The 72,089-nt window shown below is 41.9% G+C and overlaps 1 protein-coding gene across 1 annotated transcript; it reads left to right on the top strand.

Annotated features, from left to right (window-relative positions):
* The first annotated feature begins 12,037 nt into the window (after positions 1 to 12,037).
* Positions 12,038 to 58,773, top strand: crispld2 (cysteine-rich secretory protein LCCL domain containing 2). Its single transcript, XM_070898253.1, has 15 exons — positions 12,038 to 12,317; positions 13,014 to 13,304; positions 15,523 to 15,641; positions 17,824 to 17,956; positions 20,903 to 21,018; positions 22,298 to 22,398; positions 25,518 to 25,676; positions 36,087 to 36,147; positions 37,721 to 37,787; positions 38,868 to 39,001; positions 40,491 to 40,534; positions 40,654 to 40,726; positions 42,774 to 42,849; positions 51,310 to 51,443; positions 53,570 to 58,773. Exons 2-15 carry the CDS (start codon positions 13,080 to 13,082, stop codon positions 53,619 to 53,621), a joined length of 1,494 nt encoding a protein of 497 aa, XP_070754354.1. The 5' UTR covers positions 12,038 to 12,317; positions 13,014 to 13,079; the 3' UTR covers positions 53,622 to 58,773.
* Positions 58,774 to 72,089: the final 13,316 nt, after the last annotated feature.

The raw sequence follows: 72,089 nt of genomic DNA on the forward strand, positions 1-72,089 counted from the left end.
GGCAGATTAGGAAAAGAGGAGGTGCAACGAGACCTGGGTATCATGGTTCATCAGTCATTGAAAGCTGGCATGCAGGTACAGCAGGCAGTGAAGAAGGCAAATGGTATGTTGGCCTTAATAGCTAGGGGATTTGAGTATTGGAGCAGGGAGGTCATACTGCAGTTGTACAGGGCCTTGGTGAAGCCTCACCTGGAATATTGTGTTCAGTTTTGGTCTCCTAATCTGAGGAAGGATGTTTTTGCTATTGAGGGAGTGCATTGAAGGTTCACCAGACTGATTCCAGGGATGGCAGGACTGACATATGAGGAGAGACTGGATCAACAGGGCCTTTATACATTGGAGTTTAGAAGGATGAGAGGGGATCTCATAGAAACATATAAAATTCTGACGGGACGGGACAGGTTAGATGAGGGTAGAATGTTTCTGATGTTGGGGAAGTCCAGAACCAGGGGACATAGGCTTAGGATAAGGGGCAAGCCATTTAGGACTGAGATGAGGAGAAACTTCTTCACTCAGAGAGTTGTTAACCTGTGGAATTCCCTGCCGCAGCGAGTTGTTGATGCCAGTTCATTGGATATATTCAAGAGGGAGTTAGATATGTCTCTTACGGCTAAGGGGATCAAGCGTTATGGAGAGAAAGCAAGAAAGTGATACTGAGGGAATGATCGGCCATGATCTTATTGAATGGCGGTGCAGGCTCAAAGGGCCGAATGGCCTACTCCTGCACCTATTTTCTATGTTTCTATGTGCATGGCTGAGGGGAAAGAGCAGGAAGGTGGGACTAATTGGTAGCTCTTTCAGAGAGCTGATACAGGCACGGTGGGCTGAATGGCCTCCTGCGTTATATGATTCTATGAAAAAACTGTAGAGGCTCCAATCTGCTGCGTGAATGGCATCTTTGTCTTGTCAGAGGCATCGTGCAGAATACATTCTCTCGGGCTTTGATGTCACAGCAGCAGGTAAATTTTATTCTTTCATTTAACCCCAGAGGCTGGCAACACAGGAAGAGGAAGTCAAAAGCCAGGAAACCCCTAATTAGGTGACTAGGTTAGCAGGTCACTTATGGATGCCTTGAAAACAGCTGCACTCTGGTAGGGACAAAAAGAAAAATTGCAAATGTTGGAAATACACATGAGTCTTATCAATGCGTGAAAGAAAAAAAAAATATTTCCAGGTTCGACCCCTCATCAGAATGGAATCTTTAGTACCAGAATGAGGTAAGACCGATTTAAAAAAAAAAATTTGTTCTGGGATGTGGGCGTCACTGGCAAGACCGGCATTTATTGCCATTGAGAAGGTGGTGGTGAGCTGCCTCCTTGAACTGCTGCAGTCCATGTGGTGAAGGTATTCCCTCAGTGGTGTTACAGAGGGTGTTCCAGGTTTTTAACCCAGCGACGATGAAGGAACGGCAATATATTTCCAAGTCAGGATGGTGCGTAACTTGGAGGGGAACTTGTAGCTGATCGTGTTGCCATGTACCTGCTGCCCTTGAGTGTCTAAGTGATACAGGTCGCGGGTTTGGGAGGTGCTGCCGGAGAAACTGAAGCCAAAGAATGAACATCTGGAAGCTTAGGAAAGTGACTTGTTCCGGGTAACAATAGATTCAATTGCCTGGGTATTGAAAAAGATCCTGTGCCTTCCATGAGTGACGGTCCTCATGTACCAGAACACACGATGGTGGAGTTGCCAAAGGTACTTGTGTGAAATGAACTATTTATCTAGAGCAGACCCTTAGAAGTTTGCTTGGAACAGAATTATCTGATGATAGGTTGCTCTGACATTTGTGGAAGAGTTAAGGAATGCTGGGATTTAAATGGTTGGAACCAGTATAAAATTGTCAAACCAGCAGAAAAATGTTTTGAACAATGTTACCTGCCTATGATGCGAGACAAAAAACAATCATGTGGCCAGAACTAGGGATTAGCTAAGTCACCCCAACCACAATGAAAATTTTAAATGCCGATTCTCTTTAATCCCATTTGAATGTGAAGATTGATACAGAATTTTTAAATAAAATATTCCACAATGTTTGCCTTCTCTCCTAAATGGCCGTTCTTTGTGTTTCCATCTGGAGCTAAGTTTCAGCAGATTGTTTGGCTGTCTGTCTCCACTTGCCTTCCAGTAGAAGTCACTGGATAACAATTAGGAGCAGAAACAGGAAAATATTTCCCCTCTAGCCTGGGACGCTGAGGTCAATTATGCTCACCTTCTGCCCCAGCTGAGATCTGGTCTGGATGGTATATCCAAACCACTGAACGTAGTCACTTAGCCATTGGGAGAGCCCTATTATTTATTTTTAACCATAACCTCTGATAGTGCTGTTGTTTTGTTTTTGTTATTGCAGCTATTGAGCAATGTTGCATCATATTGGGATTATCCTGGGAAATTGTGTAAATCCTAATATTTTATTAATGTGTGTGCCTCACCCATATTGGACGCTATTTGGAAATGTTTTTCAAATTTAAAGCAATGTTTCCTCCTCAACAAGCTGCTGTGAAATTATATGCCTGGTTGTTATTTGTTGGATTCTTATTAACATTGAGTTAAGCTTGGCTTAGCTTTAAATTATATATTGCTGGTGGCTTCTGTTCTGCATGTCTGAACCTGGCTTACCATTCACGCTGGTCTCTTTACTGGAATATAAGTTTTTGATTCCTGGCTGGCTATTGGCAACAAATCTGGCCAAATGAGCATAGGAAAAGAATTAAACACAATTGCTCAATTGAATCTTCTAACTTTCTTGGAAATACTCAGCAGGTCAAGCAGCATCCGTAGAAAGAGAAACAGAGTTAATGGGCGAAATCTGCCCCGACGGGCGTGTACAAAGTGCTCACGCGCCATAGAGGCCACGCATGTTCCAGGTTTAGGCATGTGCTGCGCATGCATGAAAACCCGGAACTTGCGATTTGTCAAGAATTCTCTTGACAGATCCTCCCCATACCCGGGAAAAGGGCCTCTGTAGGCAAAGGGTTGGGCTATTTGCAGCGAATGTCCATGAAATTCTTATGCCTGGTAAAAGCATCCCTTTTATCAGCGTAAGAGTTTTGAAAAATATATATTTTTTCATTCATTTAAACATTAAAACACATGTGAAGAGAAAAAGATTAGTGAAAACAAACGTTGGTCCCGTGCAGTCAGATTCAGGTGAATTTAGAATGGGGAACAAAGAAATGGCAGACCAGTTAAACAAATACTTTGGTTCTGTCTTCATGAAGGAAGACACAAATAACCTTCCGGGAATACTAGGGGACCGAGGGTCTAGTGAGAAGGAGGAACTGAAGGAAATCCTTATTAGGCGGGAAATTGTGTTAGGGAAATTGATGGGATTGAAGGCCGATAAATCCCCGGGGCCCGATAGTCTGCATCCCAGAGTACTTAAGGAAGTAGCCCTAGAAATAGTGGATGCATTGGTGATCATTTTCCAACAGTCTATCGAATCTGGATCGGTTCCTATGGACTGGAGGGTAGCTAATGTAACACCACTTTTTAAGAAAGGAGGGAGAGAGAAAGCGAGTAATTATAGACCGGTTAGCCTGACATCAGTAGTGGGAAAATGTTGGAATCAATTATTAAAATGAAATAGCAGCACATTTGGAAAGCAGTGACGGGATCGGTCCAAGTCAGCATGAATTTATGAAAGGGAAATCCTGCTTGACAAATCTTCTAGAATTTTTTGAGGATGTAACTAGTAGAGTGGACAAGGGAGAACCAGTGGATGTGGTGTATTTGGACTTTCAAAAGGCTTTTGACAAGGTCTCACATAAGAGATTGGTGTGCAAAATTGAAGCACATGGTATTGGGGGTAATGTACTGACATGGATAGAGAATTGGTTGACTGACAGGAAGCAGAGAGTTGGGATAAACGGGTCCTTTTCAGAATGGCAGGCAGTGACTAGTGGAGTGCCGCAGGGCTCAGTGCTGGGACCCCAGCTATTTACAATATACATTAATGATTTGGATGAGGAAATTGAGTGTAATATCTCTAAGTTTGCAGATGACACTGGGTGGCGGTGAGCTGTGAGGAGGACGCTGAAAGGCTGCAGGGTGACTTGGACAGGTTAGGTGAGTGGGCAAACGCGTAGCAGATGCAGTATAATGTGGATAATTGTGAGGTTATCCACTTTGGTGGCAAAAACACGAAGGCAGAATATTATCTGACTGGCAGATTAGGAAAAGGGAAGGTGCAACGAGACCTAGGTGTCATGTTACATCAGTCATTGAAAGTTGGCATGCAGGCACAGCAGGCGGTGAAGAAGGCTAATGGTATGTTGGCCTTCAAAGCTAGGGGATTTTATTATAGAATCAGGGAGGTCTTACTGCAGTTGTACAGAGCCTTGGTGAGGCCTCACCTGGAATATTATGTTCAGTTTTAGTCCCCTAATCTGAGGAAGGACGTTCTTGCTATTGAGGGAGTGCAGCGAAGGTTCACCAAACTGATTCCCGGGATGGCGGGACTGAGATATGAGGAGAGACTGGATCAACTGGGCTTTTATACACTGGAGTTTAGAAGGATGAGAGGGGATCTCTTAGAAACTTATAAGATTTTGATGGGACTGGATAGGTTAGATGCGGGAAGAATGTTCCCGATGATGGGGAAGTCCAAAACCAGGGGACACAGTCTGAGGATAAGGGGTAGGCCATTTAGGACTGAGATGAGGAGAAACTTCTTCACTCAGAGAGTTGTTAACCTGTGGAATTCCCTACCGCAGAGAGTTGTTGATGCCAGTTCATTGGAAGAATTTTCCCGATGATTCAAGAGGGAGTTAGATATGGCCCTTACAGCTAAAGGGATCAAGGGGTATGGAGGGAAAGCAGGAAAGGGGTACTGAGGTGAATGATCAGCCATGATCTTATTGAATGGTGGTGCAGGCTCGAAGGGCCGAATGGCCTACTCCTGCACCTATTTTCATGTTTCTATGTACAATAAGGTAAGGTTATTTTTAGCTCCTTTAAAACATTTAAGTTTATTTTTCAAAAAATTACATTTTTGTTTTAAATGTTTAATTATATCATATTTTAATTAATTTTAAATATGTAATTTAAATTGTTTTTATTGTTAAATGTATTTTTTATGTGATCCTCATTCATGCTTATGGGGATTCGGTATGTACAGAATCTCCATAAGCATGAATGGAGATCCCCTCCTTTGGTTGGGCCGGCCCACATGACTGGCCTCTATGCACGTCTGCACATAGAAGCCCAGGAGCACCAGTTTCCGTGCATCCTGAGGCATAAGGTAAATGCGTAGATTTTTTGCTAGTCGGAAGCCTTCGACCCCAAATTCAACCCCAACGTTTCAGGTTGATGACCTTTCGTCAGAACTGATCAAAGGCCATCGACCTGAAACGATAATTCTTTTTTTCTCCACAGATGCTGTCTGAGTATTTCCAGCATTCTCTGTTCTTATTTCAGATTTCCAGCATCTGCAATATTTTGCTTTTTTATTCCAAATTTCTTGTTCCCTCCGATGACTACAAAGGAAGCATCCAAACGATTAGCGGGATGTGCGTCAGTACTGGAACAATATGTTTTTGCTAATGGTTCCTACTTTTGTAAACAAGAATAATTAGTTCCAGATGGCAGACACCAACACTTAATGAACAAGTGAGGTCATGTACACTTAGCAGTTCATAAAAACAGGCACTTGTAGTAACAGAAAGAAGCTATTTAGTCCAACTTGATTGATCTCAACCCTACTAATCTGCCTTCTCACAACATCCCTCAATCACTTCTATCTTCAGAAACAAATCTAGTTCCATATTCAGTCATCTATACAGTTTACTTTAATTGCCTTTCCTAGTAACTAATTCCACAACTTTATGCAAAGAGCCTTCATCTATCTTCTATTCTTACTCCTAACTTTCTAATTTTCAACTTGTGTCCTCATACTTGAAATCTTGCCATAATGAACCAATGCCCAGGGTGGCTAGCTAGATACAAAGGATGGTGGTGGGGGGGAGGGGAAGAGTTAGTGGAGGTTGCCACTGCTCCGATTGGATGAGCGTATCCTACTGGATGTCCAGTATTCAGTGATTGCATCACTCATCTTCACTCGCCAGGGCTTTCTGGAGTGGGGTTCAAACCAATGCATTCAAGGACCTTCCAACTCAGGCAGGAATGCTCACACTGAGCCAATGTAAGTGGTTTTGCCCTTGGTGGTTTGGAATCACCCTTCCCCCCCCCCATAACAGTTCTAGACCCCGTGAATTATAGTAGTGAACAGAATACTCCGATATAGACAGATTTTTCGGCCTCAATTGTCACAATGCTTTTATTCAAGTTAAAGCACACACCTGCGTCCAGTAAAAACACACCCTAGTGGTGTAAAACACAGTACAACACACAACACTGGCTGTCTAAACAGGCCCCTATTGCAAAGTACCAGCGATTAAAACACCTCTGCTTAGCTCAATAGGGCACCACCGAATCTGTCCAACAGGCTGTGCGTATGCCTATGATCTGTGCAGAACCTCCCCACTAAACCCCTAAGGTTTGGTTGAGACACACAACACCCCTTCACACTATGCGGTGGTCTAAAGGATGTGTGGGCTGCAATAATGCTCACCAGTTACCCCTTTTGCTTACTCACTGCTTCTCCCGATGAGGCCTATCTTCTGGTTCTGTACTAATCTGTGGTTTCCAAGTCCCAGTCTCAAGGTCAACTTCCCAGTCGAAATAGCCAGGCTCTCTTTGCTCGTAGATGAAGGCTTCTTCTCTCCGTCCCAGATGGAGTGCTCGGTCCTTGAATGTGTTGAACGAAGCAAGCAAGTGGAGAAGCGGAGAACAGGAGAGAGAGAGAGAGAGAGAGAGAGATGGCTGCAAACTGCCGTCTCTTATACCTGAAAAATGCGCGCTGAATTCTCGTGCCAAAGACCAGTCCTTTGCCTTTGGCAGTCCAACTAAAGAGCAATGAATTTCACATCCAGCCTGTGCCTTTGTTACCAGGCTCTTCCTGCAGATAAAGGCTCCAACAAGTCCTTTGTTCTGAGGTTCCTGAACTCCGGGGCTCTCAGTCATTTCGATGGCTTGTGCACTGACCAGTTTACCTGATCTTTCACTGATGGGTTCCCATTACATGACAAAAAGGTCCTCCATCTACTTTCAGCCATCCCAGACTATCCCCGACCACCTGATATGTATTCCTGTGGAACATGTGTGGGCCTGTCCCAGTCATGCTATCAGCTCTTCTGAAATATGAAAAAGCAAGGTCCAAAACTTCAAGTCCAAAATCCTGAAATCTGTGTCGATGTTTACGCCGATGCTTACACCAAGGATTACTCAAACTGCACGCTACCTACAATATAATCATGTTTGATCTGTCGCTGTCCCTCTGCAAATGCAAACCAGTATCTTATTTGCCTTTTCATTAGCCATGTTTAAGTTTTGTAGATTTATCCACGATAATCTCTCAATCTTTTTCCTGATCAGTTATATGATTGTTCCATTTGACACACATTTCCTCTTTTTCTTACATACTAATTATTTTACACATAATTAATCATATTTATCAAAAGATTTTTGATTCTGAATAATATACTTTCAATGTTGTCAAATTATTTTTTTCTCCCTCCATTCACAGTGCACTGTTGTACTGAATGTGTTGAGCACAGAATTACAGCTGCATTATCTTTTCAACTCGTAGCAGCACCAAATAGTTCATCAACAACTTGCACATAATGCACCTTCAATGCGGAAACATTCCAAAGCATGTCACAAAAAGGTGAGCAGATGTGAATGGACAATGAACAGCACAGAAGAGGTCACTCAAAGTGTGGTTGAAGATATGTGAATTGTTTGAAGATGGAACCAAAAATTTGTGATGGAACCTGATGCATTTGTGCAATTGTCAGGCTTTCTTTGTGGCGTGGCATTAAAAAGAAAAGAAAGACTTGCATTTATATAGCGCCTTTCACGACCACCAGACATCTCAAAGCACTTTACAGCCAATGAAGTACTTTTGGATTATAGTCAAAATGTGGGAAACAAGGTAGCCAACTTACGCACAGCAAACTCCCACAAACAGCAATGTGATAATGACCAGATAATCTGTTTTTTTGTTATGTTGATTAAAGGATAAATATTGGCCAGGACACTGGGAATAATTGCTGCTCTTTTTGAAATAGAGTCATGGAATCTTTTACGTGCACCTGAGAGGGAAGACGTCTCGGTTTAATGTCTCATCTGAAAGACTCTCAGCATTATGCTGGAGTGTCAGCCTAGAATTATGTGCTCAATTTCCTGGGGTGGGACTTGAACCCACAATCTTCTGACTCAGAGGTGAGAGTGCTACCCACTGAGCCACAGCTAACACTGACATTACAGTAATTACTGGTGTCCATGTGCTCGGCATTGTGCAGAAGTTGAACATTATAGAATAGTTTGATTTTTGATTGGTTCCTGTGGGGTCCAGTAAAAACTTCCAGTCATAGCATTGATGAACACACAGGTCTTGTGGATGAAGTGTGCCGCTGCTGATCTTTTATCAGTGCAGGACATTGTTGCATGTTGCATAGTTTGACTTAATCACTGTCGTGAATCTGGGCTTTGGACTAAATCTATGAATCACTCTTGCAAAACAGCGTTTATTAGAACAGAGGGGATTGTGGAATGATTTGCTACAAGTGTTTAACATTATGAAGGGATGGGACAGAGTAGGTGGAAGACAGACCGTATCCAGTGATTGAGAAGTCCAGCATGACAAGACATAGATATAAGCTTAAATGTAAGATATTTCGGACAGGCAGCTAGAGAAACTTTGACAAAAAGGGTTGTGATACTATGGAATGTACTACTAAAAGTTAGTGATTGCCACTGAGACCATGTCAACATTGAAGAATAGGTTGGATAGATGGTTGAGGAAAAGGAAAATGGGAACATAAGATTAGGGGTAGTGCTCATGTGGAGGATATACACCAATACAGAATGGCTGGATGGAATGTCCTGTTTCGGTGTTTTAATTCATTTGTAATTCTATGTAACAATCAAAATCCAGTAGAAAATGTGTAATATTCATTTATTTGTGGCTGAATCTGATTATAAGACATCCCTCTATATTCTAAAGATAAATGTCAAACATTTTAAAAGTTTATAAAAACTTGCAAGATTTTAAAGATCTATGTATTAAAACTACTTGATTAGTTATTCAGTAATGGTATCCACATAGGTAGATTTATAAATTGTGGGATTTCCCAACTCTTTCAAATGTCTCAAAGACTAATGCCAATTGTGTTACTAGCTTTATTTTGTAAATGTAAATCCTGTAGAATTAAAGTGATCAATAATACAAAACTGGAAGTAGTTATTAAAAAAGAAATTTTAAGAAATATGTGTTAGCAAGAATTGATAGAATGTGGCCTGTGTGAAATGGATGTCATTTATGTGAAGATGTTCGCATTTACTAGATTTATCATTGCAACCCAATGAAAGGTAAATAGTGGGGACAATCTAGTTAATGTACAGGTTTGAATGATGGCCCGATAATGAATGTATCAATGGGCATACCAAACTTAGGATGAGCAGTGGGACAGTCAGTGTCAGCAGGACAGAGAATTGCTCAGAGATTCATAGAATCTTATAGCACAGGAGGAGGCTGTTCTATCCATTGTACTTGTGCAGCTTCTTTGAAAAAGTTATCCAATTATCATAGAAAAATTACGACCCAAGAGGAGGCCATTCGGCCTATCGTGTCCATGCCGTTTGAAAAACAGCTACCCAGCCTAATCCCACCTTCCAGCACAAGGTCCGTAGTCCATAGTCCATAGCTCTTTAAGTGCACATCCAAGTACTTTTTAAACGTGATGAGGGTTTCTGCCTCTACCACCCTTTCAGGCAGTGAGTTCCAGACCCTCACCACCCTTTGGGTGACAATTGTTTTCCTCCTCTCCCCTCTAATCCTTCTACCAACTGCTTTAAATCTATGCCCCCTGGTTTTTGACCCTTCTGCTAAGAGAAATAGGTCCTTCCTATCCACTCTATCTAGGCCCCTCATAATTTTGTACACTTCAATTAAATCTCCCCTCAGCCTCCTCTGTTCCAAAGAAATCAACCCCAGCCTATTCAATCTTTCTTCATCGCTAAAATATTCCAGTCCTGGCAACATCCTCGTCCCACTCAGCAGGTCAGGCAGCAACTGTGGAGAGAGAGAGAGAAACAGAGTTAATATTTCAGGTTAATGACCTTTCAACAGAGCTGAAAAAAGTTAGAGATATAACAGGTTTTATGCAAGTGCAGGGGGCGAAGGAGAATGGTTAACTCTGCCTCTCTCTCCACAGATGCTGCCTGACCTGCTGAGTATTTCCAGCATTTTCTGCTTTTAGTTCCACTCCCCTGCTCTTTCCCGATAGCTCAATATTATTATACTAAATATTATTTTGTATAATATATATGTACACGTTTATTTTTTCCTCGCAATGCAAAACCTGCAACTCTGTGTTCCTGTCCTTTATAATCATTTCCCCCTCATCCTCATCGAAGTTATTTTGTATTTAGGAAAGATCAGTCCTTTAACCTGAATCGCCACTGTTAACTGGTCTCTGAGTTTGTAGTCGTAATGTTAATCAACAGCCTAGAAAAAGCTTTGATTTTAAAAAAACTACATGTTTAAGCTGGTTATAAATAATGTATTCGAAGATTATTTTATTAACCTGACCTTAGAAATGAGTTGCTGGTACAGAAGACGTGAATTTAACCTGCCACCGCTAGAGGGCAGCTGCAATAGAAGCTTGCAGATCAAACTATTTATTGACTTCCAAATAAACCCACCCAAGCAAAATTCAGATCGAAACATCCAGGTGGACCAAACTGCTGGCCAGTCCTATTGTGCAAAATTATTGATCCAAACATAGTCTTATCCAAACAAATACCCGGCAATTAATCTTCAGGCCAAAGTTTTATCGAGACCAGCTGGTTATTTCAGAATTTGAATTAAACATCAGTATGTTATGCTTTATTCATCACTGTGCGTATGATTTAATAGATAGCGACGGAAAGATTTAAAAAGTGGTTCTTTGTATATGTTATCTGGAGAGTTTGAAAGAGCAATAAAATAGTAATTACACCATTGAAAGGAATTTTAAGTGAAGTCGAGCAGTGGTACTTTTAGTTAGCCGTCCGTCAGCTGTTGTAAAGTATAATAATAAACAGGTACCAGTCTGCCAAATATTATGTTGGGATAAGGATTGCTGTAAACTACCTATCCGCAAGCAGCATCCAACTCGATCAATTCAATGCACAACACTCTAACTTTACCTAGTCACTTCATGCTGATGATATATTTACTATACATTAAGCTAACCCCATACATTTGGAAATAAACACTTAAGCATTTGAAATTCCATAAAATATTGCAAAGGAAACGCAACGACGAGCCGATGTATGAAAGTGAACGACAATTTTCAGTGCAAGACTAATAAATAGTCTTGAAGTTAGAAGGGAATCGAGGAATACTGTGCAATGCGAATAAATGTCCTGCCCTGAAACTGCATGTTTGGATCCGAATGATGTTGGAACAAGGCATCTGTTTATCTCTGGCCATCTGTATTTAGAATCACGCACTGTGAAAGTGCATTGTTAAGGTTTTTATTGTGAATAATAATGTTTGACGTGTTTAACTTTGGCAATAGAACTGCAATATTTAATGTTTATTATTCTACCTCTCTTCCACCCCCCCCCCTCCCCCAAATAGTACTTTAAGAATCCGGCGACTGGATAATGGGGTAAATCAGCTGCCAGAGAGATTCATTGCCAACAGCCAACTTCACATTAGAGAAACACGTCCGGGGAGAGCCTTAAACTGCCCCTTCGCCTGGATATGAACTTTTAAAGGCAAGATTTTTGTTGTTGCAAACTTGTTGCAGCATCAATGAAACTTGAGAGTGAGATGGAAGTTCAGGAGATTTTTTGGGGGGGGGGGGGGGGGGGGGAAATAGCCTCTTGACTTGTTCGGAGACTCGCTCTGCATCAGGGTCCAAGCAACCGAATACGCTCACTCGTCACTTCTCCATCTGGCGTCACAGCCAGGTCTGGAGCCAACAACATCACTTTGCAGGATATGACCAGCCTGGCTCTTTTTTTTTCCTGCTCCGAGCACAAATATATAAATTCTGCAATCGATCACTGCAGAGACGGAGAGACCGCCATCAGTCCGCCTTCGACCATCCCGCTGGGAGATCGGCGCTGAAAGAAATCGACAGGACCGGCTGAAATTGAGCGGGGGTTCCCTCCTCACTCTCTTCCACTTTCAAAGCGAAGTCTAAGTGAGGCGGCGCAAGAAGGCTGAGCATTCCTCCTGCCTCTCTGTTCCTTGGACTGGGTACAAGGTGAGTGACTGGAAGCAGAGGAACGGTTTGCCTGAAATGCAATTGTTTGCATAAACTCGCCAAACTGCCCATATTTAAACAAAACCAGGCAACAAATGGTCTGTTCGGTCTTGTTCTCTGAACCATTTTGGGTTCTTGCTGCCTTTTGTCGCACAGAAGGGGTTAAGTTCCTGGAAGGCAGCACAGCGAGTCTGTGAAGCCTTTGTGTTAAATATCTGGTGATGCCCTGATCAAGCGGCTGGGATGTGGGGAGGGCTTTTCAGGTTGTTCTCACTCGGAGACCACTCTCCAGTCCGGGGAGGCGGAGAAATGCAAAAGCCAAGGGCCATTCCGAGCGATAGACGAGACTGGTGAAGAATAGACAACAAAGATCAATAAAAGAATATAATGGCCGGAATTGGCTTGGCTTTATTGAAATCTTTCCCCGGAGTCTGTCGCCTTCATGTACAAGGTCCCCATATATCAAAGGCTTCCAGTGTGTACAACACAAATACCTTCACTTGCTCGCTCTGAATATGTAATGTAAACGCGTCTGCTCTTGGACCATGTGAATGTCAGGCTAAATTCCAACAGCCATGCTTAAAATCAGGGTTTTTTTTCTTGCAAGAACTGCAGAGTGTATTGGGCAAATATATGGTGCAGCGATTTTTGCACCAGGTGAGTCTGACCTCTTTATAAAAAATATCTTCATTCCAGATTGTTCCCCATTCGGGTCGTCAAAACCTCTTCAGTCGGTTGGTTCAGATCAGCCAGTTCTCAGCCATGACTCCTTTCCCCTCCTGGGTCATCGTCGCCGGATTAATGGCCTTGACCCAAGACTCGCACTGCAGGATCCTGCCCAACGCGACGCATTTCGAAGGTTTGCTTAAACATGTCCTTTCCCGGAGCAAGCGAGCCATCCCCCAGATCGACAAAGAGGAGATTTTGCAACTTCACAACCACCTGAGGGGACAGGTCTACCCTTCGTCCTGCAACATGGAGTACATAGTGAGTAGATGCCTTGACTCAGTTAAAAAAGAAAAAGACTTGCATTCATACAGCACCTTTCATGACCACCGGATGTCTCAAAGCGCTTTACAGCCAATAAAGTACTTTTGGAGTGTAGTCACTGTTGTAATGTGGGAAACGCGACAGCCAATTTGCACATAGAGCAAACTCCCACAAACAGCAATGTGATAATGACCCGATAATTTTTTTTTAATATGTTGATTGAGAGATAAGTATTGACCAGGTCACCTCGGATAACTCCCTTGCTTTTCTTTGAAATAGTCGCATAGGATCTTTTACGTCCACCTCAGAGGGCAGACGGGTCCTCGGTTTAACGTCTCATCCAAAAGACGGCACCTCTGACAGTGCAGCACTCCATTAGCACTGCACGGCAGTGGCAGCCTAGATTTTTTTTTGTGCTTGAGTCCCTGGAGTGGGACTTCTGACTCAGAGATGAGAGTGCTACCCACTGAGCCACAGCTGACATTCCTGTGTCACTCCTGGGTGACTCTGGAGACCACAGGTCTCTGCTCCGAATCACAGTGTCCCATAAATGGAAGGGCAGAGGGGGGAATCTTTCAAATTAATAAAAACAGAAAACACCTTGGATACATCTGCTCTGAGCAAATGGAAGTTTAACACAGTTCTATCTTCACTTTGTTTATTCTCTCCTTTTCTGGCGTCTTTTTACCCCCATTTTCAGGCTTTGTGTGAGAGTGACTGAAAGAATAGTCTTGGGCAGGTAGATGTCATTGCATGTTGTGTGAAGTTCTGAGGGACTACAGTTATGTGGATAGACTGGAGAAGCTGGGGTTGTTTTCCTTAGAGCAGAGAACGTTGAGAGGAGATTTGATTGAGGTGTTCAAGATCATGATGAGTCTAGACAGAGTAGATCGAGAGAAACTGTTCCCATTGGCGAAAGGATTGAAAACCAGAGGATACAGATTTAAGGCGATTGGCAAAAGAACCGAAGGCAACATGAGGAAAAACTTTTGTATGCAGCGCGTGGTTAGGATCTGGAATGTACTGCCTGAAAGGGTGATGGAGACAGACTCAATTGTGGCTTTCAAAAGGAAGTTAGATAGTACCTGAAGGAAAACAGTTTGCATGGCTAAGGGGGAAAGGGCGGGGGAGTGGGACTAGTTGACGTGCCCTTGCAGAGAGCTGGCACAGGCTCGACGGGCCGAATGGCCTCCTTCTGTGTTGTAACCATTCTGTAATTCTATGATTCTAAGTATAGCATTACTATCTGAAATCCATTTTTGGCTTTTCAATTTATCAATCATTATAGAAAAAGGATACAGATGGGACAGTCCCTGCACTCCTGTACGGGTCAGTCCATATTACTCCTGAACCAGGGCTTGGCTGCACTTGTCCTGTCCCTGCAGCTCCCCATTGGGGTGCATGACCTCCTCCTCTCCATATATATTGACGGGAGCATGGCTTCCACGTGTCTGATTTGTCCAGAGTGGCAGGCGAGCCTACTGGTGTTGCAAATCTAGTAGAATAAGTATGGGAAAGTATTGAAGAAACCATACTTTTTTGGGGCTTCTGCAACACAAGCCCATTAAATTCCTTTGTTTATCACACCTTTCCAATGTTTGCTCGTGATTCCTATTTGGTTGAAGAATTACTTTTCCCATTGTGACTGTTTCTAGTAGATTGTGGGCAGTGTCAGAACAAGATTATATGCCACATGAAGAAGTTACAAGTAAGCAATAAATAAAAGGGAAGGAGAAAGAATTGCTCAGTATTTGTATAAGTAACAATGCCACTATTTTCAGAACAGTCATTTGCTCAATACAGTGAAACCCTCTCATATATCCTTTCCCCTACCAACAAAATGTATTCTTAAAATGTTTATCAAGGGAATTTTAGGTAGATCAGCTGCAGAACTAAAATATAAAGCGACAGTTAAAGGGAACATGTAGAGGATCTGCGAGGGGATCTAAATTAATAACTGCAGCATTCCAAGAGTTACTGTGTCTTCACCTTTAATTCAGATAATCCTCAAACTTCATTATTGCATTAAACAGAAATGGTATGTGGGAATGAATGAACAGTAAATATAGACGTCTATTTAAAAAACCGACTGACTTATACAAAACTGTACGATTGGGCTGTTATAAGGAATGTTTTAAGTGTAGATGCTTTTCCTGACTCACAATGAATCGTTCTTTCTATGTTATTATTCAATGTTCGGTGTGTTGTTTTGTAGGAGTGGGATAATGAACTGGAGCGGACGGCCGAAAGCTGGGCCCACCAATGCGTCTGGGATCATGGTCCTTCCCAACTGCTCCAATCAATAGGTCAGAACCTGGCAGTGCACTGGGGAAGGTGAGTGTCTTGCACAGGCGCATTATATCACACTTATTTCTCCATGGCTTGCATGGCTCAGTTTGAAACAAGTACAGGATGTTTCTTGTAATAGAGGATGCGATCATGTAAAGACTGACAGACAGGAAAAGACCCTCTGGTCCATACAGCCTGTCCCACACAATTGCGATACCGTATGTATCACAATATATACACTCCTACCCCACTCAAAACCATGTGATCTCTTGGGAGAGGCAAAAAAAAACCCAGATAAAAGCCCAGGCTAATATGGGTAAAGAAATCTGAGAAATTCCCTTCTGACCCCCTTAGGCAATCCAAAGAATCTTTGTATGGAAAAATGTTATGATCTAATAGTTGATCTACATTACATTAAAAATCTTATGTCTGTACAGACTTCCTGTCATCAAAACCGTACGCATTTTGTTTACTTTTTCCATAATAAAACCATATTTATAATGAAAGCTGCAAAAGTTAACTTGCAATTCTGTAATTAAGCCCTTCCACCAGTGGTGGCACAGTAGCACCTCAGTTTTGCATCTCCCAGCTCCATAGCCTGTACTGCTTATGCTCCAACCAACCCCACCACACTGCATCCCAAATTGCCATACGTTTTGCTATTTAACTGCAAAACTTATTAAAAATGTTATACCTCGCACACTACAAAACCTTGCACATTGTTACATTTTCATCACACGTTTGTATGAACTTTTTACCATTATAGATTTCCAAGTCCACATTTATAATAGGTTTTGCTGATGTAACTGAATTTTCCTCTAACTGCACCATCTGACCAGTTGGTGGCTTTTCCTCACAAATTACTCAAAATGTTTTCTGAATAATTTTTGTCTGAAAAATTGACTGCTACCTTTTCTAATGCCCGAAATATAAAAAAAAAATGTATTTCACATTAACATTATTAAATGTTCCCATTAAATTGTCACTTTAGTGCCCCCATTCAAGTTTTTACTTGAAGACCATGGGCTCTCCCAAAAACTTGGCGTTGGATTTGATATTTTTGATCCGAGATATAACGCTCTGAGCTGAATTTGGATTGTTGCAATCTGATCTTGCGCCGTGCACCCAATTTCCTAGATTGTATCAGCTCTATTCAGTCAGGTGCATTGCTGGAATATTTTCCCTCGGATTCTAGCATTTTCCACCCTGTTACTTTTGAAAAGCCAGAAGGCAAATTTCAACATTTTATAGAGGTAACATTTATATTGAGTTTTTTTAAAAGAGAGGCTATGTGTGTTTGTGTGAGTGAGATAGTGAGAATAATGACAACATATCTACTATAGCTTTTGTTTTGTATTCAATAAACCTCAAAGTGTATTATGTTGAGGAAGAGAGACTGAGGTCAGAAAAAGTGAGAGAAGAAGGCAGAGAAAGGATAAAATAATGATCTCTTTTTCATGCTGATCTTCATTTAATCTTCAAAAAGAAACAATTGTTGAAGCCAATTAATTATGTGTTTTACAAAAGCAAAATACTGCGGATGCTGGAATCTGGAATAAAAACAGAAAATGCTGGAAATCTCAGCAGGTCAGGCAGCATCTGTGGAGAGGAAGCAGAGTTAACGTTTCAGGTCGATGACCCTTCATCAGAATTGGAGAGTGTTCGAAAAGCACAGATTCTAGTTATGTATTTTGTTGACATTAGAAAAGGTAGTTGCTAATTGCTTACACTTGTGAGACAGTGTTTGTAATTGTTAACACCAATTAGTTAGAGAGAGAGGCAGACAAGTAAGTTGAATTTTGAAAGCAAGCAAAGTTATTTTGAAAGAAACAAACAGGTGATGGAGGAGGGAGCGAGTTTGAGAGTGAGGCGACCTCTAGCCACCTGCCTTTGAATTGGAGTAAGGATGGACTGGATGGAGTGTTGATGTTGAGATGATTTGCAGCAGAGCAAGAAGGAAGGAAGTAGACACTGGATGGAATGGGCCGTTCAAAAGTGAAGAGGTGGCGTAGTGATGGGAGTGAGGGGTGGTAGGAAGGGGAAGAGATAGTGGGAAGGTGTAGGGAACACGAGGGTAGGGGGAAGCAGAAATGATTGGGAGAAGGGGATGTGAAGGGAGCTGCTGAGGATTGAAGGTTACACTTGAATGACGTGACTGGTTGTATCTGATTCATACATAATATGACTTGTGTATGCCTGTGACAGGTCAGTGTTTCTGTTGTTTCAGGTATCGTTCTCCAGCTTCCCATGTGCAAGCCTGGTATGATGAAGTCAAAGATTACACCTACCCGTATCCACAGGAGTGCAATCCTTGGTGCCCTGAAAGATGTAATGGTGCAATGTGCACCCACTACACACAAGTAAGTCGAATGTCCAAGGACTAGACTACATTTCAAAACAAATTCACTCCAAAAACATAGGCTTTACATGTTGGCTGAATGGTTATTCTGAAGAGCAAAATGTGGATTCTGATTGGAAACATTTATGGATCATCAGCATAGTTAGAAGCAACTGAATTTTAATCTTTGTAGCGATATGTTTGCAGTGGAGAAGTGAGCAAAAAAGATCAAACTTCAGAAGGAGAGGGGTAAAAATGCCTGTGATAAAGAATTACGGCTGAAATAATGATTAGTGAGCCAATTACAAAGAAAAACAGTTGGGGTTTTGAAGCAATGCAAACTGCGGTATCATTTGGAATTACATGAATCAAACTGAGGCTGGTGGCATGGGAAGAGGCAAGCCTCGCAATGCTCCGAGTTGCAGTATAACTACAGCTGCTGTGCAGCAAAGGTTTTTAGAGTTCCCTGTGAGCCTCATAAAGAATATTTTATAATTGTATTAGTGCAGGTGGACATCTGACTGTCCAATCGGCTCTCTGTTAATGTTAAAGTTTAAGCAACAGACAGATGCTGGTGAATGTCTGTGCTTGCAGTATACATTGTATAATTATGCTGTAACAATATTTATATTTGATTTACAACAACAACTTGTATTTATATAGCGCCTTTAACATAGTAAAATGTCCCAAGGTGCTTCACAGCAGTGTTATAAGACAAAACAAATAAATTTGATACCGAGCCACATAAGAAGAAATTACGGCAGATGGCCAAAAGCTTGGTCAAAGTGGTAGGTTTTAAGGAGTGCCTTAAAGGATGAAAGAGAGGTAGAGAGGCGGAGAGGTTTAGGGAGGGTGTTCCAGAGCTTGGGGCCCAGGCAGCTAAAGGCACAGCCACCGATGGTTGCGCAGTTATAATCAGGGATGCTCAGGAGGACAGAATTTGAGGATCGCAGACATCTTGGTGGGGGGGGTTGTGAGGCTGAAGGAGATTAGAGATGGGGGAGGGGGGGGAAGGGGGGCCATGCATGGAGGGATTTATAAACAAGGAGGAGAATTTTGAAATCGAGGCGTTGCTTAACCAGGAGCCAATGTAGGTCAGCGAGCACAGGGGTGATGGGTGAGCGGGACCTGGTGCGAGTTAGGACACGGGCTGCCGAGTTTTGGATGACCTCAGGTTTATGTAGGGGTGAATGTGGGAGGCCAGCCAGGAGTGTGTTGGAGTAGTCAAATCTAAAGGCAACAAAGGCAGGGATGAGGGTTTCAGCAGCAGGTGAGCTGAGGCAGGGGCGGAGATGGGTGATGTTATGGAGGTGGAAATAGGCGGTTTTAGTTACGCCGCGGATATGTGGTCGGAAGCTCATTTCAGGGTCAACTATGACAGCAAGGTTGCGAACAGTCTGGTTCAGCCTCAGACAGATGCTAGGGAGAGGGATGGAGTCGGTGGCTAGGGAACGCAGTTTGTGGCGGGGCCCAAAGACAATGGCTTCGGTCTTCCCAATATTTTATTGAAGAAAATTGCTGCTGATCCAGTACTAGATGTCGGACAAGCAGTCTGACAATTTAGAGACCATGGAGGGGTTGAGAGAAGTGGTGGAGAGGAAGAGCTGGGTGTCATCAGCGCACATGTGGGAACTGACGCCGTGTTTTCGGATTTATATATTATATATTTTTTATATATAATATGACACAATTGTTAACTACCTTTAATATCAATCAGATTGTTGGGCAAAGACAGTGGTAAGCAAGAGCAAGCAGCACTATATGGGACAAAAATGGTCAGTTTGGGGAACACAGCACAAAATGGATACAGGCCAGCAGACAGTGTGGAGGAGATACTGATGTTCAGTCCATCTGGCTGTTCTCTCCAAGTTATGAGAGAAATACATGTTGCAGTATCCAAACTGTATTCTAGTTGTCGAGGATTTTTTTTAAGGCTGTTACTTTCGTGCCAATATTTTAAATGGATAAACAACCTTCATTAGAATGTGAATAATGCTGTAATTGTCACTACATCTGATTGTAAGATGAAACTTGCCTCGAGCCTTTGGAAGCAATCACTGTGCCAAAGCACATGGGCTTGGAGTTCACTGTGACTTGCAACACATTTCAGATGAGACGATTCCTTATAGGGATGGATACTCACTCTTCAAATGAATTTTTCTTGGATATCCTGCTTCGGCAAGGGTGAAAACTTGTTTTTGCAGGTTTCAGATTTTTGGAAAGTGAACTGGTCCTGAGATTTTTATTCTTAAATTTTTTTTAAAAGGGAGGCTTGAACAGTACTGACATACTGTTCCAAGTGTTCTTTTCTACAAGCCATGAGATGTACAGGTTATCGTACCTTGCAGTGGGCTGTATCTCGATTCATTTCATAATTAAGAATGTATTGGCTACCCACCCGATCACCTGCCTTTGAATAGGTTTCACCAATCCACTATCCTGAACAGCTGCAGACCATTCACTCACAGATCTAACTATTCAGTTATCTCCTCACTTGGCCTTGTATCAAAGAATCATTCTTCTTCCTTTCTCAAGCCAGTGCATATACTTTGCACTCTTACTGACCCCCAATCCCATTTCCTTCCATCATCCCTTACTAGAGATTTTATGCTGTTGATTATTTTGCAATCTGTTAAATCAAACTTTTAGCCTGAATGAGTCAAACTAGTCAACTAAGCTGACGTTACTTTTTAAAACTCAAACATTGAAATTGCTGGTGCTTATTTCTACTTGTTTAGCAGCATCGTTCCCTTTAGGCCGCGTGGCCATGCAGTGCCCTTGAGCTCCCGTGCAGCCGGTGAACCGGCTTTCAAATTGGAAAAAAAACGCGCGTGCGGAATTTTGAATGGGCCGCGCAGCTCCAAAACAAATTACAGGGAACATTAGTTAGCAGTAACCTATGTTCTGGGCACAAGAAGTATGCAAAGCCCGATGCTCTGTTTAACATCTATTTTGTATTTATTCTCAGTTGGTGTGGGCAACAACTAACCGAGTTGGCTGTGCTATCAATGTCTGCGGAAGAATGAACGTTTGGGGAGAAATCTGGGAGAATGCTATCTATTTAGTGTGCAATTATTCACCAAAGTAAGCTATTTATCGTCACTACATCCTTTACTTAGGTTTATTGTCATTTAATTGATAAATGGAGATGTAATATGGAACCTTTGGATCTAACAGTTGTGTTTTTTTTTACAATGCAATTGGCAAATGACTTGCTTATTGAAACAAATAACTAAAATGTATTTGTTCTGCATGAAGTGTGGATGTATCAAGTTACATAATGCTTCATTTGCCTGGTCAAAGATGTGAGAGGGTAAATTCACCACTTTGCTTTAATCCCAAAGGTGCTGTACATGCATGCTCCCTATTTTCCCACTGCCAGTTTCCCTGATGATGCACATTTTTACGTTATCTAATTCTTGGGATGCTTTGAAATTTTTATAGGTTAAAGTGCAGTTAACCTGCAGTTTTTTAGCTTCTCTTCAAACACATCCTGTTGTTTTTAAAAGTTGTTTTTAGGATGTCTCCTGTCAAAGATTCACAGTCAATCATTTGTGGACTCGCCCAATGCCCTAATTGCACAGTGTGGTGCTGAGCCATACAGAGGGATAAGTTGCCAAGTTTGATGCCTGTGCTGTAATGAGCTAGTTGGTCTAAACTGGGAGTGCCAATATTGGCTTCAGGATCCTCGTGTTAGGGAGGTGGAAATCAGCCAGGGATCCACTCACAGTCCAGTGACACTGCTGGAACATTTGCATATGTATATATTGGGAAAGAACCAGATTGGCCTTGGCTATGATGCCTTTTATAGTTGAATAACCTGCCAACACTGTCACTGTCTATTTTGACATGGCCATTTGGGTAACATGACATGAAACTAGATCCCAGCTTGAGTCGCTGCCTTCAGGAGAAGAAGGAAGAACACTGTCAGGGCAACATTTATTTTGAATTCATTACAGCCGCCTTTCGCCTTTCGTTTAGGCATGTGTACCTCTTTTTTTTTTTTGCTTGGACGAGTTTAGTAAACCGATTTCCAGATAACTTGTGAGGCCCTCCCTTCTTTCACCTGCCACCTTGAACCATTCCTCTGTCATATTGAAAGTGGTGAGAAATGACAGGCCTCCCTCTGTACCCCTTACACTTATTACTGTGATTGGTAAGTGGAGCATTGCATTATATTAAATGACGATGGCCAATCTTGCTCGGAATTATACACAAGTTTGGAACCTGTATTTGTATAACTCTTCACCCCTTCATTTAAGAAACAAAGACATTCAGATTCATCACAAAACTTTATTTTAGATAATTTCATCTGAACTGAATTTGAATTGACCGGAATGTTTTGCTGTTTTTAACTGACCAGGGGGAACTGGATCGGCGAAGCTCCTTACAAACATGGCCGGTCGTGTTCGGAGTGCCCGCCCAGCTATGGTGGAAGCTGCAAGAACAATCTCTGCTACAAAGGTAGATAAATCTATTGAAATGGCCCCAGTAAAATGAATCAGCAAAGAAACTTTGTGCTCCCCCTTCCAACATGGGTTATTGTACTTGAATATGGATAAGTGTTCACTTATGTCTTGCTGACATAGTATTATCCGAAAATTTTATGTCGCTAATACAAGTGTGGCCGAGCCATCACTGTGGCGTCAAACATTAACACAAGTAAGTGTACGGTTTCAGTCAAAGGACGTCTTTCAGGTGAAAAGAAGAGTGAGCTGAAATGTGAGGCATTTTACGTCTATGAGAAGGTGGAAGGAAAGGCTTGGGTTCAAAGTAGATGGAGTCGGAAATGAGAATGAAGGAGACGGGTAAAGTGCCTACGTAGCGGGGCTGATAATTGACTTAAAGCCTTCAGCGAGAAAATGAAAATAAGTATATAAAGTTTGGAATGAGAAACGGCAAACTGGCCCATTAAACCTGCTAACTCAGTCCGCAGGGAATGTCTCTCCCATACCAACATGAGGGAATCAAAGTAAGAGATCGGAACAGAATAATTATAACAAAGGGAAGCTTAAGCAAAAGGAGGATAGGACACCATTTTGCACTAACGAGAATAGATGCATACAAAAAGGAAGAGTTTTTGAATAGCATATTCTGTATATTATTTGCGAGGAAATAAAACAAAAAATCATAGATAATTAGAATAACAATTAGCCATAATCATTTATAATTAATTATTTTTCTCCACTGTCAATTTAAATTTATTGCAATACCACATTTCTTACACAGGTTCACTTTTGTAATACTGGAACAGGCAGCACAGCATTTTTATATTGGCTACACGATGTCTGGTTTACTAAAGGGATTTAAAATTTACTTTGGTGCAGACATAAATATGGCCTTTAGAAAAAAAAATTGGTGTAGTTAAAATCACATTATGTGGTTTCCAATATATTTTTCTATTTGCTACATGTAAAAGTTTTCAATGTTGCTTCTTTCTACTCAGCCTAAATTAATATAATTTTTAGTCTACTAATTTTAAATTCTTAATCCAGTTGATTTTGGCTTGCACAATCCACTTCTGTAGTGAATGACTGCTTGTTTCTAAACAGAACATTCCATTCGGAGCTGCCAGGTACTTTTTTAACAGTTGATTTGACACTAAATGAACTTTGAGCAGAATTGGGAGGCTATTGCGTTCAAGTTTATTTCTGCTAGGGACGAATAAGGTGGCATCCAAATGCAATGGGACAGTACCAAACCGAAGTAGCAGGACAAGTACTTCGGGGCTCCCTCAATGGCTCAGACCAGACCTAAGAACATAAGAAATAGGAGCAGGAGTAGGCCATTTGGCCCCTCGAGCCTGCTCCGCCATTCAATAAGATCTGATCTGATCTTGGCATCAACTCCACTTCCCCGCCCGCTCCCTATAACTCTTGATTCCTTTATCATTCAATAATCTGTCTATCTCCACCTTAAATATATTCAATGACCCAGCCTCCACAGCACCCTGGGGTAGAAAATTCCACAGATCCACGACCCTCAGAGAAGAAATTCCTCCTCATCTCAGTTTTAAATGGGCGACCCCTTATTCTGAAAACTGAGCCACACTGACCAGAAGGATCCAAGGCTCAATCCCCACTTTGTGCTGAGTTGTCTGATGTGCCCTAATTTATCAGTGGGGCCACTAAAATTGTCTTATAAAGGGGACAAAAATGGCCAGGATTACTGCTCCATATTGCTGTGCAAAGACCACTGTTGGAAGCACGTGCGAATGCAAACATTGGATGTGATCAGGATTGAGATTAGATGTAATGCTTCCTGTGATTTGAATAAGCTCTGTACCCCTGTCCAATAGTGGATGGGACTGTGGCTGAGAATGAGCGAAAACTTGGCTGTTGAAGTCCACTACCATCTCACTGCCCTGACTGGGAAAACCCTTACCCCTCCCACTTCCACTACGGCCATCAGTGTTGCCGTAGAAGGAGAGGGCCTTGTAGAGAGACTTCTTCTCTCTCTTGTCTGGCCTGCCAAACTCCGCCCCAAAGAGGACCATTCTGGCCTCAATGTCAAGACTTGCCCATGGATAATGGCCATCCAGGACAGTGGGTGCTGGAGGAAAACCAGCACTGGTGGGACCTTACTCCAGGAATGAGTTAATGCCTTCAAGAGAGGTGGGGAGAAAATTGGTACGGAAAAACAGGGAAAAGCTTTCTGGATGTGTATAGGGAAAGAAAAAGGGAACTAATTTCTGGAAGCTGGATAATGTATATCTTTATAACCAATGTAAACCTATTATGGGTCTATGTTTGGTGATACATTATCCAGTCAGTTTCACTTTGATGATGACCAGGCCCAGTTTAATGCTAATCCTAGATACCCACTATTATCTATAAACATCTCAATACCTATACAGGCAGAAGACTGCTAATATATTCAGGTGCAGCATTTCTGTTGATAAAACTAGACTGTACATCCAGATGGAATGGTTTGTTTACTTTCATGAGCTTAATTTACTCAGGTTAACATTTGTATTTCCATACACAATGCTGTTGCTTTTTGATATGTAAAGCTAAATTAGATTAGATTGAACCAGCTATTGTTTTCTTATAACTATGCACGCATTACCTGACACTAGGAAACCTGATGTTTTTGCCTTTTAAAGTACTTGAACCCCTCCAAGGTGTCCATTTATATTTGGGGATGTTGTGGTGTGCATGTCACAGAGCTTTGGGGCTAAGGTACTTATTTAACCAAGACATGGTCAGTTGTTCAGATGGTGCCTGATGTACAAATTCAGCTGCTAATACTTGTGCGTATTTTGCTAGTAGTTTTCTGGTGCCATCAAATGGAGCTTCCAATCTTTGGGGGAAAAATGGACATTTCTTTATGTTTTCCCAAAATATAGACCTTCCATTGTCTAAGGCGAAGTCTATTATCAGGGTGGAAGTTGCACAGGTATCTGCAGGCCACATGTCAAGGCTTCCATCTGCTGAAGGCTGTATAGAAGTGAAGAAACTGGGAAGGAGGAAAAGAAACACAGCAAAATAGACAGTGACAAAAGATCTTGATTGACTGCAGCTAAATGTCTTGTCCCGTGTGTACAAAACGATATTTAACTTTATTTCAACATTTCTTTTTAGACAATACTATAAAAAGAGAACATCATGAACAAACCAATGAAGTGGAGCCTCCCCAGATCACTACAGATGCATTAAACCCATGGACCGTGCCACAGTCCCAACCAAAACCACAACCAAAACCACAACCAAAGGAGGAAAATAACAGCTACGAGTACATGAGTAAGGAAGCATATGAGTATTATGCCTAGTTCACTTAAATGCTACAGAATTCAGCAGAATTTTTATGTGCCATTTTTAACGATAAACAAAACTTGCAGAGCTCGCGAATGTCTCGGGAGGGCAGAGGAAGATGGGTCATTGCTGGGATCCGTATTTCCAAATAGGATTCAGATGCGGAGAGTGGGCTAATTAGCACTTTGTTAGTAGTTCAACAATAAAGCATTTGCACGGCTGGTCGGTTTACTTACAAGAGGGATTCCCATTGGGGCTCTGAGAGACGGTTGTAACTGTGCACGTAGAAACGATGCTTTATGTACGTAGCCGTGAGGCTGCTGGGATAGGGATCTCGTAGCTCCTCGGGTGCTGTTCATTTTTATAGTTAGTACAGAAATGCAAACATTGTAATTATTCATTCGCGCCTAAGAATATTAGTTCATCTTTTATCTATACCAGTCTTATTCAGCTCTGAAGTCAGATTTCTACCTTCTTTTGCTGCTCAGTATTTACTCTCTTGTCCATTATTCCATCCCCCTTCCTCATATGGCAACCCTTCTCCAATTCCCTAACATTCAGTATTCTTTGCTCGTCCTCATTGTAATAGGTAAGAGTTAATGCTTCCTCCCATTATTGTCTAACAGTACTCAGTACCGTCCCATCATATGAGAACAGCACACGCACTTAAATTGAGAAGGCTGTTCAATGGAGGCATAAGAGTACAAAAGCAAGGAAGTTATGTTAAACCTTAATAAATCACTGGTTAGGCCCCAGCTGAATGGCCCTGATTTTACCAGATGGATTCTCCGCTCGGGCCTGAGTTAAAATTACAGTTGGGTTTCAATAATATCATTGGGCTGCAACATGCACATGTAGAGAAGGACCCTGTTGGGCTCCAGGCGCATGTCCTTGTTACTTGCCCAGGTGAGCAGGTTAAAATTGCAGATGTTGCAATCTTGGTGCCTTTCGGGCAGGTAAGAGCCAGGATGTTTTAACTGCCCACCCGCCAGGTTTCTGCTGAGCGAGTAGGGTTAAAATATCCCCCAATTGTGTCCAATTCTGGTCACCACACTTGTTAGGAAGGATGTCAAAGCCTTGGAGAGGGTGTCGAGGAGATTTACCAGAATGGTACGAGAGATGAGAGACTTCAGTTATGTGGTGAGACTAAAGAAGCTGCGATTGTTCTCCTCAGAGCAGAAAAGGTTAAGGGGAGATTTAATAGAGATGCTCAAATGATGATGGGTTTTGATAGAATAAATCGGGAGAAACTAAATTAAAAGGAACAATCTACAGGGCTAAGAGGAAAGAGCAGGGTGAGTGGGACTAATTGGAGAGCTTTATCAATGAGCTGGCACAGTCACGAAGGGCCGAATGGCGACCTCCTGAGTTGTAGCAGTCTATGATTCTATATTCTTTACAGCAAACCACACATTGATTTTAGCCCATTTGCTTCCAACATTCTCCACCTCGTAACCCTGGGATCTTGCCCGAGGGTCCAACAATCTTCATTTCACCTCTCAGTCCTCGAGCACTTGTAGCCCTGATGGTTCCACTCCATCGATTTCCTTGTTAAAGCAATAGTTTCCATGACACTCTTCGTGTACCTCACCTGTCTTAGGGTCTGTTTAATCAGACAAACCAAGATGGCTCAGATTACTATCACACATCCTCAGGTAAACACCATAGACATGATTCTGATCTGAAGATGCTGTCCCACTGTATACACTACCAAGCACCATTCATGATCTTCAAGATGGGAGATGGATTGCTCTATGTCAGCATAATAAGGGCCTTGGGATGTTTTACTATGTTAAAAGCACTATATAAATAAAAATTATTATTATTCACTAAATGTTTCTGGGTTACTACTTCGCCCCAGGATAGATTTAAGACTCGGTGATAGTGGGGGTATTGGGTGTCCGAATCTAACTATCGAGTTTAGTGCCTTTGTTTGGAGGGGCATGTTCACCTGAATTTCAGTTACATTGTGTGTCTGCAAAGGCGCCAACACTTTAGCCCCAATTTGGGAGACTTCGGTTAGTGTAAAGCAAACATTGACTTGTGGACTGGGCAACGGGTTGCCCCATACCCAGGTGTGTCTGAGTAGTGGTGGTACTTGACCTGCTCTGAATATACAGTACTTGCTTTGGTCCCCATTTCTTAACTTGTACAGTACAGCTCGGGGGGTTCTTCATCCACAATGAAGCCACATCTGGCGATGTGCATCAGCACACCAGGATTGGCACAGCCAGCTCCACCTTTTGTAGAACAACAGGCGGTATCTGGGGCTTTCCAGACTCCCTATTCCCCTCTTAACAGTGTTGTTGGATGATTCACGTATTACTTTAGATCACTGGAGGCCCAAGAATTTTCCAATACTCTACTTTAAACACTCAATAGGCTTTTCATTCTCAGTTAGCTGTGTGATAGCCACCATTATCTGTATTAATCAATTGCATCACTGATGTGGCTGCAAGCTTTCCGCGTATAATAAACTGCTCTGTACCACCTTGTTTTACGCCGCTGTTGGGTCTGATAATGTTTATTAGCTATAAAAGGGATCCAATCATTTTCTGTCATTTTAAATCCCTTTTGGGTCTGATTTAAAGAAACCTTCCATACAAGTTGGACGTTTATGCTTCTGATATGTTCTGGTTTTTATACTCATTATTGTTCAGTTTACTAATTGAATTAATTTTATCCTGAATATTCTCCATCTCACCTGCTATCTCCTTCACTGCTATTAACGCATTCTGTTGTTCCCGATTATGCCTGTTTACTCCTTTTTAATTATTCCCTTTATTTACTTTCTCATCGCCTAGTTGTGTTCCCACAATGATTTGATTTCCAGGCTGCTGTAACTGCTGTTGTTCCAATTCCTATCCATTCTCTTCTTTCCCTTCCGTGACCCCCGACCTGGGTTACGCTGATTAAACTTGCGTAGCATTTCCCTAATCAGTTGCAGAAACAATAGCTCATGCTTTTGAGTACACAGGCCTTTTGTCATAATTAGAGCAGTGAAATGGACCAAAAACCAGAGCAATTCTGAAGCTTCATGTGTTTTTAATAACTTCACGTCCATTCTTTGGGCCACTTTCGATATCATCCGGGCATCCCAGTTCATCAACTGGCTCAGACACCACCTGTGCTCCTAGCAGGGAGCCATTCCCCAAAAACGTTTCAACCCTTCCTTGTTTTTGTTCAAATTTTATGGCTCTCCGTGTTATCAGTTCTATGGTTATGAAGCACGCATGTTAACACTACTGGCTCTCCTTGCACCAACACCTTTTTCAGCAAAAGCTACTCTGTCACTCTGTGAAACTGCCTTCCTGTAAAAGAAATACTCTCGCTGGTCCTCTGCCACTACCATCAGCGCCGTCTTGAGAACTACCATCACCTGTAATAAAGAACAGAAAATCTATTTTGGCTCTTCAGGAGGGCTCTTGAATGGTTTTACCTGCAGAGCATGCAATGCCTTTGTCAATTTTTTGATTTCCTTCTCTCAGTTGGGGAGCGCAAATTAAATATCCGCTCAAACTAAGTCCTAAAACTTAAAATGTAATAAAGCACTCAGCACGGCACCTTAGCAAAAGTGGTGGCTTGATGAATATTCAAGTAACACTGATCTGATACTAGCAAACATTTTTTAAAGTCACGCTGTCCATGGTAGTAAAGAATTTAACGTCTCGACAGCACAGACTGTGAAAAGAGGGATGTGGTCAGTTTCATCACAGTTGCTCCAGACTCCAAGATAGCAATTGAAAAGGAAACAACAAATTTAGATCTCACAAACAAAAAAAGGACATAGTCCTGTAATTCCAACTTTGCAATTCTCCAAACTCACTTTGTCCTAATTTTTTGTGTGTGCATGTAACAGTGGTATAATGCTTCCTGAGAAGTTATTAAACCTGCTGCCAATCAATTTCATTTCAAATAAACTTCCACAAAGATCTTAATACCCTAAAGTTGCAAATATGATTTAATTAATCAAGTACAAATGAATTCTACCAAATAAATTTCAGCCTAAATTAATTGGGACTACTCCTCTATTTTAAAATGTGTGACCAATTTTTAAACACACTTTTTGTGAAGGCACAGAAGTTTTCCCGATTTCTAACATTACGACCTTAAGTGACCAGGACCACACTAAATAAGTAGAAGGTTCCAAAATTGATGAACTTGCATTCTTAAAAAATGCACAATTGTTAAATCAAGTGGAAACCATTAGTTGATTGATTTCATTGTCACTATCGTTCAGCTGTGTAACACAATCCTCTTGGAGAAAACAGAAATTAAAAATGACCCTTCCTCGCCCTATCTCATACAGACATAAACAGCTGAACAAAGTGCAATCTCCCAAGATTTTGGGTGCACTATACGAAGCTGAAATAAATCTCTTGTTACTTAACTAATTTTTCTGAGATATTCACATTGTCCAACACTTAACATAACTCCAGTTACCTTAATCACACAACATTCACTCGTTATTTGCTCTCATCTTCCTTAAATTATTGATTCCCAAGTTATAGGTGATGAAATTAGAAGTGCCAATTGCTACGTGACAATCCCAGATCATGAACCAGAGATAGTTCACATAACTTACTAAACCAGTTTTCCACAGTGGCCACTATAGAAAACCAGTACTCATAATTTTATCAGGCACTCTGTCTGTAAAGTCAGATCAGTTCACCTCCGTTACTCCAAATCTGTTGAGACCCGGAAAGGAAGAAAGACTTACATTAAAAAGCGCCTTTAACGACCAACGGACGTCTCAAAGCACTTTACAGCAAATGAAGTACTTTTTGAAGTGTAGCCACTGTTGTAATGTGGGAAATGCAGGAAGTCAGTATCTCAAAATAACACATACGTGTAAACACAGATCCAGCACAGGAAAAACAAAGACTGAAATTTGAAATGTTTGTCTTGTAGGACAAACAAAGACTGAAATATTTGTAAAAATCTTCATGTTATCTAAACTAAGGCTTGCAAAAGCGTTCACGCTGCAGACTGTCGTCAGCAGCTCCAAAAAGGAAGTTTTACACACATCTTTAAAGGGACAATACACTGAAAACAGAATAAATCTTGTAGCCGATTAATTTATCCCATTTCTCTCATTTCAATTTTATCTTCCAATTTCTGATGTTTGCTGCACTCAGTAAAAGTAACCAATAGTTCTTTACATAACTTTACAGTCTTTACATACATGGCTCCGGCTGGGGTGGAGTGTAGGAGCAGACTGGTTGGGCTGGGTGCTCGTTACCTTTCCGCCATTGTTCATAGGTTTATATGTAACCTTCAGGGCTGCTGATCGAGGGCCGTGCGGCTCTTTGTCGGCCGGCACGGACACGATGGGCCGAAATGGCCTCCTTCTGCGCTGTAAATGTCTATGTTTCTATAACTGTCTTTGCCTTCTGTGAAAATGCTGCAATTAACTCCTCGTCCTGCTGTCTAAAAGTTTCTTCTTCTCCGTTTGTGGAAGGAAAGGGCATAGTGACTTGGAGTACAGGAGGGAAGGGAGCGCTGGGGAACCAGCAAGAGTCTTCCATCTTCCCGAATGGCTAAGACTGCCTCTCTCCCTGTTGGTCCCATGTTCGGCCAAAACGTGCCTCTGAGCTCTGCTACTTCTATTTCACGTTCCTCTAGACTAAGTTTAAGCTCCTTATTTTCTGTCACCACCTCCCCTATTCTCCAATTAAGCTTCTCATTTTCAATTTCTAATTCCTCGCGTCCTTGCATTTCTTTAATGTGCTCTTCCCCTGAGGTAGAGCATTGAGCTCGCTCCCCCGCCACCTTTCCTCTTAACTCCTCAACCGCTCGCTCTCTCTCTCTCTCTCTCTCTCTCTCTCTCTCTCTCTCTCCTCTGAGAGGATAACTGATTGCTGCCTATCTTACGCTCCAATATCAGTCAGGTAACTCGATCTGGAAGGGTTTTTGCTACCACAAGAAGGCCCTGCACCATTAGGGCCTTTGGCATGCTCTTCCCTGGATTACGCTTCCTGAAGAGATCACTCACTTGGGCCTGGGCAAGTTCCGTCGGTGGACATCCCTTCTTCATTATATTTAGTGTACTGCTGCCATATCTAGACAAGTACTTGTTGACATATTCTTGTAACTTCTCCATTATACCCCCGCCAAAAGAACAATTACTGCGCTGTACCCGTAACTAGGTTGTGATCCCTGTTATCGGAATACGCTTTTCAGTGTCTTTGCCGCGGTTGTCAGTTGTTGGAATGTAACAATCTTTTAACCCATTTGTTGCCAACAGCCTTCACTCCGCATGGCTATAGTTTAAGATTCGAGTCCGGGAAGTGGCTGATATTTGTGTGAAGAATTAAAAAAAAATTCTCAGCAACCCACAGCATTTATCGTAAATGGGAGGTGGATGGGGCTGTCCAGTCTCATTGCTTATAGACGGAATCTTGCTGTTGGCTGATAACCAGAGCGGCCTGTGGTTTTGGAAGCCACAAAAAGAGTTTGTGTACTGATCGCCTGTTCTCCCAGCTGCAAGGGACTAGTGCAGATTGCGAAACACTGGAGAATCAAAGCACAAAGTAACTTTGCTTTTAAAGTCAGAGGGTTGCAAATCTGTGGAATTCGCTGCCTCAGAGAGCTGTGGAAGCTGGAACATTGAATAAATTTAAGACAGAAATAGACAGTTTCTTAAACGATAAGGGGTTATGGGGAGCGGGCGGGAAAGTGGAGTTGGGTCCATGATCAGATCAGCCATGATCTTATTGAATAGCGGAGCAGGCTCGAGGGGCCGTATGGCCTACTCCTGTTCCTATTTCTTATGTTCTTATGTAAACAAATCCGACACTCAAAAATGCTGACTGAGGGGGAGCAGTTAGTTTCTGAATGTTAATCATTTTGGATTGACTTTGTCATGTCATGCACTCACAAGGCGCTCTTACTGGGGTCTTGGGACAGGTCAGTTCTGGGTCTCGGATGGAAATATTGTTGTACAATTCAAAAAATGCAATGCTTTCAACCAGAACCAGGAATTTCTGTGGAGAGTATCTGACTGGCTGGTACCCAATGGCACTGCTGGGTGGAAAGGATGCCCTTACTTTGCTCATTGTTGAAGATAAGGCATAAAAACAGAAAATGCTTTTCAGGCGGGTCAGGCAGCATCTGTGGAAAGAGAAACAGAGTTAACGTTTCAGGTCAAAGACCCTTCGTCAGAACTGGCACTTGGCTTTGAGTGCGGCAGTTTGATGAGCACCCTCAGCCCAAGACTGTGTCTGATCTGGCCATTTCCAACCCAACTTGTATTTCCCCTCCCCTGACTACAGCTTCCCAGTGTGTAGCTGGGAGGTGATGGTCCAAGAACAGAAGGCTACACGTGGACCGAGAAATAAACTGGCAACTCAATACCTTTAACTGCACAGTGCAGAGCAGAGCAAAATTATGGAGGCTAGAATTTGCACCTTTTCCTGATATTAAAATAGACAAGCTTGTTTAAGGCGCTATTTACATATGGGTTAGCAATAACTTGTGTATACATAATTATATTTTCTAGTCTATTTCTTCATAAGCAAACAGCTGTTCTTAAAAATGTGTTTTAAATTGAAATATATGTTATTTAATATATAAAATATGGGATTATGTGGAGTTATTTTTGTGTGAATTAATACAATTACAAAAGGCATTTGATAAAGTGCCACATAGGCTTGCCAGCAAAGTTGAAGGCCACGGGATAAAAGGGACAGTGGCAGCATGGATACAAAATTGGCTAAGTGACAGGAAACAGCGAGTAGAGGTGAATGGTTGTTTTTCAGACTGGGGAAGGTACACAGTGGTGTTCCCCAGGGCTCGGTACTGGGACCGCTGCTTTTCTTGATGTGTATTAATGACTTGGACTTGGGTGTACAGGGTGCAATTTCCAAATTTGCAGGTAACACAAAACTTGGAAGTATAGTGAACAGTGAGGAGGATAGTGAAAGTTTTCAAGAGGCTGGTGGAATGGGCGTACTCGTGGCAGATGAAATTTAACGCAGAAAAGTGCAAAGTGATTCATTTTGTTAGGAGGAATGAGGAGAGACAATATATACTAAAGGGTACAATTCTAAAGGGGATGCATGAACCGAGAGATCTGGGGGTATATGTGCATAAATCAGTGAAGGTGGCAGGGCAGGTTGAGAAAGAAGTTAAAAAAGCATACGAGGTCTTGGGCTTCATAAATAGAGGCATAAAGTACAAAAGCAAGGAAGTTATGATGAAACTTTATCAAACTCTGGTTCAATCTCAACTGGAGTATTGTGTCCAATTCTGGGCACCGCACTTTAGGAAGGATGTGAAGGCCTTCGAGAGGGTGCAGAAAGGATGTACAAGAATGGTTCCAGGGATGAGGGACTTCAGTTATGTGGATAGACTGGAGAAGCTGGGGTTGTTCTCCTTAGAGCAGAGAAGGTTGAGAGGTGATTTAATAGAGGTGTTCAAAATCATGAACGATCTAGACAGAGAAGATAGAGAGAAACTGTTCCCATTGGTGGAAGGGTCAAGAACCAGAGGACACAGATTTAAGGTGATTGGCAGAAGAACCAGAGGCGACATGAGGAAAAACTTTTTAACGCAGTGAGTGGTTATGATCTGGAATACACGGCCTGACAGGGTGGTGGAGGCAGACTCAATTACGGCTTTCAAAAGGGAATTGGATAGGTACCTGCAGGAAAAAAAATTGCAGGGCTACGGGGAAAGGGGTCAGGGAGTGGGAATAGCTGAAGAGCTCCTGCAGAGAGCCTGCACGGACTCGACGGGCCGAATGCATTCTTTCTATGCTGTAACCATTCTATTATGATTCTATAATAATATAAAAGGCACTTTAGAATCTACACTATGGATTTGTTTGCAGAGCAGAAACTGTGTGAAAATTAATACTATGGAGTGAATGGCTCATTTTGATCAAATACTCTCAGTTATGTAAGGATCAATTAGTTGCACAAAACAAAACCTGTAATTTAATTGACGTAACAAAAGACAGTTTCACACCTCCGTTGTCTGAGGCCAGAACAGATGGTCTGGCTTGCAAGAGGCTTTTCATTTGCAAATGGTCTACTCACCTGACTGTGCTCAAAATGCACTATAATTATATCCTTCAATTTTTTCCGCAAGTTGGTGCCTATGCCAACATCTATAAAAGTTGCAAAGACAGTGCAGTCCAGCAATCAATGCTTTGGAAGGACCCTGACAGTGTCGGTGATTTTCGTCTCTCTACCACACCATTTAGCACCATGAGCAGGGCAGTAACGAGGTGGAAATAGTAAAAATAAACCAACTGCCTTTTGTTGTCCACCCATTCATAAAAGCTGCCTGATTTTTGTTCCATTGATTTAATGCCACTGGGTTCTAGAATGGGCAGACATTTCGCTCCTTCAGATCATCACCCAGGTGGTGAAGTTTAAAATTGTCTGCATTGTCTCTTTAACCTGGCTCTTTCTAGGTCTGCTGAATCAGACAGCACTCGCTGAAAGACGGATCTCATTTCTCCCAGGAGGCCACTGCATTTTATAGAACTGCTTTTGTTCCAAGAAATCTGCCACAATAATCAGCATGATTAATCCTGACATGTTTTGGTGTTTATCTGCCACATGAGCTGTACTCCAAAAACCCATGCAAGAACGTAAGAAATAGGAGCGGTCGGCCATGCGGCCCCTCGTGCCTACTGCACCATTCATGGCTGATCATCGACTTGAACTCCACTTACCTGGCCCTTGATTTCTCTAGACTCGAAAAATCTATCGATCTCAGCCTTGAATATACTCAGAGACTCAGCATTCACAACCCTTCCGGGTAGAGAATTCCAAAGATTCACAACGCTTCGAGTGAAGTGGATTGTGCTCGCCATGTTCACATACTGGTTTAATCCCTTTTCCTTCAATCACCTATCTAATCTATTCTTAAATGTTGACATGGTCTGCTTCAGTCACTAACTCTGGTCGATCATTCCACAGCCTTGCAATTTTTTGTGTAAAAACATTTCTCTTGCTCTCTGCCCTAAATCTCTTGCATTTCATCTTATATCTATGTCCCTTTATTCTAGACCTTGCAGCTATAGTAACAGTCCATTTCTATCTACCCTATCTCATCTCCGCATAATTTCAAACACCTTTATCAAATCGCCTGTAATCTCTTCTGATGAAAAGAGATGCAATTTTTTTAGCCTTTCTTTGTATTTGTATTTCCTTATACCATGCAACATTCTGGTGAATCCGCATTGCACCCTCTCTATTGCCTCAACATCCTTCCGATCGCGTTCAACCCAATACATAGTGGGTCAACTATGGTTTTATCAAGGTTTTATATAAATCCACCATTATATCTAAACTTTTATATGCTGACCATTTCCTTTTCTGTTTGACTTGAATTGCTATGCTTTTAGGTCATTATGTAAAATGTGACTGTCTTCCTACCTTTCAGCTCAAGTCATCAAGTGCGACACTAAAATGAGAGATAAATGTAAAGGGACAACTTGCAACAGGTATCTTTGTTACTTCCTACATCTGTATTATTTATGACTATTATTCTTGCATTTCCAATGTATGAATTTACAGGGTATTATTAAGACATGAATAACAACATTAATGTACATGATTAGAATTCAGCTACCGACAAATGCAATTTAGTAGACATCTCGTTCAGCATGTCTGTACTATACGAGGACTGGAGCAGCCAGTGTTGTAATGTGTTTGCTTCATGGGTTCTTTGCTTAAGAATTCATAGCAACACATTGCTATTAAGAACTAGTTGGTTTATTAACAAAGGTTTAACAATCACACTACACATTACCAGTTCTTCCACTAGGATCACAACTGCATGCCTCATCATGGATGACCAACTGACTGGAGTTTTATTGAGTCTTGTGAACTGTTGGCTAAGCCACTCACAATGCAACAGCTCTACAACTATTTTAGTTTACAGCGTCTCCAACAGTGCAGCACTCCCTCTGCACTGAAGTGTCAACTAGATTTTTGTGTTCAAGTGTCTGTAGTGGGATTTGAACCCATGACATTCTGACTCAGAAGCGAGAAGGCTACCCACTGAGCCATGGCTCATTTCTGGTCTACAAACCTGTGAGCGTACTCACAGGTGCATACATTACAAGTGTCACATAAAGACCTGCAATCTTGGAAAAAAAAATAATCAACTTGATGCTAAATACTTGAAATTGAGTAATCCCCATTGCATCTTGGTAGCCGGCAGCTATTCAATATGTTACATACATTCTGCAATAGCATTACCTGAAAGTTAAGAGAAGTTGCTTTAGAGGTTCATATCTAATCATTTGACTCAATTTTCATCCAACCTTTCCTGGATCATATTGTTACAGGATATAGCAACAATGTAAGGGATTCTCATGGAGACCCTGATGTAAAGGGTGTTGTCCTCTGATCAGTCATGTGATAAAATACACAATAATATAACTAGTGATGCTATGTCTGTCATTACCCTTTACTTTTTTATAAATCCCCTGGTTTAATATAATCATACACACACTCTTCCTTACATGTGACGCAAAGCTGCGCAGCAAAGCATGGCAGCCATATTGGCATTTGTGGTATAAGGAAAAAATTTGTCATTTTAGTGGAAGATACAAATTCCATAGCAAAACTCAAACCGAAAACTTGGAAATAGGTCAAACACATTTGAATCTGAATCTTTCAAGTGTGTTTTGTAACGTGTCCAATAATTCTGTTGTTTTCCACAATGTTGTGGCATTTCTATTTTTGTTTCACTGATACTAAACTTAAAAAAAATGACTACCAAGTAGTTGATGTTGCTATTTACTGCAGGTTTAAATGTCAAAGTTTTAAATTTGATCTGTTGTGCCAAAAGCATATCAATAGAAGTTGCTATGCAGGAGTTGAGGCCAGAAAGCGCACAGTGTTAAATAAGCAGTGAGAACACTTCCTCTAAGTAAATATTTTAAGTGTTTTTTTTGAACAGTTCAGATTTTGAAATTTATCTTCAAAATGTGCTGTGACCAGTTGATATTCAGGTGTTGTGCAGTTAGTGTAGTGATGTTGACTAATAGAATGCTTGTTGTTGATTAGGTACAAGTGCCCAAAGCATTGCCGATCCTCAAAGGCTAAAGTAATTGGAACACTCTATTATGAAACGGTAAGGACTGGGCTGTCTCTTAGCTTATTTAGATATGTTGAGCTCCATTGCCTCAAAGATCCACAGAGGTCCGTTTCCCGGCGTAAATTCGTGGATGTGCCTGCACTTGTCAGCTACCCTCACCAAGGCTTTCGGGGTTACGGGTGGGGACCAGGAGAAGCAAGCCTTTGATGGATGGGGGAGCAGGGGGAGCATCTGTAGTAACCCCCAGCAGAGGCGACACGTGTAACTAGATTGGGTGGGGGGGGTGGTGGGGGGGGCTGGTGCCAGTCTCCTACTCTCACCCCCCGCCCCTCCAAGAAATAAATATATCTTGGCCTTCCCCCTCCTCCCTTCATTTGCAAGAGGGCAACTTTAAAAAAAAATAGTCATCCTCTTCAGAGGTCCAGACCTCAACTCGGGCCTGGAACTCTAGGTGAGCTGCACTTCTGCAGGGGTCGGGGAGGTATGCCTAGTGATGCTGAAGCTACACCCACTCCCAACTGAGGGTCACGGTGTGGGAACTCCCCCTGTTCGGAGTCCCTTCCTTCCCTGATGACCTTTCAGGGACAGGCAGAAGCTGTGTTCGTACTACGCTGACCTGCAGTCTCCGACTTAAGGCCGGGAATCCTAGCCGAGTTTGTAGCATTCCGGCGGCTCACGTGGGAGTTTGTTAGAACTATCGTGGATTTAAAAAAAAAAAAATTTGTTCATGGGATGTGGGCATCACTGGCAAGGCCAGCATTTATTGCCCATAACTAATTGCCCTCGAGAAGGTGGTGAGCCGCCTTACATAAGAACATAAGAAATAGGAGCAGGAGTAGGCCATACGGCCCCTCGAGCCTGCTCCGCCATTTAATACGATCATGACTGATCTGATCATGGACTCGGGTCCACTTGCACCGCTGCAGTCCGTGTGGTGAAGGTACTCCCACAGTGCTGTCAGGGAGGCAGTTCCAGGATTTTGACCCAGCGATGATGAAGAAACGGCGACATATTTCCAAGTCAGGATGGTGTGTGACTTGGAGGGGCCTGTCACTTTCTCATGCTTTGTCAAATAGTGCAGCAGACGTATAATAAATGTATTTTGCCTCTTTATAGCAATCCAGTATTTGCCGGGCAGCGGTCCACCAAGGGATTATCAGAAATGAAGAAGGTGGAATTGTGGATATCACTCGGAAAGGAAAAATCCCATTTTTTGTCAAGTCTACAAGAAATTCTATTCAATCTATAAGGTGAGAGCTTCTCCTGTCTGGGTAAAAGTATTCAATTCTAAGGAGACATTTTCCCTATTTATTGACTTTGATACGGCAGTAAAATCTTAATGGTTAAGCTCAAATTAACCAGCGTTAACTCGGTTTTTTAATTTTCCTAAACTTTCATGAGTAAAAATGTAAATTATAATTCTAAAATAAAATGGATTAGGATTACTGCTTATGTGTAGGATAAGCACCAACATGGACTGGTTTCCATGTTGTCATTTCTATGTATGTTATGTAATTGCTTGCCACAGTGTATTAATTTGTTGGCTGTCAATGTATGCAGTCTAGACGGGAATGGTAAAAATAAGCGTGTGTGCACCTTGATCCAATTTCCATCGATGTGAGAAGTGAGTATAAAGTGTGGTACGACAGGGCACTAACTGGAGAAACTTACTTTGAGAGGTCACAGGACAATAGTTCTTGCATCCCATCGTCATGGGACTAATACAGAGTCGAGAAGAAAATAAAACTTTGCTCTTTCACTCAAATGGGACACCATTGGTAACCAAATCAACACTTAAATCCACGAGGTTGTGCCATTCTCCCGACCTCTTGCCATAATGTCAAGAGGAGAAAATTCCAGGAAATCTGGGTAAATGATTGCTTTTTGCCGATTACGCCGTTTCTCCGGGAATTCTGCCAATCTCCGGAGAACCTCCATGGAAATGTCAAGCAATTATGTAGAACATTTCTGGGCATGTGGTCACTGAGTTGATTAATCATACAAATGTGGCTAATAAAGCTGGAAAATATCAATAACTCAGGCATGGCAATTGCTCCATTTTAGTTATCCTTTTGTTACAGGTTTACACGCCCTTCTCACACTCTCACTCTCTCCTCACTCTCTCCTCACTCTCTCCTCACTCTCTCCTCACACTCTCACGCCCACTCTCACGCCCACTCTCACGCCCACTCGCACGCCCTCATTCTCGCCCTCACTCTCGCCCTCACTCTCGCCCTCACTCTCGCCCTCACTCTCGCCCTCACTCTCGCCCTCACTCTCGCCCTCACTCTCGCCATCACACTCAACCTCACACACTCTCTCACTCACTCTCACACTCACACTCACATTCACACTCTCACTCTCACTCTCACTCTCACTCTCACTCTCACTCTCACTCTCTCACTCTCACTCTCACTCTCACTCTCACTCTCACTCTCACTCTCACTCTCAATGCGAAGTGTATGAAGATAGAGTACGTGTGTACTATTAATCGGTTTGTTATTAGCTAACAGTGATTTTCTTGGCAATAACAATTTACCGGGAGGCAGAATAACGGAAGTGTAGATGAGAGTAGTCCGCACTGGATTCAATGGTGTTTGATTTTTTTTGTTGCGTTCCAACATGGTACATGATATCTGATTAATTGATAGGTAGGAATCATGGTATTAGTTGTAATAACTGTGTTATTCAAAAACAATCACTGATCTTCGATTTAACTTGAATGATATTTATTTACAGCAAGTTCAAGCCAGCCAATGGATTTAGTGTTTCCAAAGTGACCAGTAAGTTTATTTCTTCAAATTTTAATATGTTTCAAAAAGTTTATTGTGTATAACCAGGCTTCCTTCACTTGAAGTGGTGTCATTGTACTGAATTTAATTATATGTTTTTATCTTACCAGCTCAGACAGTTGACTGCTATACTACAGTGGCTGAACTGTGTCCATTCAGAAAGCCAGCTACGCATTGTCCCAGGTAAGACAGTTACAATGCTCATTAATTATTCTTCCCCAAAAACTCAGATTAACATTATAGATTGTTATGAAGATATGTTATGAAAAACATCATTGGAACTAACAGATTATGTGGTTATGCTTTGTTAAAACAGTCGGCTTTTTATACTGGAGATTTAAATTTAGTTCCAAACCATGGGTTTCTACCTCAGCAACTGTACAGGCAGGTGTTAGAAACAATGAAAGTCCCTTGCAATGCCAATGTGGCATTGTGAAGCTTGGATTGACAGTAATGAGGAGGATTATCTGTATTTCATTTACTCCCTATTGTATTTGAAAGTGCTCAGTGTTAATAATGTCATGATCAAGAATAGTCAGTGTACTCTTCTCTTATCCAATGAAAACAACTTTCTTTCTCTCACACTCACACATGCTGCCACTCCCACACAATGAAAGTGAACTAAATCTGACCAGAACACTTTGGCTGCAGATGAATAGTCCTTCTTTATAACTCACTTCCCAGCATTAGCCACAGAAAACTACACTGCTTAGAACAGATTATCTATTCCCATCTTCCTGCAGAATCTATTTGTGCTCTTTATCATTTAGTATTTCTACTCAAAGCTGAGCACACCACCTTCCTCCATTGTATCTTCCCGCTCTGTGGGATTGCCCTTGTGTGGTTCCACTTCTGCCTAACTGAACACAGCCAGTGCATCTCCAGCAATGGCTTCTCTTGTCGTCCTCCACCCTGCCCTCCTCCCGCCACACTGTCACCTCGGGAGCCCCTCAAGGGTCTACCTATGCCCCCCTCCTCTTCAGCATTTTCAAGCAATTGCAGGGTTAGCTTCCATATGTATGCTGATGGCAGCCAGCTGTACTTCTCTACCACCGCTCCCAACCGCACAACATCCTCCATGCTGTCACATTGCCTGTCACAAGTCACAGCTTCCTCCAACTGAACATCAGGAAGATCAAAGCTCCCAACATAAATTCTCCTTTGCCACCGATTCCATCCCTTGACACTCCTATTGACTTGTTGAGCTTCAAACCCACGTCCTATCCATCACTAAAACTGCCTATTCCCAACATTTCCCACCTCCACCCTACCTTAGCCCTTCCACTTATCTTCGCTTTGGTCACCTCTATTTGGTTACTCCAAAGCCCTTTTCGTTGTCCATAAACTCCAACTTGTCCAATGTACAGCCGACTGTACCCTGTCCTGTACTCAGTCCCACTCATTCCTCATCCTTATCTTTGTTGACCTGCACAGGCTCCCTGTCCCCTAATATATCAAAACTCATCTTAATCTTCAAATCCCTCCATGGCCTTGCCCTTACATATCTCTGCAACCTCCTCCAGCGATATTATCCCCTCCCACAGTCTTCAATCCTCTGACTCTGTCTTTTGGTGTGTGCCTTCTTCCCTTTGTCCCACAATTGATGATGGTGCTTTCGGCACCCTCCGCCCCACTCTCTGCAAATCCCTCCCTGGATCCCTTCCCACTCCACTTCTCTCTTCTTGAAAATATTTCAGAATACCCATCTTTCTTATCAACATTTTGCTCATCCCCCAATAATATCTTTCCCTTAAAGGCTAGGCATCCATTTTCCATTGATCAAGCGCCTTGGGGTGTTTGGTACATTAAGAGCGCTACATCGATACAGGTTGTTGTGGCCGAGGCCTCAATCACTAAGTTATACTTGGGTGTGTCATTGCCACCGTGAACACTGCCACCCCGGGAGCTAAGCCACAAACTGTAGTTTGAGTGTAATATAAAAGTCAGACTGGCACTAGCCCTTTTTCGGGTCTTCATTGTAATATATACTTTACCAAAACCTTGTTTCCACCTTACACTTTCTGTTATTTATTTTACGCTGTCCTACTCTAGCTGATCTCTTTTAAACACTGGATTCAAGACTGCTCATATGCAATTAATTTGAAGAATTTTGATATTACTCATTATATTTGAAATGACAAGCTTGTACTGATTAACCTATAATTAATTTCTATGATAAATATTTTATTGTGGACTTTACAAATGATAGACTAATTTCTTTGATTCATAGAATTAACTGCCCACCAAACTGTTTGGAGGAGTTTCCCTTCTGGGCACGGGTCATCGGTAACTACATTTATTCTGATGTAAGTGTATTTTCCTTTCTGTGATTGTCGTGCATTATATAGGTCCTGTTAGCAGAAGTAAATGTTTGGATCAACATTACTGGGAATGGAAGCACTTTTTACAATATAACAGCAGCGCGGAGAATAGAAGTCAAGATCCCACCTTTGTGGGACGGATAGTGCAGCTTGTGTTCTCAATGTTTGACACTAATCCAATATAACATCCCACGAGCAAAGAAAAACCGTTTGTCTGCACAAAAGGTTTCACTGAACATATGTTGTTTCATTATGTACTATACTTTCACTAATGTCATAACAGTAGTTCTAAATGCTGGATAACAGCAATGAGAAAAGGGAAAGCCAGAACAGGAAATTCTTGTTGCGGTGACTATATGCAACACAGAAAGCTTGAAGCCTTCAGGGGGGTTAAACTCTTTCTCAGTTTTGTTTTCTATGTGATGGCCAATTGTGGTTTTGATGCTGGTTCATTCCAGCAGATGGTGTTCTGTTTTCTAGACCCCGTTGTGCTGATTTTGCTGTTAGAACCAATTTTCAGAGCAGAACAAACCTGAAGTTATTGAGCATAGTTCTTCACTGATAGCTACATCCAAAACAGATTAGATAATTATTATTGACTGGTTGGTACAATGGATTTGGACAGTACTCTCTCTTCGCTAGGCTTCTGGCTTTGAATGTATAATCCCTCATTGTGAAATGAGAAAGGAAATATGACAGAAAAAAAGATCTCTGAGAATGAATATAAAGTGAAAATAAAAGACAGTGAATAAAAGAAAACAATCACTTTGCAGGCATGAGGAGAAGAGAGAATCATTGAACAAGTTGATTCAAACCAACATGTAAAGTGAAGTGTTTATGTAAAGTATCCCTTAGTTCTCCGTAATTGTAGGGATTGGGCTCAACAATCACAACGCAAGGCTGTAGAAGCAACAAAGCCAGGAAAAGCTCATTAGAGAATAGGATGATTACTAGTGAAGCCTTTCAGAGTGGAAATCGACATAGCAAATTCAGAATTTAATGGGTATCTATTTGGGCAGTAATGCTAAGGCTTTGATTTAATAATTGCATTTATTGAACTTCTATCCAAATTTCTATAATCTCTCCATCAGAATTTGTATCAATTCCTTTTTGCAACATTGATGGAATGTTGTGATTTATTCTCTGGTAGCTCTGAGTTTAGAAGCAATCAAGTTGAAACCCAGAATTCAGGATTTAGCACATTGTCTCACATGCCTATTAAAGAAAAATAGACTATCAGAAATGTTAATAAAACAATTGGTTGAAAGTGGAATCCACTATGGAGGGTTATATACTCTGATAATGTCAGCAGGGTCAGCAGAGGGACAACTATGGTGGCACAGGGCCTCAACTGTAGACTCTAAACTGTAGAAGTTCCCAGAATTAATTTGTTGTGTTCCACTTAATGAACAGCTTTTACAGGACTTGCCTAATTATGTGTCAGAACACATTACTGATCTAGAAAGAGATGAAATGAATGAAGTAGGACACGCAATGAATAGCGGTGGTTTGCCAAAAAAAAATCATCCAGCAATGTCAGACGGAACAACTGGGATCTGAAAGGGAGAGGAAGGATAATTGGGCTGAAAACGAGCTTGTGTGACTGGAAGGAGAAAGAAGGAATGAGAGACGGCAATAAATGTTTCATATGGACAGACTATGGTAGCATAAGCATTGCTATAAAGGAGAGAGAAGGATGTAACGATGAGGAAAGAATTGGAGATGTAGTGTATGAGTGGGGGAGATGGGTGATAACATTTATGGGAGAGAGGTGAGCCAAAGTTCGTACTGTCGTTTGCTGAAGTTCACGCTGCGACAAAAAATGTTGCTGGAATAATAGTGTTTGATTAATAAGGAAATTAACCTGCACGCTACATACATTTTAAATATTCGTTTTCCTGTAAACATCTTGTTAGCTTTTATCCATCACTTAGAGATGAATTCCCGTACTTCTTGTTGTACAGTGCCTTGACAAAAATAATGTACACATCCTTAACAGTGAAATACTTCTTCACAATAGTAAAACAACAGCAACTTGTATTTATATAGCGCGTTTATCGTAGTAAAATGTTCCAAGGTGCTTCACAGGAGAATTATGAGATAAAAAATTTGACACTGAGCCGCATAAGTAGAAAGTAGAGCAGGTGACCAGCAGCTTGGTTAAAGAGGTAAGTTTTAAGGAGCAACTTGAAGGAGGAAAGGGAGGCGGTGAGATTTAGGCAGTGAGTTCCCGAGCTTGGGGCCTAGGCAACAGAAGGCTCGGCCACCAATGGTTGAACGATTATAATCAGGGATGCTCATGAGGGCAGAATTCGAGGAGCACAGACATCTTGGGGGGCGGGGGGTGGTGTTGTGGGGCTGGAGGAGATTACAGAGATAGAGAGGGGCAAGGCCATGGAGGGATTTGAAAATAAGGATGAGAATTTTGAAATCAAATTTGAAATACAGTGTTGTTAATGGTCAAGTTTTTATTCTGTCATGTTTGTGCAGTATACAAGGCTAGATACCTTCATGATTGCACATTGTATAGTGGTGCATAATGGATATACAAATGAGAAAGTGTTAGTGACTATTTTTTCCTAGAAGCACTTTTTTTGGCATAAAGTTCAGCTGAACAAATTAAATCATTATCTCACTTAACTTTGCGCTGGTCACACATCATACGACATGTATGGATGAGGAAAGCCATTAGTCCCATTTAAATTCATCCATCCAAAGAGACCCTAAAGTTCGGCCACTGCAACACCTAAATGGTTCCTAAATAATTCCAGGGTATTCACTGGCTCATCTGGAAATGTATTCTATACATTCATCATTCTGTGTGTAGAAGAATTTCCTGATGTCATTCCTAAATTTACATTTTATTAATTTGAAGCTGTGCATCCTTGTCCTAATTTAAAGTTAAATTCCAGATTTATTTCTACCATTCATAAAATTACATGGAAATGACAGCGTAGAAACAGGTTATTCAGCCCATCTGGTCTTTGCCGGTGTTTATGCTCCACACAAGCCTCCTTTTACCCTACTTAATATCACCTTATCAGAATAACCGTCTATTCCTTTTCCCTCATGTACTTATCTAGCTTAACCTTAAATGTATCTATGCTAGATGCCTCAACTGCTCGCTGTGGTAGCAAGTTCCACATTCTAAACAATCTTTGGGTAAAGAAGATTCTTCAGAATTTGCCATTTGATTTCTTTTGAATTCCTTCTAGGATTTATTAGTGACTATTCCCTGCACTATTTTATGTACCTCTATAAGGTCCTCTCTCAGACACCTCCTTTCCGGACTGAAAAACTAAAGTATCTTAGACTCATGATACTAGGGATCAGCCTTGTGGCTCCTCCCTCTACTGTCTTCAGTGCTTCAATGACTTCCTTGTGTCACAGTGACCAGAACTGGACACAGTACTCGCAGTGTGGTCTGTCACGAGCACTGTACATTTGATCGTGGATTTCTCTGACTTAATTTGGCCAAGTAGTCCCAACATTTGTTAATTGCTGTGCATTGATTGGACAGATTAAGCATGTTTGAACTTTTCGATTGGCCAAATTGATGTGTTTACCTACAATCTGGATGAGCTAGTGTGAATTGGGAAAATTCCAAGCCCAGGTTTTTTTTTAAAAAAAGGACTTCATGCCTTTTACAGTTGTTAAATCACCATTGTGTCTGCTGTTACATCCTGTTCACAAGCAGGATAAGTCTCCATTTCACTCTGTTCAATACTATTTTTCTCTATATTACACAGTGAGTGAGCGTACATGTTAACTTTATGAAACTGCACTAGTAAATGTGTTCTAAATGAGCAATAAAACAAAGTAACTGTACCTGCATGTACGTCATTCTCCTGCATTTAATGCAACATTTTAAATTAGATCATTTTAATGATCCCAGATTAAGGGAGCAATGCTATATAAGATTAACATCAAAATGGGATTGTCCCTTTGTGTAACAGCTAAGCCAAGAGCTTGAGTTCAAATTCAATCCATTTTGTCGTACGAATTCTATGTAGTTCTTGGGGAAAGGGCCTGGATGTGATAAATCTTTGTGACTCTTCAACGAACCAGGTTCTGCGAATGTATGGAGACACTGTGTGACTATGACTAAAGTAAACGCATTCCTGCACATCTCCAGAGTGCTTTGCTATGCCCAATGGCAGTAAATCGCGGCTGACAGATGGAGCATTGCCAACTAATGAGTACAGCTTCTTCACCAGTGTCCAAGATAGAAAAAGAACAATAAGACATTAATGTTGTCTAGCCTGAGTGTAATAAAAAAATTTTTAAGAATACAACCAGTTCTTTTCATGCAGAACATGCAGGTCTATGTCATAATGACCGAAGACTATGGTTGCTTTATTGTTTTGTTATTCGGAAACTTGATTGTTCTGTAGTGTTCTCTATTGAAGTAAATTTGTGACATAAAAACAAATTTATTTGGCTGGATTATGATCACAGGGGTAAAGAAATGTTTCCTATTGCTAAATTCCTAAGTGGTAGTGATAACAGGAATTGTGAATTGTGGCAGATGCAGCAGGAGCGGCGAGGTCCGGACGAAGGAGCGACAAGAGATTGTAGAGGGATGTGATCGGGGCCCAGGAGAGGCGAGGGCCCAGAGGCAGCACGGGCCAGCCCACACTGCGATATGTGTGCGCACTAGACCCATGCAGCAGAGCAGGTCTCCAGTTATCTTGGCTAACCCTTGCCACTGGACCAAGACCTCGCTCTGTCAAACCCGTGTGGTGGCTGGTGTGCAACAGTCACCACACGTTAAAAAAAAATCCACGTACAGGCATCTTCCACCCTTCAATATGTAGTTCAGGACCTGGAATATTAGGTCCTTTATTGAAACGCCTGTGAATTCATCCTTTTTTGCCGTGGAAACAAGTCATCCTCATTTCGAGGGACTGCCTATGATGATGATGTGACTTTATATTTAAACTGGGATATTTTGACCGTATTCATGAATACTTGAATTTGGAAATGGCGTTTGAAAACACCTGCATCTTTAACCCGCCCCTGAATCAGCTGTGCCCCAGCTCTTGTCCCTTCAGTTTTACGCACCTATCTCCTTTGGTGACATCATCTGCAGGCATTTGGTCAGTTTCCACATGTATGCTCATGGCACCCAGCTCTACTTCTCCAGCACCACCCAGTCTTCATGTTCACCACTGCACTGTTTGACTGCTTGTCCAACATCAAGTCAAGCATCCAAAATTCTGCTGTTCACATCCTGTCCCATACCAAGTCTGAGTCCCTTCTCAGTCCTGTGTTTGCCCACTGGTTCCCCATTCCCTAACTCATCAAATTCAAAATCTTTGTTCTGCTCTACGAATTGCTTCACAACCAGACCTTTCCTTAATGCCATAACCTTCTCCAACCAACACAATAACAACTTGCATTTACATAGCAACTTTAACTTCATAAAACATCCAAAGGTGCAGCATTGAGAACACTCCACTCTTTCAATTATCATCTCTTCTATATTGGCTCCTCTCTTTCCTCCATATTCAGTTGCAGATCCTTTAGCTGTCTTGGCTCCACACTCTGGAACAGTCCCCCTATACACCTCTGTTTTGCTACTGTTCACTCCTCCTTCAAAGGCCTTTTCGAAACCTATCGCTTTGGCCATGCTTTTAGTCATTTTCCCTAACTCTTCCAATATCGCAAGGTTTCCTATTGGGAATGATTTACTGCGGTAAAGATGCTATATAGATGTAAGTTGTTTAACAACGTAATTGTGTGCATCTTAGAGGGACAATTATATTTTTCATATCCTGGCCTTAGCTGGGAGGGGTAGGGAGGGAGAACCAGCAAGTGGTTGCTATCGGCGGCAAAAGAAGTCTAGTGAGCTGAGACCATCTAAGGCTGAGATCGATAGATGTTTCGACTCTAGAGGAATAAAGGGATAGTGCAGGAAAGTGGAGTTGAGGTCGAAGATCAGCCTTGATCTTATTGAATGGCAGAGTAGGCTCGAGGGGCTGAATGGCCTACTCCTGCTCACAATTCTTATGTTCTTGTTGACCTAGCAGGGAGTAAATAAATCTCTGATCCCTGCCCATCTAATTGTAAGAGGATGAAAAGTATGATCCTTATTGTTTAGCATATGTGGTGCGGGTCGGGGTGGGGGTTCTGATTTCACTTGACTCATGGCAGAGTATAGGTCTGTTTACCAGTGGTCTAATTAATTGAGCTCTGTCTGTATCCAATCCCTATTGGTATAATGGTGAACATGTACTTACACTTTTAGGCATTTTATTGGATAATGGCAAAGAAGAGTCTGGGTCCCCAGTTTCTTTCGGGAGAATTATGTATTATCCTATGGGATCAGGATTAGTCGTTGGATTTAGATTTTGTAGAAAATCAAATTTTAAGAGTTCCAAATTCCAAACCCAAAAGCTTACCTCAACTAAAATAGCTACAGTGGTTTGTTTCTTCTGCCTTTTGTGATCAATGAGCTGTTATGTGCACTGGGAGCACCTTTAACAATTTAACTGGCAATGTGCTTCCTTTCTGATCAGAATCATATGGCAGGCATAATATAAATGGATTAGAATGTATATTAATAGCAACGGTGGTCAGCCCCCAGCCAGACTCTCACTGTTCACGGTAGGCAGCGGAAGGACTCCAGATGTATAAAAACTATTTTAATGCACACAAGAGGAAGCCTAAACAAATTAATTGAGCTGGCAACCTGGTAGCGCAGCAGTTTAACAGAGCTTGCATGCTGTGGGTTTGAGCTCTGCAACCGTTGACTTGCCATTAGTTAGCTCTTGCGGTTCTTGACACTGCATGGTACACTTATGGTGCCGTGGGTCAGCTGGGATCTAACACAGAGTTTGGGGAGGGAGTTATGCCCATTGTCCTTACAGTAAGATAATGGCCCAGACATTGCGGTCGGAGGCGTTCTGCGGGCGGATGCCTTTGACCAAATCTTTTTTAACGAAAGTACCTGGCGGCTCCGGAGGAACAAACACTTGCGCTCCGAGGCCTACCTGCACAGTCCAGCGGAGGGGCCCTCGTATTCCAGGAGCGTATGTGCAGCCTGGGATCACATGGGCTGGACCAACCAATGAAAATGGCGTATCCCCATTCATAGTTTTCTATGGATGGGGATACCCCAAAAACACAAACATTTAAAATAAATAAAAACACTTCACATATTTAAAATTAATTGAAATTGAATTTAATTAAATGTTTTAGACAAAAAATAATATTTTTGATTTAAAAAAAAAAAAAATGTTTTAATAGGGGTAAAAAAAAAATATTATTGATAACATTTTATTTTTCTCTCTTTTAAAACGCTTACGCTGGTAAAAGCAGGCCGTACGCTGGGCAAGAGCTGGGCAAATAGCCCAAATCTCTGCCTGCGAATGCCCTTCTCCCGGGGATGTGTTGAACTATCAAAAGACATTTTGACAGTTTGCAAGTGCTGGTATCGCGCGCTGAGATCTGGCACCTGCGGGGCATCTACAGGTGCGTGCGCACATCGTACACGCCCGAAGAGACCGTGATTTTTGGACCAATGTTTGGAAAGGACCTATTAGCAAATGGTGAGCCGTCTAGGAAGGGCGGCTTAATTTGATTTGGTCCAGGCCTATCACAATAGAATCTATCAATACCCAGGAAAAGTATTATTCCCTTTAACTCAATGGCAATGGCAAAAGGTGACATGGTGTTAACCTAAGCCTCTTTCCTGTGTTCCTTACATCATCACAACACAGAAAAATAACCGACACCTCTTCAAGTTAGAATGAGGAAACCTCAGTTTTCTTTTCCTCCCCCTCATTCTACTAGCCAAGGTTAAGAGGGATGAGTGGTTTTTCCTTCTAATTGTTGGTACCACCCCAACCACTCAGTCCAGGTTGTAAACTGAGCTGAGAGGATTAGTGGTAGAATAGTATTTTTGAAAAAGCAAACTTGTTGCCGGAACTGAGATTAGAATTTACATTTAAATGCAGACTGAGCGAATGAAAATCACCATCCATTTTACACCAAAACTGATTAAAAAAAAATCTTTCCCTACTCAGTTAATAATGAAACAGATATGTATTATGAATCTTTGGAATTCTCTACCCCAGAGAGCTGTGGAGGCTGGGTCATTGAATATATTTAAGGTGGAGATAGACAGATTTTTGAATGATAAGGGAGTCAAGGGTTATGGGGAGTGAGCGGCGAAGTGGTGTTCAAGCCAGGATCAGATCAGCCATGATATTGAATGGCGGAGCAGGCTCGAGGGGCCAAATGGCCTATTCCTGCCCCTAATTCTTATGTCCTTGAAGGCAAACAGCACTAAGGACATTTTGTTCCCGAGAGTCCATTCTAATATAACGGCTCGTTTTATCATTGCCATATATAGACGGAATGTCTAACTGCAAATGTTGCCCAGAATTGAGCTGCACAGAGCACTGAAGGATTGAAATCATTTTTCTGCTAATCTTCCAGAGATCCAGTATCTGTCGAACAGCGGTACATGCTGGTGTGATTAAGAACCACATTGGCGGACTTGTAGATGTGAAGCCCGTGGAGAAGAAGAACCGATACGTAGGAGCCTCCAAAAATGGAATTCAGTCAGAGAGGTAAGTGTCAGAAAAGGGAAGAAAGACTTGTTATTGGCCATCTCGCCCTGTTGCAAGTATGGCTGTTGTCAGATGGTGAGGTGGCTGTTGAGACTTGTCAGCTGGAGCAGGCTGAGGTGAGAGGAAATATTTGGGGAGAAATATTCTTTTGCTAAAGAAACAAAATGAAATGAACTAGTAGATAGTGTGCAGTCCTGGTTTCCTGGATCATTCCAATCTTGGTTGAAGCTTCATATGTAAATCTGGTTTGAACAATTCCAGATAGTTTGAATTTTATTACAGCCTGATTATAAGTCTGGTTATAAATAACTTTTGTTTTGGGGAGGGGAAGTGTTTGACCTGACTGCATTAATTGTGTAGGTCGTTAAATTGCAGAAGTGTTGTGCTGTCATAGTGTTCTTTATTTACATATTATCCCCAGATCGGGGATTCTGTTCAATAAATGGGAAGTGATTTTATATATTAGGAACGTATGCTTGGATATGACATCCAGTGGTCTGGAGTTGACTTAACTCGGTCATAAAGCAACCTTCATTTATATAAAATTGCATTTGTAGAATTTTATGTAAAAGATGGTTTTCATGAATTTCTATCCTTTTCCCCCACTGCCACTGAGTTTCGTTCTTCAATCAGAAGTGCAGGGAGGTGAAGTCACACACATCCACCTCCCTTCGCTGCTGGAACACTATGGGTGTGGGGCTATTTTTGAAAGGACTATTCCCCTCCGTTTCCAAGGTGGATTGCTGTGCTGCTCAGCAGGGAACTGATGAGAATCGCACCTGGAGGGTTTTGAAATGTTGGTGTTCTTTGATTACCTGGGCTGAAATCTCAGCATTCTGCTACAAGAGCTGATCAAATGACCATGAATGTCATTCTCTTATTAAGCATTACACTCTCAAAACACCGGATGTTTTTTCAGAACTTTAAGGACTGGGAAACAAATGCCAGCTGTCTTTCAGCAGTTGATAGAAAAGGTAGCGATTGGCGAACAATGAAACACTTCATGTATTTTTTTTAAAATTTGCTCAATATGGATCTAATTTCAGCTTTTTAATGGCTACATAATAAATCGGGGCGAAGGTTTCAGGAGTGAAAAGTTTTTTAAAAAATTGATTTTGGTGCCAATTTTAATATTATTTATGCCCCAGGAATGGGCACTGATGGGCATAAAGGATTTTGTTGTTCTTGTTTCTGATGGGGCTTGGGCCAGGTGGCAGGAACCACCATCTGAAACGGGCGGGAGTTCCCTTTAAATATGGATATAGGATGGGAACGCCCTACTTGCAGTTTTTTGATGTTTGTGCATGTAGGAATTCTTGTAAACAAAGATGAAGGTGTATAGATGTGTCGAGGGCAGCGGCGCAAATCGGGAACGAGGGAATAGTGAATGAGCAACCCGTTTTACATCCCGCCCAATTTATTTTTCCATTCAAGTCTTATTTATAAAAACCCATTCTTGACCTTGAATTTCTTCGGACTTTCTGCCACAGCACCTCTGTAACTTCTCCAGAAGTGCGTATAAAACTCCCTTTACACGCATAAATGGGCTTCCACGCCACTTCAGCTAGTGACTCAGCTGGTAGCACCCTTGCCTCTGAGTCAGAAGGTCCTGTGTTCAAGTCCTAAAGACTTGAGCACAAAAATCTAGGCTGACACTCCAGTGCAATACTCCCTTCACTGTTGGAGGTGTTGTCTTTTGGATGATACTTTAAACTGAGGCCCTGTCTGCTCTCGCAGTTGGAGGTAAAAGATTCCATGGCACTATTTCGAAGAGGAGCAAGGGAGGTTATCCCCGGTGTCCTGGCCAATATTTATCCCTCAATCAACATCATAAAAACAGATTATCTGGTCATTATCACATTGCTGTTTGTGGGAGCTTGCTGTGTGCAAATTAGCTGCCATGTTTCCTACATAACAACAGTGACTACATTTCAAAAAGTACTTCGATGGCTGTAAAGCGCTTTGGTACACGCTGATCATGAAAAGCGCTATATAAATGCTTGTCTGTCCTATTGTTTCTACTGCAAAGTTGCTGTGGTTCAGCGGCAGAAAGTCCACTATATTTAGAGACATTACACTCGATGCTGGCATGACACTGATCATCTCTGTCATTTGTTTTCTTGCAGTATAAAAAACCCTCATGATGGGAAAGCCTTCAGAGTATTTGCGGTGGCGTGAGTGAGAAAACAATTGGGACAGAACTATTCTGGGTTTACCAGATTGGTTACCGAGGGCAGGAAGCACTAGCATAAGAAACATTAACAAAAACTGTGCACACTTGACAAAAGCGATCATCTGCATCAAAAGAAAAATTAAATAACGTTCTCAGACTACAAATCTTGCATCTCATCTGCCAAAAAAAAAGGATTCTGGTTTGAACATTCCTATCATTTTTGTATATAATAAATTTAATATTTCGTTTAAAGGCAGAAATATAATTATTTACAGCAGTGCTGGTAAGTCTATAAGTTAAGTTGCTCCATATTAATATAGTTAAGCATTTACTCTTGGTTTGATATATATTTCAGTGCAATCTATTGGAATTAGTGTGTGTGTCTCTCTTACATTTATTTGCTTCACTGCAAACTGGCAAAGCACCATGTGCGTACATTTTAGGAAATACATTCTAGAGAACAGTTAAAGCCTAAGCCTTCAGGACTTCATGAAGGTATTGAAGTCATGGCAGCTTTTCTTTTAGCTGGAAGCGAACATGGGTTTGAAGGCTAGTAAATATTGGTGGACATCCAGGTTAATCTACCAAATGCTGCTGTCATTTGCACAACAAAACAATGGTGCCTTTTCTTTGAAGATACCTGGAGCCTGGGGTTTCACCTCAAAAGTTATTAGCATGGCATTTGGCTTGAATGCTTTGAAGTGAAAAATATCCATTTTGTGCGAAAGGTCTCATGTGACTGTTACATTCTAATGTATGCAAAATTCCGTTTTCGTTCTTTGTTCCCAGAAACGATATCCTTGCACTTACATCTGAATGTGTAGATTCTTTTTCTATAGTTATGTCCCCACCCACCCCCACCCCATCAGATGTCCACAGGCTCATTCTTGAACTTGCCAACTACAAGGTCATTCCACGAGCAAAATCATGGCCATGGTGCATGACTTGAGACAAAAGGAAGGAATTTGTGTATTTGATACAAATTACAGTGGACAAGGAATGAGTTACACAGATGTTTAGGTGGTGCCTCATTGTGTTGGAGTTTGTAAGCGCCCTGTGGCTGTGCCATTCGTGTAAATACTGACTCAAGCGATGTGAGCACCACACACAGCGCTGTATTTCACCCATGTTTGTCCAATATGCTTCATATGAACTTGATTAAAAGATAAACTAAACCTCAGTGAAATAATTTCTTTCACAGCAAACATGTCATAATTCCTCTTTCATTTAATTACTCCCAGTGCTTGCCAGAAATGTCCTGTTTCTCATGTCACAGCACATTTTGCTCATTTATTTTAGACCACATGACCATGTCGTACCATTTTCCTGTTGAGAATTATGGGTAATTGATGTCCTGGTAGATGTAACAGTTCAGGGGCATTACTGAAACTATTGTCATGGTTGGAAGGCTGGGAGTTCGGGAGAGATAGGAGGAATTTTATTTCAAAACCATGTCCTCAGTCACACCAGTAAGTCATAGAAAAATATATGATGGCAATGAGGTGACAAACTCACTCATTATTTAAATGAATAATGGATTAGATTAGAGTAATGTATTGGATTCACCACTAGTTTAGTTTTCTTTTAATTTTTCAATGCAAAATGTTTTTTTCCTTCTCTATTGCATACCTGCAAACCATCAGAGATCTGGAAGATGTTTCCAGAATTAATTTTTGCATGTGCAACTTCGAATTATATTATTAAATATAATTTATTTTGCTGCATCGGGCCAACAGGGATGAGGATAGCTGCTCAACCACTTTGATTTTTGTTATGGCATTATATTATATATATATATATTATATATATAAAACTATATAGACTTACAACCATCATCAACTATTTTTAATACATTATAAAATTGAGTGCATTATTTCACAATAAAATTATATTTCTGTCAGTTGACCCCATTGCATTAGAGTTGTACGTTTTTCAACCTCTCCCTGTCATACGAGGTGGAACTGAATGGAAATATTTGTTGGCTGTGATGACAAAAGTAATTTCAAACCGATCAGAACGCTCTCGAAGGATAAACCAAAATGAAATTGTGTATATTATAAAATGAAACTGTGGTAGGGAGCTCAAGACATCTGGTTACATAAACTACATTGCCACATTTATGTCATCAAATCCACTTCAATGTGCACAGCTTTCTAACATACTCCCAAGCAGTGCCATTCTCTGTTTAGAACACTCTGTCCATTACTACCTGACAGAGGCTGCAGATGTGTTTTTTCTCTGTAAATCCCTCATTTAAAAACAAAACTCCCCTTGTTCTTGATCTCTGGGACACGCACCAACTGTGGCCAAGGGAATCCAGCGGAGGTCCAATCCTGCGCCACTGCCAATGCGGCTCTGAAGTAGCCACTGTGAGATGCACAGGAGCACATAAGCAATTTTGTGTCTCATTTTCCAACCACCTGTGGGGAATCTGCACACTGCCACGATTGTGGGAATAGTGGGCAACAAAAGAAACTATGGCCCATCACTCCATGGCACCGTACATAGGTGCTCAAATGAGCTGTGTTGCTCCATCACCACAGCCTCTGCAAACATTAAATGCAACTGTTTCCACAGTGCACCGTTCTCAAATATTGTGGTGTGATTCAGTGTGATAAATAGGTTTGTGCCAATGAAAAGGCTCTATGTGCTAAATTATATTATGTATATTTATTTGTTTTGTATCTGCTTTCTTTAATGAGTCTGACATTATATTGGACTGAAATTGGGTTTATGTCTGACTGTGCCATATATTATTTCCCATAATATTCTGCACAGCTTTGGAAAAATTCTGGAGTATAAAGAAAATTTGTCCAAAAACACTTTTTACTCTCAAGATTTCCCCTTATTTTCTAAAGTTGAGACATTTTCAGAGCTCGTAATGATTTGCCTCCCAACAAAAAAAGATGCTTAAAGTGTGAATGTACTATTTAATATTAATTCCATATCACACACCTAATAGTTCCTTTTCAAATTCTCATACAATTAAAATCCAGGCACTGGTTAGATAGGTGTTCTTTAAACTAGTATTAATAACTTAAACATGAGGTAAAGTAGAACTCGGAATATTTGGGTATCTTGACATCTGCTAGTTTCCATTCTGAACAGAAGATTCAACAACAACAACTTGTGTTTAAATAGCGCCTTTAACGTAGTGAAACATCCCAAGGCGCTTCACAGGAGTATCGTGAAATAAGAAACTTGACACCGAGCGAGCCGCATAAGTAGAAATTAATGCAGGACTTGGTCAAAGAGGTGGGTTTTAAGGAGCGTCTTGAGGAGGAAAGAGGGGTAGAGAGGCCGAGCGGTTTAGGTGGGGTGTTCTAGAGCGAGGTTAAACTTCAAGTTAAACTTGCCCAGAAATTACTGTTGGAATTTTTTTTTAAATGACCTAACATCTACGCTGAACAGTTAACTTTTCAATTTGTCAGAAGTTGTTAAACTTTAAGCAGAGGAAAGTTCATAATTTAAAATGAAAAACACTTTTTTTGGTAGAGACAAGAGATTTCAGTGGTTTAAATTCACAATGCAATTAAAAATGAGGCCATGCATGTGATTGCTCTCTTACAAGAACATAATAAAACTCCGGGGATGAGGAAAGGCCCATTGATGCTTATCCCTTTGAATAAAACTGTAAATTAAATGAGAACAAATGCAGATGCTGTAAATCTGAAATAAGAAGAGAATACTCAGCAGGTCTGGCAGCATCTGTAGAAAATAAAACAGAGCTAATGTTTCAGGTCTATAACCTGAAGATGTTGGAGATTAACCGATTTTAAGCGAGTACAGACGTTAGGGAAAAGGGATGGGGGGAATGAGGAAAGTGATAGAGTGGAGGCCAGGAATGATTGAATGATAAAAGGGATGATAATAGGACTAGTAAAGAAACAATAGACGGTCCAGAGGAGGGTAAATGGTTACAGTAGAATAGCAGAGGGGGAGGGAGGCATGAAAAATCTAGCTCCCGTGTTCCGGGAATGTGGAGGGAAAAAGCTGGTTAGATCCCAGGGTTGCGGACCACCCCGCTGGACCTGTATTGCTAGGCAATCCTCACCCCAAGCACCAACCCACACCTCCATGCCCAGAGGCTCTGGTGGAGCCAGCCTCCATTACCAGCAGCTACCATGTGAGAAAATGGGAGCGGTGGTTAAGATTTAACTGGCTGACTGACTAGTAGAACCTTATTTCAGGAAAGTGTACACTTTCAGGGAAGAATGTAGGCAAAGACATTCTGAACGGGTATTTACATTTTGTTTTGCCACTTCGGGATAATTCTGCCTTCTGTTGAGGGCTGTGCAACATTCACTAACTTCAAAGACAAATATGTGTTTTCAGAGTACAGGGTACCAATCTTAATGGCTGGACATGAGTTTGCTCGCCAATAAATTTATCAGCTCCATAATTGCATTAGGTTCGTTTTTAGCTGCTCATCAACAGATTTGCTTTGTTGTTTTCTCCTCTGTTATGTGTTATGATATTTGTGACGTTGCTGCTGGATCTGTCCCAAGTACTAAATGCAACTTCTAAGTGACAATATCTTTTAGTTGTCCGATGTCGATGCTTGATTCAATCCCATTGAAATTGTTCCTTTAAACAAACCACTTTCAAGCAATGGTTAGTTTAGAAGTACCAAAATACCAGGCGACTACAATTTTTACAATAAATCTGTTTTCCAACAGTTTAAAAAGGCTACTATTTGATTGACAAGCCTTAGCATGATTCATTACTGACATTTAAAGTCATTCATACTATGGGCATGAGTATGTTGCAGGATCCTCTTCTAATGTAAACTATTAGGATTGAAAGTACAATCCCTTCATGGTATGAAGTAGGGTTTATATAAAAGGAAAAGGAAAGAGATGAACAAAACGAAGTACCGTAGCTTTGTATGTGTTACTTTCCTATTCCGAAGCACTTACTGGATTGTGGTTAGTGTTGTGTTGGGGTCTTTGCCACCTCAGCCTGCTGTTTTGTTATTCAATGTCTATGATTACTTTCTATGGAGGAATTTGAATACCTTACTATTATCTTTGTACAGCAAATGGATAAATAGTGTAAATACATTCTCTGCATGTTTATTGAACAAATGTATTTGTAATCATTTTTAACTGTTGCCAAACATAGAAATTTTAAATAAATTGATCATTTATATTGTCAGTGACTGGATGTTTGCTTATTTTCAACCAGCGAGAAAATGTTACGATTTACTTCAGCTGTATGAAGCTATTGGATTGATGTAAAATCCTAACTGGTTCACTAATGTCCTTCAGGGAAGGAAATCTGCCTTCCTTACCTGGTCTGACCGATATGTGAATCCAGTCCCAGACCAACGTGGTTGACTCTTAACTTCCCCCTGAAGTGGTTCTGCTGTATCAAATTTCAAGAAGGCAGCCCATCACCACCTTCTCGGGGCAACAAAGATGGGCAATAGACGCTAGCTTTGCCAACGATATTCGAGAATGAATAAAAAGTGCCGTTATGCCCACATATCATACCTTTTATTGGTTATATAAGCAGTTGAAACCAAGCTGTGCCTGCACCTGGTATTTAGATCACTTGGTTGCCCTAGATAAAACAGGCTATGGAATCAAATCTGCTTAAATTTAATTGGTTCAATTAAAGCAAGTCACACTGACACTCCAGTACAGTGTTGATGGAGTGCTGCACTGTCGGAGGTGCCGACTTTTGGATGAGATGTTAAACCAAGGCCCTGTCTTCTCCGGTGAATGCAAAAGATCCCATGGCACTAGTTTGACGAGCAGGGGATTTATCCCTGGTGCCCTGGTCAATATTTATCCCTCAATCAACAGAACAAAAACCAAACACATTATATGGTCATTATTACATTGTTGTTTGTGAGAGCTTGCTGTGCACAAATTGGCTGCTGTGTTTCCTACATTACAACAGTGACTACACTTCAAAAGTACTTCATTTGCTGTAAAACGCGTTGGGACGTCGGGTGGTCATGAAAGGTGCTATATAAATGCAAGTCCTTCAGACTAACCTACTGGTCTCCGGTCCCATTCAAGACCTTCAAAATCATTGTAACCACAAAATAGCTAATGGCTAGTTCATTATTTTTTAAAATAATGATATTATTTTCCTGTTATATTATCCATAATGCACATAGTAAAACAATTAACAATGGTGGGAGGAGGCACAAGTGGAGCATAAATGCCAGCATAGAGCAGTTAAGTGACTGACCTGTTTCTGTGCTGTAGCCTTGATGTAACACACTACAATAAGAACATAAGAAATAGGAGCAGGAGTAGCCACTTGGCCCCTTGAGCCTGCTCCGCCATTCAATACGATCATGGCTGATCTGACCTTGGCCTCAACTCCACTTTCCTGCCCATTCCCCATAACCCTGACTCCCTTATCGTTCAAAAATCTGTCTATCTCCACCTTAAATATATTCAATGACCCAGCCTCAACAGCTCTCTGGGGTGGAGAATTCCAAAGATACACGACCCTCAGAGAAGAAATTCCTCCTCATCTCCGTTTTAAATGGTCGACCCCTTATTCTGAAACTATGGCCACTAGTTCTAGATTCCACAAAGGGAAACATCCTCTCGGCATCTATTCTGTCCAGCCCCTTCAAAATCTTATATGCTTCAATAAGATCACCTCTCATTCTTCTCAACTCCGATGAGTATAGGCCCAATCTGCTCAACCTTTCTTCACAAGACAACCCCTTTCTCAAGAATCAACCTAATGAACCTTCTCTGAACTGCCTCCAAAACAAGTATATCCCTCTTTAAATAAGGAGACCAAAACTGTACACAGTACTCCAGGTGTGGTCTCACCAATGCCCTGTACAGTAGTAGCAAGACTTGCCTACTTTTATACTCTATCCCCCTTGCAATAAAGGCCAACATTCCATTTGCCTTCCTAATTACTTGTTGTACCTGCATACTAACTTTTTTGTTTCATGCACAAGGACCTCAGATCCCTCTTTGTAGTCTTCATTTAAATAATAATTTGCTTTTTTATTTTTCCTACCAAAGTGGATAACCTCACATTTTCCCACATTGTACTCCATCTGCCAAATTTTTGTTCACTCGCTTAACCTATCTATATCCCTTTGCAGATTCTTTGTGTTCTCTCTTCACAACTTGCTTTCCCACCTATTTTTGTGTCGTCACCAAATTTGGCTACAATACACTCAGTCCCTTCATCCAAGTCATTAATATAGATTGTAAATAGTTGTGGTCCCAGCAGTGATCCCTGTGGCACCTCGCTAGTTACAGTTTTTCAACCTGAAAATGACCCATTTATCCCGACTCTTTGTTTTCTGTTAGCCAATTCTCTATCCATGCTAATATATTACCCCTAATCCTGTGAGCTCTTATCTTATGCAGTAACCTTTTATGTGGCATCTTATCGAATGCCTTCTGGAAATCCAAATACACTACTTCTACTGGTTTCTTTTTATCCACCTTGCTCGTTACATCCTCAAAGAGCTCTAGCAAATTTGTCAAACATGACTTCCCTTTCATAAAGACATGCTGACTCTGCTTGATTGTATTATGATTTTCTAAATGTCCTGCTACTGCTTCCTTAATAATGGACTCCTGCATTTTCCCAATGACAGATGTTAGTTTAACTGGTCTATAGTGTACTGCTTTCTGTCTCCCTCCTTTCTTGAATAGGGGCATTACATTTGTGGTTTTCCAATTGGCTGGGACCTCCCCACAATTCACGGAATTTTGGTAGATAACAACAATGCATCCACTATCTCTGCAGCCACTTCTGTTAAGACCCTAGGATGCACGCCATCACATCCAGGGGACTTGTCCACCTTTAGTTTGCCTAGTATTTTTTTTTTAGTGATGGTGATTGTTTTAAGTTCCCCCCTCCCTATAGCCCCTTGATTATCTATTATAATTGGGATGTTTTTAGTGTCTTCCACCATGATACCAAATATTTGTTCAAACTCTCTGCTATTTCCCTGTTTTCCATTATTAATTCCCCAGTCTCATCCTCTAAGGGGCCAACGTTTACTTTAGCTACTCTCACCCTTTTTATATACCTGTAGAAGCTCTTCCTGTCTGTATTTATATTTCTTGCTAGTTTACTCTCATAATCTATCTTCCCTCTCTTTATTGGGTCTAAAATTCCAGTCGGAGGTTTCCTTTGGACGAACGCCTCCGATCCAAAACCTTTCTATGAATGTACCTGGTGGTCCCGGAGGTGCCTTCGATTCCGGTCGGAAGCCGAGATTCGATGTGTGGCGTACGGGAAGAGGACGTCCTCGCGTGCACGAAAAAGCTGGAGTCACATGGGCCTGGACCACCAATCACTCGGCAGTATTCTCAATGATAGTAATGGGAACTCCGTTCTCCGAGTTCCCATTACTATTGATGAGAATAACCCCCTAAAACACAGAAACACAACCTAATAAATAAAAAAACACCTCACATATTTAAAATTAATTGAAATGAGTTAATTAAATATTTTAGAAAAAAATATATATTTTTTTTTAATGTGTGTTAATAGGGTTTAAAATAAACTTACCTTAATGGACAGGGTTTTTAACTCTAAAAATGTGTATTTAAATTTAACTTTTATATGTTTTAAAACTCTTATGCTGGTAAAGGTAGGCTGTGCGTAAAAGTTTCAAGAACATTCACTGGGCAAGAGATGGGCAAATAACCCAATCTCTCCTGCGCGAATGGCCTTCCTGTGGGGATGCAGAGGATCTGTCAAGCGAAATCTTGACAGATTGGAAAAGCCGGTTTTCGGTACATACGCATTGCGTGCTGAAATCTGGCTTTTGTGAGGCCTCGCTGGGTCCATATGTATTCCGGATGGACCCAGAAAGGCTGGGATTCTACCCCCATTATGTTTTTAGTCGTACTTTGCTTGTTTCTAAAAATTTCCCAATCCTCTGGCCTACCACTATCTTCGCAACATTGTATGCCTTTGTTTTCAATTTGATACCACCCTTAACTTCCTTAGTTAGCCATGGATGGTTCATTCTTAGAGTCTTTTTCACTGGAATATATCTTTGCTGAGAGTTATGAAATATCTCCTTAAATGTTTACCACTGCTTTTCTACCATCTTACTCTTTAATCTATTTTCCCAGTCCACTTTAGCCAACTCTGTCTTCATACCTTTGTAATTACCTTTATTTAAGTTTATTACTATGTTAAAACTCTGGGACTGGAATTGTGAAAGACTATTACAATGTTTTCCAAGAAATTGGTATTTGATAAAGTTTACAGTGAGGCGTGAGAGATCAACACTCCAGCCGTCGAGACTCAATTTGGTTCAATCCATTAAGCCTGAACTTGGGATGAACTGATCACTTTTCATTTGCCAACTCTAGCAGTTTCAGACCTGCTTCAGAAACCGATGTCATTCAATATGCGTGGCGGGCTGGCGGTGTGGGACATTGGTGTACCAATGTGGTGTGGCATGGATTGGTCAAACACAGGCTCACAGCCGCGACTCGATATGTGATGATTTCCTGACCGCTGCTCTGCCATCAGGGGAAAGTGCCAAGTACAGGCAAAGCATTTACTCACAGGGAAGGGAGGGCTAGGAAGGAGGAAATTTCTAAGTGAGTCAAACCTCAATGCTCCCCGAGCATTTGAATAGCTGACTTGAGCCTTAGAGCAGCAGCTCCCAGAGGGTTGGAAGCAGAATATCTACTCGTCTTTTTACCTGGGGGGGATGGGGTTGGGAGCAGTGGTACATTGTACAGGACGATCTAGTGATTTACATTCTTTTTGTCAACAACTTCACCCTTACAAAATGGATAACATATGTTGCACATATTTGCAATTACACCACGAATGCAGTTGTCTGAAAATATTTTCTCTCCAAAATTTTTGCAAAGGACTTAACTCACCTATTTGAAATAATGGAGCTAGGAAACTCTGCATGTGTTAAACGTTCTTGCCCTAGTATTCCACAATGCAACTTCAGGACCGAGGATTCTGGGAAAAGAGGGTAGACTTATCCCCTGGCACCACTTTATTAAACTTACTTGTTCCTTTCCAATGAATTTTAAAATCTGCTCTAACCTTTTTAACCTATTCTCACAATCTTCCAGTGCAGTCACAAAACTTGACCACTGTGTGTAAAAAAAAAAACACCCTTTAAAGTTCACATAAAAAATAGTTTTGTAACAAAATGACTTGCATTTATATAACTTCATCACATCTCTCAGTGCTTCATGTACAATGGATTGCTTTAAAATGCAACGACTGTTATATAGGCAAACACACCAGCAATCTTGCACACAACAGGATGTCACAGACACAATCATACCACGGATCAGTTCACTGCTTTTGGTGATGTTGACTGAGGGAGAAAGATTTGTACATTTTAGCAGGAGAATGCTCTTCTCTACTTCAAATACTAACATGTGAACTTTAACACTTAATTTGCACCGTCAGAATAGGGGCCTCGCTTTATTGTCTCATCTGAATGATGACACCTACAACAATCTGGCACTGCCTCAATGCTGCATTGACGTGTCAGCCTGCTGGAGTGGGGATCAAACCGATGACCTGCTGAGCCAAAGGCAAAAGCATTACAAGCTGATAGGATATGTGAAAAAAAGCTCCGAATTCTGACAAAAAGAAATTCACATTCTCGACTCGGTTGCTGCCTTGTGGAGGCATGGTAGTGCTTTGCAGATTGGGGGTAAAAATGCGATAAGCCCAGCTATCCTGACCTGAATCGAAGAAACACTTCTGACTGAACAAGGAAAAGTGCTGTGCCAGGAATCACGCTGGATGCTGACATTTGTTTACCAACTTTCCTAGCTGGAGGAGGCGTATGAAGGCCTGTGGCTGTAATGGTGAATAATAAAACCGTAGAAATCGTTGGGATTAAAAAAATAAACTAGAGCGGTACTACTGAGTCCCACACGATGCTGCTGTGGCCTATTGGGCTGTGGGCAGCATTTAAACATACATGCTGTGTGCACAGGTTCTGTCTGTGTGCTTACCCTTTGCCCACTGCACAGTGACTCATGTTCCCAAAGTAAAAAATAAATACAGATTTCCACCAATTGAATGGACTGCTGTTTAATAGCAAATACACGCTCTGACCGTCCTACCAAAGATGAGCTGTTATAACATTCTCCGTTACCGATCTGACAGACAAGACATGAGTCCTTTCAAGTTTCACTCATAAGCAAGCTGTGTGATCCGACGTTCTGCGTGAAGTTGGTTTTTCAGGCATCCTTGGCTTGGACGTTGCCCTCTGTACCACAACTTTAAGATTGAATAAGACACCGACAGTGGGTTTGTCTGGTCTGTGGCTTCTAAAGCTATTTGAGTGTGAATGCTGAGTAACCACCCACATTTACCACCCAGGCAATAATACACAATCTAGTGCTTTTTTTGCATGTATGTTTGTCATTAAACATTAATCTGCCTTTCTGTCTATCCACCTATCTATCTAAATACAATTTTGAAATGTGTCACCATTTTTGCAAAACATATAAATTTCAGTGTCACTTTAAATAAAAAACGATATTAAAAAAAGAGAAAGGTAATCCCACCCTTCTGGTTTCTTCTGACCTCTAATTGACTTCAGGATCTGCCTAAAGGCAATTAGTTTCTAATTGACATCAGGAAACATAGCAATTGGACTTTTTGGCCTTGAATGGACACACTAGATTATGCATAGCTGCTCTTTAGCAGTAGAATGGTATAATGTGCATTACATGGTATAATGCTCCTGTTCCTATAAAACAGTGTATCCTTAGAGTTTACGTGAGTAGTGCCATGAGAGAGCTGCTCGTTAAATAACATTAAAATTAAATAGCTCAGAAAGGTCCTAGGTTCAATCCCAGGCCTGTGCTGAATTAGTTGATCTTAGACTGAGTGCAGTAAAGCTGCTACAATTGGTCTCAGCATCCTCAGGCTAGGGAAGGAAAGAAAATCAAGCAGGCTCCCCAATCCTGACCCAATGACCTCTGCTGGGAAGTGTGGGTGGACAGAGAGTCAGTTGAGCAGAGGATGGGGCTGTGGCACCCATCACAATTACATGGCCGATACCCATTGTCAAGAGTCACATGCGACGACTGGCTACTTGAGTGGGGTATCTGAGCCTGTCAGTGCACATGGGACAGTACCCCATCAAAAGTCAGTGCCCTCAGGAGTGGAGAAAATGGGTGTAAATATCACTTAACAACTGAGGGAGGTGCCATCTTTTGGTTGAGTTGTTAAAGGGAAGCCCAGACCGCGCTCTCAGGTGGGCATAAAAGATCCTATGGTGCTAGGGGATTTATCCCCGGTGTCCTGGCCAACAATTATCCCTCAAACAACATCACTAAAAAACGGATTATCTAGTCATTATCACGTTGCTGTTTGTGGGAGCTTGCTGTGCGCAAATTGGCTGTTGCGTTTCCCACATTACAACAGTTCAAAAAAGTATTTAATTGGCTGTAAAGCACTTTGGGACGTTGGGTGATTGTGAAAGGCGCTATATTAAACTTTAGCCTTGATACATAATTATGTATATCAGGATCATCTGTCACGGATCTCGTATCCAGTAAAGAAAAAAGAAAGAACTTGAATTTCTATAGCACCTATCATGATCTCAGAATGTCCCAAAGTGCTTCACAGCCAATGAATTATTTTTGAAGTACAGTCACTACATCAAGGTCCCACAAACAGCAAAGAGATAAATGACCAGATCAGCTGTTTTAATGATGTTGGTTGAGAGATAAGTCTTGGTTAGGACACCAGGTGGAACTTCCTTGTTCTTCTTCCAAATTTGTCACAGGATCTTTTACCTCCCACACTGCAACACTCCCTCAGTATTGCACTGAAATGTCAGTATGGACCTTCTACTCAAGTATCTGGAGTGGGGCTTGAACCCACAACCTTCTGATGCAGAGGTAAGCATACTACCACTGATCCACGGCTGATAATTTATAGCAAGTATACCTTCTCCCAAGCTTTGGCCACCCTGCCACCATCCCTTATAATTCCGATCACTGGTATATTTGTGGATTCAATCGTGGGTGCATTATATGTGTCCTTTTGGAAGGTGGCTTGCTTTGGACCATATGAATAGAGTGATGTTTTCATTTGTGTACTATTAATAAGCAACCCTTTTAAGTAACCTATACTAGACAATATAATATAATGTATTCAGCATAGCTAATTTTCAAAAAATCATACATTATTTTAACATTGTAAAACTTGCCTGCGATTACAGTGATAACGAGTACCAATAGTTTTGGCAATTAAATCATTTTTGCATACAGCTTAATATATGCAGCAAACCTGTTTAAGTGTGTGACATTTGTGTGACAAAGGATGAATTAAAACTTTACTTTGTTTGCCTTAAAACATACCTTTTCCTCAAAAATCTCAATTTTTCCTCTTTGCTCTATTTTTAGCAAACCCATTAATGTGTTGCTTACAAATGCATCTCAGATTTGTTAAAAACTGAAGCAGTGAGGAAAATATGTCAAAAAATACTGAGTTACATTAGTCAAGCACAGATCTTAATAATTAGTATAATTGAGCTATTTATTACTTGTTACAAATGCACAGAGCTTGTGACTAATGCTGCAAAATGAGGGATTGGAGTGATTAGGCAGGTGAATGTAGGGTTAATGGCAAAATAGCCATTTCAATGTAAGTGCAAAACAGATGCTAATAACACAGGCAGGCCAGTTCCACCTACATTTTATTCAATAATTAATAGTTAATGCAATCAGATTAAAAGGTGCTATGACTGAGTGAATTGTTTTCATTCGACTTGCTCTCGTGTCAACCTTATAGAGTGAAGTGGAAAGCCTGCAGAGATGACGGGTGAAAACAGCAATGTGAGCCTCGGAAAAAATAATGGGAACAATATTAAAGGGCTACAACAGCAGAATACTTCAAAGAGACAATTCAGATCGGAGCAGCTCACTTATTATTTATATGTACTTTTCGAAATCCTTGTCTGTACAGATACTAGTGAAACTAAAGCCTTCTTCCCAGAATATAGTTTGACTTTCACCTTAACAGATGTGTTCTGTTTTCAGGCTGGCTGTTCTCCAGGACAGAGAAAAGAGGCACATTGTAAGCTCTTGTGTAAACGTACTGTCCTGACCCAGTTGCGAGGACTATTGGCATAGTGATGTTACCATTGCGCTGAAACAGCTGGCCTCCACTTAGCTCATATATTTTCTATTTTTATTTGACAGGATGCTTGACTGCAGATACTTCTCAAATTGTGACACAGCCTCTAAGCAACACTGCAGCCTTAAGTACAACCCTGTTGTTGCAGCCCGAGCTCTTCAAGAGTGGCAGCATTCATTTCACTGCAGCTAAAATTGACTCTTGTCAGCCAGTCATATGGCAGCACTGATGTCTCTTACTACTGCTACCGATAGTGGCGCGCCTCTGCCATTTAATTAAAATGTATCGAGTAATCTTTTCCCTGCCTGCTAGAGCTTTGCTTAAGTTTTCTGTGCTGTTGTGCTCTTAGAGCTGAAAACACAGTACAGTTCATCTGGAGACTGGCGGGGGGAATTTTCACCCCATCGAATGGGCGGGTGTCGGGGTTAAAAATAATTGAATATTGGATCACGACCGCAACCTGGCTCCAACACGCCTGATTCCGGGATTAACGGAAGCGTGTTTGGATGCCAGCGAGATACCTACTCACTGAATTCGGGGCTTTAATTAGTGCAGGCGGGCGGATGCTTATTGCTGCAATTAATGTCCTTAGGAGACGTTAATGAGATGTTATTAACTTGAATTTTGCTTATTTTTAAATATAACGGGGCGGGTTTCCTACTCCTCTCCGCTCCGTTTTTCACCCCGGAGCACAGCAACGGTGGCGGTGAGGTGTTCTGGGCGGGCGGTCAGCCTTCAGCGCCTCGCGGTGATCCTTGGGTCTGGTTTAGCGGCAGCACTGAGCAGCACCGTCCGGATGAGCTGCGTCGGTGTACATGCCCCTGGTTGCGACACCGGAACGAGTTTTGACTCTTGCCCGACCTGTCCGCCCCACAGTTAACGCATGGAAAATCAGGCAGTCCAACGATACCGATAGCAGAGAGGCAAGTAATGGACTCCTAAGGTAAGAGTGATTGTTTATTCCTGTAATTTTTTTTGCGATTTATGTTGTGGTGGCATCAGTAATGTTTTGGGAATGTTTTTGTGCCTCCTTTTTAGGTTTTTTTGCCCTACAGGTATCTCTTGGAGTGCTCCCGACCCAGCTCTTTAGCCTGGAAGTTTCCCACGCTAACGCCCAAGAGAGGTGTGCAACTCCTCCCTTAGTGCTGCGCCCCCTGACTCAGGGCCCAGCTGCCCAATGTTACTGACTGAGGCGCAAACTGTTCGCGGGCGCAAACTTTACCGCCCCGCCGCCAGTACCGCCCCAAAAACATCTTAGCCGAAAACCCAGCCCAACATCTCCAGCACGGCTTTCCCAGGGCTGGGGAAACTGACCAGTGAAATGGACGCAAGATTGAGCTGCAGTTCAGGTTGGCATTTAAACTTGTGATTACCCCAACTGAATAAAAGCTCATTTATTGCAGCTGGTGTCTCAGTTCCCTTTGGCAAAAGTTTGGCAGAGAGTGCTTGTGTGGATGCAGCTTTATCTAAACTTTGGAGGCTTTCAAACTGACAAGATCAGGATGGGAGGCACCTTGGATGTGTTTGATAGCACATCAGAAGAAGAAGACCATCATCATCCATGACAGCGATGATGTGCTGTGGTGGGATCAGCACATGCGCAGGAGGGAGGGGTGGAGGAGGGAGGGGCACACAGGAGGGAGGGCACAGGAGGGAGGGGTGCAGGAGGGAGGGCACAGGAGGGAGGGGTGCAGGAGGGAGGGCACAGGACGGAAGGCGCAGGAGGGAGGGGCACACAGGAGGGAAGGCGCAGGAGGGAGGGGCGCAGGTGGGAGGGGTACACAGGAGGGAGGGCACAGGAGGGAAGGCGCAGGAGGGAAGGCGCAGGAGGGTGGGATGGAGGAGGGAGGGGCAGAGGAGGAAGGGGCGCAGGAGGGAGGGGAACACAGGAGGGAGGGGTACACAGGAGGGAAGGCGCAGGAGAGAGGGGCGCAGGAGGGAGGGGCTCAGGAGGGAGGGATGCAGGAGGGAGGGGCGCAGGAGGGAGGGGCAGAGGAGGGAGGGGTACACAGGAGGGAGGGCAGAGGAGGGGAGGTGCAGGAGGGAGGGGCACAGGAGGGAGGTGGAAGTGATGCTAATCAATGAAGTTTATATGGCATTCTAAAAATAGGAAACTTAACAACATAACATTTTATCAAACACCCATGTGCATACCTTTGGTGACTTACAATTTCTTTCGCTTACGCTTCCTACAGCTTCTACATGGTGCATCCTGTGCAGCTTCAGCAGAGTAGACGCAGGCTGCTCAGATTCCTGCCCTCCCTGTTGAGATGCTTGTGGCCTACGTCCTCTGGGATTTGGAGCCTCTAAGGGCCCTGCCAAAGACTGTTCCACCTGTGAAGGGGCAGACTCGGCCATTGGGAGATAAGGCAGCATGTCAGATACTGACTGAGGGGTGGGGTTGGTGGGGGAGGGGAGGGGCAACTGGTGAAAAGTGGGAGAGCTTTAAGTGGAATTCACACTTCCATGTCCCCTTTAATCATCATCCCTTTCCTAGGTCAGCACCACATCACTCCTGCCACTCTGCTGCAGACCAGCTTGGTGGAGATCAGTAACACAGTAAGACCATAGATATCTGTCATCCTGGTTGTATTTATGTAATAACTCAATAGACTGAATACTGTAAACCAGCACAGGTACAAACCTGGTTCTGCTTTATTAGGGCCCCGAAGTGATTACATTACACGATGGCTTGCCTTTTTTAGGCCGCACACCCATGCATACAGCCCAATGACTTTCGACAGTGGCGCCACCTGGTGGCTAGTAACCCCAAATATACATGCATGACAATATCCCCCTTTAAGATATTAGTAACAGTCTTTTTACAAATCGAGACGGTCCGGGGCTTTCCACTCCCGAGTTGATCGTCTCAGTTCAACTCCAGCATTCTGAGTCTGTTATGATTGGGGGCTGGGTAGCCGATCTGATGGGAGTGGCAATGACTATGTCAGGGATTGAAAGCCCAGATTCATTGATGACGGCGGAGTCCTCTGATGACTGAAGGTAGGTTGGTTGGTCACTGATTGTGTCTTCCTCAGACTGTTCCGGTTCATCCGTGTGCCGCAGCTTTATCTGATCAACATGTTTCCTGCATGTTTGTCCATTCTTGAGCTTGACGATAAACACTCTGTTACCCTCCTTGGAAGTAACAGTACCGGCGATCCACTTGGGACCTTGACCATAATTTAGTACATACACAGGATCGTTAACAGAAATGTCACGTGACACAGCAGCGCGATCATAATACCACTGCTGATTTTGACGTCTGTATTCAACATGATCGTTCAAGTCAGGGTGGACAAGAGAGAGCTTGGTCTTGAGACCTCTCTTCATCAATAGTTCAGCAGGTGGGACCCCGGTAAGTGTGTGGGGTCTTGTCCTGTAACTAAGCAATATGCATGACAAGCGAGTCTGCAGTGAACCTTGAATTAAACATTTCATACTTTGCTTGATGGTTTGGACAGCACGCTCTGCTTGACCATTAGATGCGGGTTTGAATGGCGCTGACCTCACATGTTTGATACCATTGAGTTTCATGAACTCTTAAAACTACAGGCTAGTGAAGCAAGGTCCGTTGTCGCTTACAATGATGTTGGACAGATCATGAGTGGCAAACATGACACGAAGGCTCTCAATGGTAGCTGTGGATATACTGGATGACATGCTTATACATTCTATCCACTTGGAATATGCATCCACCACAACTAAAAAAACATCTTTCCCAGGAAGGGACCTGCAAAGTCGATGTGGATCCTGGACCATGGTTTAGATGGCAACGACCACAGACTCAGCGGCGATTCTGCTGGTGCTTTACTTAGCTGCATGCAAGTGTTGCACTGATGCATGCATGATTCCAGATCAGAGTCAATTCCAGGCCACCATACATGAGACCTGGCAATGGCTTTCATCATGACAATATCGGGATGAGTGCTATGTAGATCTATGTACAAATTTCTTTCTCCCTTTCTTAGGCATAAGAAAGAATGTTCCCAATGTTGGGGAAGTCCAGAACCAGGGGTCACAGTCTAAGGATAAGGGGTAAGCCATTTCGGACCGAGATGAGGAGAACCTTCTTCACCCAGAGAGTGGTGAACCTGTGGAATTCTCTACCACAGAAAGTTGTTGAGGCCAATTCACTAAATATATTCAAAAAGGAGTTAGATGTAGTCCTTACTACTAGGGGGATCAAGGGGTATGGCGAGAAAGCAGGAATGGGATACTGAAGTTGCATGTTCAGCCATGAACTCATTGAATGGCGGTGCAGGCTCGAAGGGCTGAATGGCCTACTCCTGCACCTATTTTCTATGTTTCTATGTTTCTATAACAACACTATTACCCAACAGTAAACAATCTGAATGAATGGATAG

The sequence above is a fragment of the Pristiophorus japonicus genome, chromosome 13, assembly GCF_044704955.1.
Source record: "Pristiophorus japonicus isolate sPriJap1 chromosome 13, sPriJap1.hap1, whole genome shotgun sequence".
NCBI lineage: Eukaryota > Metazoa > Chordata > Chondrichthyes > Pristiophoridae > Pristiophorus > Pristiophorus japonicus.

Excerpts from the sequence above, each read along its gene's own strand:
- crispld2 (XM_070898253.1), top strand. The coding sequence starts at position 13,080 with ATGACTCCTTTCCCCTCCTGGGTCATCGTCGCCGGATTAATGGCCTTG. Across the intron at positions 22,399-25,517 it reads GAACAATCTCTGCTACAAAG|ACAATACTATAAAAAGAGAA; the intron begins GTAGATAAATCT and ends ATTTCTTTTTAG. Across the intron at positions 40,535-40,653 it reads TAGTGTTTCCAAAGTGACCA|CTCAGACAGTTGACTGCTAT; the intron begins GTAAGTTTATTT and ends TTATCTTACCAG.